This window comes from Orcinus orca, chromosome 10 (assembly GCF_937001465.1).
Source record: "Orcinus orca chromosome 10, mOrcOrc1.1, whole genome shotgun sequence".
Lineage (NCBI taxonomy): Eukaryota > Metazoa > Chordata > Mammalia > Artiodactyla > Delphinidae > Orcinus > Orcinus orca.
The window spans coordinates 20,175,061-20,247,149 of NC_064568.1; the positions used below are offsets into that span (position 1 = coordinate 20,175,061).

The 72,089-nt window shown below is 37.6% G+C and overlaps 1 long non-coding RNA gene across 1 annotated transcript; it reads right to left on the reverse strand.

Annotated features, from left to right (window-relative positions):
* Window positions 1–29,502: 29,502 nt before the first annotated feature.
* Window positions 29,503–55,740, reverse strand: LOC125965598 (uncharacterized). Its single transcript, XR_007479670.1, has 2 exons — window positions 55,569–55,740; window positions 29,503–29,732 (listed from the first exon to the last, which is right to left on the reverse strand). It is a non-coding gene; the product is annotated as an uncharacterized LOC125965598 (long non-coding RNA).
* Window positions 55,741–72,089: the final 16,349 nt, after the last annotated feature.

Consider the following 72,089-nt stretch of genomic DNA (forward strand, 5'->3'; position numbering starts at 1 on the left):
TACCTAATAACCAAAATACAGGTAAGCAGAAGGTAATAGTCAAATAGAATGTTGTGCTGTTTTTAACCAGAGCTGAAAGGAGAAATTATATGTGAAAATATGTCCTTGCAAGTCATATAAAGAAGTAAAATAAACACAAGATAATTTCACAGGGTAATTGTTTTGAAGCTTTAAAACAAGATGATGTGACAGAAATTGGTGTGGGGAACTGTCCTTGAGAATCAGTGGTCAGAGAAGTTCTGAAGGAGAGAGATTTGAGTGGAGACTTAATTGACAAGAAGAAGCCAGCTCTGCAAAAATCTGGGAAGAGAGCATTCCAACAGGAAAAAGATCCTGTTTAAAGACAGTATGGCTCAGAATGGCTGGATGGGAAGGAGGAAGAAAGGGAAGGAAGAAAAAAAGGAAATGAGGGAGTAAGGAAGGGAAAGGGGAAAAAAAGGGCTCAAGTTGCAAATAATGTAGAACCTTGCTGGGCGCAGTCAGGAATTCAGGTGTTTTTCCTTAATTTGAATTAGAAGCCCCTGCAGATTCCAAGCAGGGGAATAAAAGGACTCACTTATATTGGACGTGGTAAAGAGTGTACTCGGAAATGAAACAGAAGACACTGCAGTTAACCAAGCAAAAGATAGTGAGTGGGATAGGATAAAACTGTGAAGCTGAGAGAGGTAGAATAGGATTCGGGACCTATTTTGGAGGTAGAGCCAACTGAACTGGCTGGTGCCCTGGTGTGGGCCGACAGAAAGAAAGGAGGCAAGGCTGACTCCCGGCTTGAGACACTGCATGATGGTAATGCTGCATGAAGAATAAGAGAAAAACTGGCTGGAGATGGGAGAATCAGAAGATCTGGGTGGGTCAAGTTAAGTGTGAAATGCTGAAGATAACCCCCATGAAGATTATCAATTGGGCAAGAGGATATATGAGATCAGTGCCCAGTTTAAGTAACGCTGACAGGGAAAGCTGGCTAGAGATTTTGCTTTAGACCCGAAGATTGAGAAAGCATCTACCGATGGGAGAGCACAGGAAATGAGATACAATTTCAAGTAGAAACACAATTTCTTTCAAGGCAGGAAAGAACATGTCATGTTCCATGAAGTGAACAAAAACAAGAAGGGCTGGAGCATCTTGACCCAAAGGAAGGCTGGCATTTGATGAGTGTGGGGAGTTTGCCCAGGAACCGAGCCTCAAGCCTTTCAGAGACCTTGGTCAGTCAGCATCTTGGATTCCAATGAACTCTTTACCCTGGAAATGCCTACTAGAGATATATTTTATCTTGTAGTAAAATATAACCCACTGCATTTTATTCTCAAAAAAAACTTAGGTAAAGGACTATGAAAGGATAACATACTACTTTCAAGATCTAACAATGATAAAATGAAGCTTTAATAGTTTGTATTAGTTCTCCAGAGAATCAGAACCAATAGGATAGGTTGATAGATAGACAGATAGAAGAAAGATGAATGGATGGATAGATAGATAATAAAGGATTTATTATGAGGCACTTGTTTATACAATTATGGAGGCTGAGCAGTCCCACGATCTGCGGTCTGGAAGCTGGAGGCTCAGGAAAGCAGGTGGAGTAGTTCCAGGCCAAGCCCCAAGTTCTGAGAGCCAGTGGTGTAAATCCTGGTCCAAGTAAGAAGTTCAGAGAACTACGGGTGCAGATGTCCAAGGGCAGGAGATGGATGTCCTAGCTCCAGTGGAGACAGAAAATATGCCCTTCCTCTTTCTTTTTGTTCTACTTATCCCTTAACCCACTCTGGAAAGAGATATTCTCTAATCAGACTATCAATTCAAGGGCCAATCTATTCCCTGAAATAACTTCATGTAAACACCCATAAATAATGTTCTACCAGCTCCCTGGATATCCCTTAGCCCAGCCAAGTTGACACATAAAATTAATCATCACATAGGTTTTGAGAGGAAAGTAACAGATAATTTTTCTAGTTAAATTAATGAAAAGTGGTATTTATTGGAAGGCTGGGAGTCAGTTTGCAGTCTACAAGGAAAATTCAGGTCCAGGATGGACAGGAAGTAATCTAACTCTGGTGATCCAGACAGCAAGATTTAACAATACATTCAGGTCACCATTCCTAAAACATTAGCTCCACACACTTTTTCTGTCCTCTCATGCCCCTGTACTCAAGACTCCAAATCTCAAGGAAGAAAGCTCAACAGATTTGTCCATGAGTCCCCATCCTGGCTAGGCAGGGCAGGAAACCGTGACTGACAGCACCACAAGGCTATGCGTAATGGGGGAGAGATGCTTCTTCAGATGAAATTCAGTATGCTAGCACCAGAATGAAAGGAGAACAGATGCTGTGTGGCTTCCAAATAATGTCTACTCTAAGAGACAGTACCCACGATTTTCAGTGCTTTGCTCCACAGAGATAATATTTTCTTAAGAACCTGACATGTGCTGCTGATGGAACACTGAACATTTCAGGAAGGAGAGTATTTACTTTAAATGTATTGGCCTTCTACCGAAGTTCAAAAGTCAGAATCATTTTGTTTCTCTGATAACCTTCTTTTATGTTGAGAAGGTCCAGTAAAAGATGAGATCTGTGTTCTCACAGGTCAACAAATTAAATTCACATGGCACATCCTACAGCTGACGGTTGAACTTTCTTTCCAACTAAGCCTATAAAGTGGTAAGTTCATTTCTTATAAAATGATGATGTTGATCCCAACGGAATGGAAGGCCTACAAGATGCCATGTCAGCCGTGAGACTATAACCAGATGAATTAATCAGTGCAAAGTCCCTATAAGTTATTAAATAGCAGATTTAAACACTCTCTTTCAATGATGATAGGGCAGTACATCAAATCCAGAATGATCTTAGCTCACCATTATTAACTGCAATTTTATGAACTAGGAGTGAAGCCATCTGTAGAAACTGTGAACCAATCTTTCCTGTCTCAACAGGAAAATGAAAGTTGTAGCTAACTAGAAAGTTCAAGAGATTTACTTGTTTCAACTGAGATTTTTCAGGAGACTCCTTTTCCTCTATGTCACAGCTGTTGGTGTGATTCACTTAATCAACATTAGTATAAAGAGAAATCTTATAGGGATAGAAAAAGTCCCCTATGTTCTATGGCTCAGGAATAAGGACATTCCATTTCTTGTAAATTCCACAAAGAGATACTTTATTTTTATATGATTATGGCCCATTTCTTTCAGCTCAGGAACAGCATTTAGAGGGAATATACTCTCTAATAAAATGTACCTGCGCTAGGTGTGCACCAGACCATTAGTACAAAAAGGAATGTGAAGAGAGGAAATGAAGACATCAGTCTACAGACATAAATCACTTCAACCATTTTAGCCATTATTTAAGCCTGTCGAAATGTAAATGCGCAGCAAAGACAAAAAGCAAGGGCAATGACAATAGTTTTGCCAGCGTATAACTTCAAGAAGGGATAACTCCTAGAGGTGTAGTATTAAATAAGGCATCAGGCAATTTCTCCCCTTGAGCTGAATTTCCACACTACTATGGATTTGAAAAGAAACAGCTACCTTGCAGAAGGTAAGAAAGGTGCTTCATGATGTCTAATCTCAAACAACTGACAATAGGAGAGGAAAATCTGCATTTTAGCTCCTTCATTTGCTGATTTTATTTTCTTTATTATATTTAGAATATTCAGCATTATAGACTGGAAACCAAATTTCTCCCAGAGTTGACAAAAGATATATGTCAACACTAAAACATCCTGAATGTAAATTTCATTAAAATATGTAAAGTTTCTATAAATAAACTCTTTGAAGAAAAAATTCATCAAAAATTATATTCCATCTACATTCAACAAAAAAAAGAAAGATTCCACTCTATACATGTGTCTTAAAACTAATTTCTTAGACCACTATATGAAAACTCAGATTGATAAGACAAAGTATTCATACCATAAAAGAGGCATTTGTTTTATAAAATAATATACAATTAAGTAAACCAAATCAACGAATGTTTTGATTTCCTGAAACGCAAAGACTTAACACAAATAATATGTCATGATTCTTGTGCCCAAGGAACTTATAATTCAGTTGGAGAAACAAAATATCAACAACACATCCTGCGTGCCAGAGGATTCAGACAAGAGCAAGCTTTTCCACTTTATATGAAATATAGTACAATGTGCACAACCAATTTGGATGGAACTTTTCAGTATCAATCTCTCACACCAAACCATATGGGTATACCTAATTCCTTAGATAAAGATTTCTCTTAAGATTAAAACAGAGCTTGTTGGTTTGCTATATTTTTAATGGATTTAGCAGATTTCGGCTAAAACAACTGCACTAAAGATTCCCTTGAAAACAGGATTCATTTAAAAATATTAACTTAGATTTCTTACATAGTCTCTTAAAAGAAAAGAACTTTTTGTAAATATTCTTTAATTTATTACCCAGCCTTTTTTCTTAAAAGAAAAAAGAAAAGAAAAACAACTGATGTCCATATTTTAAAATGAGGAAAAACTATAACATGAAGAGATAAAGTTACTTAATAAATAGTAAGGGAGTTCATTTTTCCAGGGGAAATTCTAATGTGAATGACTTATTTAGTGAAGAGGGAAAACTGCATTAAGGACTTTAAAAAAAAAAATAACAACACAACTTGGAGGCAAAATATATTCATAGGTCATGAATACACTGGGGTGTCCAATATACTGTTAAACCTCTAAATTCTGTAGGCCAACAACCATTAATTAAGAAGCTACCCTCAGGCCTCTGGATTCTAGGACAAATTACCAAGTCTGAGTTCTAAACTCAATTCATCACTTCCTCTCTAATAGAAGAATGTACTCGTTGCTTCAGTTTTACTTAAGGACATCAGTCTTGTCTTGTAGTCCCCTAGCAGCTAGGAGAAATAACTTGTTCTCCTCACTTCACAGGTTAACAATGCTAATTGGAAATCGGATTTAATTTGTAAAAACCCTGAACAGGGAGAAGTTACATGGTTAAAAATTATATATATAATTATATATTACATACATATAATATACATAGTTATATATAACACATATGTATATGGAACAAAATATTTTATTCCATCCTTCTCTCTGGCCTTCTAACAATACATTTATTGACTTTCTTCTCTTTGTAAGACAACATAGTAGCTTCTTAGGAGAGAATCAGACATAAATAACACTCTAGGTGCCCACAATCAGTGTATATGTGATATTGCAGAGGCCGGTAGTAGTTAAGGAAACTTCACCATAAGCCACCGGATTTAATAAAGCAGAAATGTTAAGTATTAGATTGCTAATTGCTCAAGGGCATGGGTGTATCCAGCTTACTTACTTCTATATTTGAACATCCAGATAGCCCCTGGAACAGAGCAGATGCTCAAAAATGATATGAATAAATGAAAGAATACGTAAGTAAATTCCAAAGATGATATGATATTCAGAAGTGATATATGATATAAGAAAGAACACATCTACAATTCAGAAAAATCGGGGATGTGGCTGGGCTATAAATCATAAGTAGAGTAGGCAGTAGCATTACAAACTGCTGGAATACTATGGTCTAAAGTGGAGACAGAGAAGTCTGGGGTGTTCAGAGAACAGTAGTTATGTTTTCCTGGGTAAAGGGTATGTGTGTGACAGTAGGAAATAAACATTGGCTCTATCATGAAGGACTGTTAATACTAGGCTGAAGAGCATATTTGGAAAGTTCTAGGACAAAGAGAAGCTATCAAATGTATCTGGGCTGGGGGTTGGGAAGGCGGACAGGACCTAAAGATGGCAGAAAACTCTGTGCTTTAGAAAACATTTGTGATTTGAGCATCTTTATTTAAATGGATTCGAAGCATATAAATTGAGGGGAAGGGTAGAAACAGAGTGTTGCATCCACAGATGAGAAAGAATGACTTCTGCATTGGGCTACTGGTTGCCAGGACAATGGGAACAAAGGGGCTGGCACCCAAGAGAGTGCTGGCCCCAACGCCTTGGCCATGGACTAGATGTTAGAGGGTAAGAGAAGGAGGAGTTGTCAGAGATTCTAGAAAACCTCAGGGTTGAAACTGGAATGCCTCTGTGTGTGTGTGTGTGTTTGTGTGTGTGTGTGTGTGTGTGTGTGTGTGTGTGTGTGTGTCCCCTTATGTAAATAATCTGTTTCAGAAAATTAGAAAACGCAAATGGCAAAAAATTACTCCAAATCTTAACACTTAGGGGTAGCCACTGTACATCTTTCCTTATATGTTTTATATGTGTACCAAAGTGTATATACACACACTAGTAAATTTAATGAAATTTGATTATGCAATATAATTAATAATGTGCTTTTCTTACTCATAAATGAATGTCAATACCTTTTCAGGTTAACAAATACAGATTTATAGCACCATGTCAATGGCTATACACACAGTACTCCACTACTGAAGTCATAAAATATATGTCAACATTTCCTTACTTTCGGATATTTAGGTTGTTTCCAATTTCTTGCTTTGAAATCTCAAAAGAATACACTACAGCATCTATTGCGATTTCCTTTCAAACGGATTAACCAGAAGCACCTTGTGCATCCTCACACCTTATCTTTGGTTGTCAGGGAACCATATGCAACGTACTGCACATCAGTGCTTCACTTTATGTTCATAACAGCCATGCTCAGGAAGAAAGTAAAGGTCAGAGAAATTTTTAAAATGAGGTCTAAAGTCACACAGGTAACAGATCACAGAACCAGATCTCAAGCCAGGCATGCTGATCCTAAATCCACGGCCTGTTCACCATAGACTCTGCTCTGAAATATACTTGAAGGTAGATAACCAATAACCCCTCACCTGCACTCATTATGACAAAAAAAATTAAAGGAAACTGAAAAAGTTTGGGGAAGCCTTGTGGATAATGTATATTTATTTTTTTTATTTTTTAAATTTATTTATTTTATTTTTATTTATTTTATTTTTGGCTGCGTTGGGTCTTTGCTGCGTGCGGGCTTTCTCTAGTTGCGGTGAGCGGGGGCTACTCTTCGTTGTGGGGCATGGGCTTCTCACTGCAGTGGCTTCTCTTGTTGTGGAGCACAGGCTCTAGGCGCGCGGCCTTCAGTAGTCGTGGCACATGGGCTCAGTAATTGTGGCTCACGGGCCCTAGAGCGCAGGCTCAGTAGTTGTGGCACACGGGCTTAGTTGCTCCGTGGCATGTGCGATCTTCCTGGAACAGGGCTCGAACCCGTGTCCCCCGCATTGGCAGGCAGATTCTTAACCACTGTGCCACTAGGGAAGCCCGATAATGCATCTTTAAACCTCTGATTCATGTAGTTGGATTCTCTAAACACCTGTCTTCAGCAAAGACGTGGTGATTTAAGTGGGAAAGAGGACTTAGTTATGACATTAGGCAAAGATTCAGAAGCCAACTTATCTACAGATTGTAGTGATTAAATAGTTCAGAATGAATTACAACATTGTAATATTGCTGCATTCATATTTAAGAGATAAAAGTTGGAGTTCAGTTCCCATAATAGCCAGTCGTTTAAGACACAAGAGAGTTAATCATGTTAATATCTTCCCACTGATGTTGGCTAACTAAAGAAAAAATATGGCTGATGGAGGAGGGAAGTGGGAATCTTATTTTGTTTGCTGATCTTTCTGAAACGAGCACTTGAAAATAAAACATATCACATCAAAGTGTGGGGGAAAAATAACTCCAGCGGCAGAATCAACCATGATCAGATTAAGAAACAGCAATATATTTTTGCATGGCTAATAAACAGATCAAAAACCTGCAGACCTAAGGATATTTGGATGCCAAATCTAACTTTAATTTTCAAATAGCCTTATCTGGTCTTACCATCTCTCCAGCAAGAAAATTACATTACACATAGCCCTGCTTTCTCATATTCAGCAAGTAGCATCCCACAGTCAACCTTAGACGTGACCTTAATTTTCCTTGTTATATTCAGAACTTAAAAATATTTGTCCCCTTAAATCTTTAAATAGTCGGATTTAGCAAAGAATAAAAGACACCATTCTGTAAAAGCTTGAAGCCAGAAACAAACACAATGTATTGCAGACATAATGGATACTTCATCCATTGTATTTTTCAACCATAAATTAAATTCAATTGTACTTTGGTGATCAGAAGCCTGCTAGTTTATAATAATAATATTTTTAGTTAAAATTATAAATAAAGCTATTTTTGTAGGTAATCAAATGACACTTAACAAATTACCTGAATTCTTACCATCTACCCCACCAACGGAAAACAACAACAATAACAAAATGCTTAGGGGAGAATTTTAATTTCTCATTTCACATAATGGAGGAAAGTGAGTCAAATATTTTTCCACCCTCTAAGAAGTTTAATGCAACTCCAAGAATTCTGATTACACAAATACACTTACTGCTCCACAAGGCACCCAGACATACGCAATGAAAAGCATTCTTATTTCTGTCTAACCAATTGAAACTACAGTGATTATATGAAATTGGCATTAGTAATAAGAGAAGCTAAATGAATAACTTGAGGGTTAAACAGAAGTAGAGTCTAATTACAGCCCTCTAGTGGCTCAAATATCTAAACTGTTCATTTTCACCAAGACATCTAGTCTCTGTGGTCTGAAGCAATTTTCTTACAACCTTTATCTAAACTGTGCCTACCATATTCAAGTAAACAGGTTGGCTCTTTGGTTCTTTTGCTTTGTTTCTGCAAGGACTCATTTTACAATAACCAATTACTCAGAGTCAGACAAAATAATCTGCACAATTATTTAAATTGTCCAATATTAAATTCAACAAGGAGAGAACTGTGCTTAAATGTAAATTTTATTTGTTCTCTTTTTTAAAATAAGCAGAGATCAGAGAGAAATAGGTTTGTATCATTTCAGATTTCCATAAGGAATAATATATACACTAATTAGTCAATCAAAAATCATTGGCAAAACCATAATATACTGGGGGTAGGGGTTGGAGAGGAGGGTATTGGACCAAAGCCTGGCAGTAGGCTGGACCAGAGAGGCAGATCATAGTGTACTTATTAACCATGTGAAAGAAGTTACTTGAAGGGCAATGGAGAACATTAAACGGCCTTAAACACAGAGACCATTATTAGATTCGCCTTTTTTAAAGACCACCCTGGCAGCAGTGTGGATGGGAGAGGCGGAAAGCAGATAGAAGGGTTCTGCAGTAGCCGAAGTAGAAATTTTTTAAATGACAGTATGAATGAGAAGAGAAAATGTGAGGATTCGTTGAAATCTACAATTGTCAGGACTTCCTGGTAACTTGGTGCTGGGGATGAAGGAGACAGATGTCAAAGACAGAATGCAACTTGCTGGGTCAATTACCAAGCTCTTTGCTCAGGTGGAAACACAGGAACTGTAGTGTATCCTTCACTTGCTGTGAGTTACATAACTAAATGGCTTTGGGTTTTTTTTAATTACCTTAATTGAAGAAGGATGTCAACCAATGTGGAGGTGTTAGAAGTGTTGGGTTCTAGAAATTGGAGTTGAGTATTTCCTGGACTTCGGTTAACTAACATGAATTCCATCGCATTTTCTGGTGGGCTCTGGGTGCAGAAGTTAATAGGGAGGAAGCAGCATATTCAGAGTTCTTTCAGTCTCTTAGGGAGACAGTAAGCTGAAGATCTGGAGAGGGAAAACAAGCATAGGGTTTAAATGAAGCTTCATGGCCTTTTATGTTTTAAATTTCAAGTTGTTTGGGGGCTTATGGGGAAAGGAAATCTAAGGTTCGTAGTAGGTATAAACGACTCATTCATTTTCTCTTCACCTTATTACAAAGTAAAGAAAATGTTTTGATAAACAAGGCTTACACCCTTTCCCCACGAGTAAAAATACTGCTGCTTGGAATGAAATGTAACATGTAAAACAGACCTAGAATTCTGCTGATGTCTTTAACAAGGTGATTCACACATTAAACAGTCTTAAATGGGGTACACAGAGGCTGTGAGGTTTGCAAATCAAGCTTGTTTCTATTTTTACACATAATTTACCTTTGTTGTTTCCATAAAGGTGAAAGAATATAAGGAGCAGGCATGAGAAGCAAAGAGAAAATAAATAGGGGGCATGTGTTCTTTTATCAAACCATACTTGTTTCATTAAGTAAGGCCCGTATCAACAACAAAAATGCAACAACTGAGATATCCAGCATGAATCAAGAGGTATCATGGATCAAAAATACAGCACTTTAAAATATTTCCATTGCAGTATTTATACCATTGGGAATGATACTGTCAAGAGCCAAGTCCTTGGAACCACACTGACCTGTATTTAAAATCTGGTTCTACTCCTAATTAAACAGTAATCTTAGCCAAATCACTTAACATCCTTGAGCTTCAGTTTCCAAAGCTATAAATCAAAAATAATAAAGGCTGCATATACAGTGGATTGCCTACCCAACATCCGTTTTCCCCTTGTTCTTAAGGAACCTCAATTTTCTTCAGAAACCCACCTATTTCATTACAGCCATGCATTTCCAGGGAGGCTGGCTCCATCAACAGTCCCAGGAGTGAAATGAATTCTGATTGGTTTAACCCAATCATGGTGGTTCCAATTGCCCTTACCGGTAATCGTTTTAGACAAGTTTGTGAAATAATTCAGGACAATGAGACGTGAATCTGCTGGAGACTTTAGGTACAGGTTTTCGTTTTGTTTTATTTTGTATAAGGAAAGGTGAGTTGATTGCTTTATTTATTTGTTTGTTTATTTATTTATTCACTTTTATTTAGGTTTTAGGTTTTGGGGGATCCTAAGGAAGTTTACAAGTAAAGTTCTTTCCACTTTTGGATGCTGTCGAGTCTTTATGTGACACCTGAAAGTGGGAAGCCACCTTATGGTCCTAAAGGGAAGTTAGCCTAATAATAAAGTCATGCATCTGACCTAATAAATTAACACAGGGGAAAAAAAGGAAACAAAAATCTTATGAGTGTTGTCAAGCAGTTGATTTAATCAACCCTTGAGCCAACCTACCTCTGAAATTGATATGTGAGAAATAAATTACCTTTTTTTTAGGCAAGTTTTAGTTGGAATTTTCTGTTATTTGCAGCTGAAGGCTACTTTGCAGAATGAATAATAATGAATGAGAAGTACTGAGCACCCAATAATAACTACTGTCATTATTACTTTAACCTTTTTTTCTCATAGTCACTTTTTAGGTCTTTTTCTCCCTTTTCTTGACCCTATGGAAACCATCAGGGAATGTGTAGTTTCTTATTCCTTTCTATATTCCCCTACATACCTACAACAGTGTTTATCAACAGTAACTGCTTACAAATATTGTCAAAATGAAATAGAATTGAATCAAAGCATTTTCACACATTGTACTGTAGGGTCTATTAATGAACTAGAGTAGACAGATTTCATTAGCAAAAGAGGGTGTATTTTATAAAGAACAGTATGAGAAACATCAATGTACTTTTTATTCTAAAGAATGATATATTTTTCATTCTAAAGAGAAAATATAAATTTCCATGAACCAAGTTTCAAATGCCAGAGCAATACTCTTTTGAACAAGTGACATTTCTAAAGCACCGAGAAAAAGAAACTCAGATGAGAAAACTTAAAACATGACAATGTCTTTGTAAAACCAAGCCGTACTCTTAATAAAAATTGATAAATATTAAAGACTCATTCAACTGTTGCCCAAAGTACCATCCTTGATCTTATATTCATATTCCTGAGTGATAGCTTGCGCTTTTTATGTTTTTATGCTCCCTCTTTCATCAGATAACTCCACTCTTTCTTTCTGGCTCCAAGAGTCTCTTTAGGCCTCAATGTGTAACACAAAAGTAAATAAAGTGACGAAATAGAAAACAGCACAGTTAATTTTACCAATTAGCAAATATAAGCAAGCTCATAAGGAGGCCTTTTTTCCCTCTCTTTTCAGTAAGAGTCAGATATTCATTCATCTTTTTTTCTTTCTTAAGACTTTCTGGATGAATATTAATGTCATAAAAAAAGAAATCCTGTTAACTTCTAGTGAAGTCTAGTGTTGTGCTGAAAAGAGAAAATGGGAAGAAAAGGATCAAGCCTACCAGAAAAATCTTATCTGGGGACAAATCCCAAGCTAACACAGTTTTATATCACTGTAACACCCAACTAAAGCAGAAGTGTTTTGTTTTCACTAACCTCTAACTAAACTTTAGAATTCCCTTCAATCATAAAGGCAACATCACAATAATTGGCAACAACTGTGATTATGTGAACAACAGAAATCATGGATATTTTCACATCACCTTACAATTGTAACTGATATCTCAAAATGTTGTTTATTTTTATCCCATCATTAGTTATTCGATTTCTGTACTTATTGAATTTATGTGACAAAGATGCACATCTATTACTATATCAACAATTTTTAAATATTTTGATAACTATATGTAATTGATCTCCTTATAATCCTATGGATTTTATTTTGATGCATTTAAAACATGACTCTGAGAAGTGGTTTATAGCCTTCACCAGACTTCCATGGCTCAAAAAAAAATGTTAAGGACCCCTGAACTAAGGAAATGCAAATGAGCAGAACACTTCCAGAAATCTAAAAAGTAAAGGGGGTGGAAGCAGAATCAGCTAAGACTGAACCTCTGCCCCTCCCATCATACAATATGCTACTTATTTCTTCTCAAACAACAAAAATCAAAGTCGATTACACTGTCCACAAACAGCTTTTACTTATTTCAAAAAGATAAATTCTTAAATTTTCAGAAATCAATTGTGCATATGTTTCTCCTGCATATGTTTGATAATTTTGAATCAAAAATATTCTAAGCTTATTTTGGAAAAGTTAATTATATCAGACTTATACCCACCAGGGTAATTCTACCTTCAAAAGAAAATTTTTGAACAAAACTTCTATTTTTATTTATTTATTATTATTATTTTCTTTTGCGGTACCTGGGCCTCTCACTATTGTGGCCTCTCCCATTGTGGAGCACAGGCTCCGGACGCATAGGCTCAGCGGCCATGGCTCACGGGCCTAGCCACTCCGTGGCATGTGGGATCTTCCCGGACCGGGGCACGAACCCACATCCCCTGCATCGGCAGGCGGACTCTCAACCACTGCGCCACCAGGGAAGCCCAAAACTTCTATTTTTAAATTACAATTCCAATGTGTAACCACGGAAAGGAAAGTAATGGTTTTTTATCTGCAAATTATAGATAGATAATACATATATCTATATGTAGATATATCTGTAGTATATACATCATCAAATATGTACTTTTAAACGTTTGCACATCATTAAAGAGGACATTTCATAGGCGAAAATACTGGAAATGAATTTTGATTTTGTCAAATTTTAAGGTGGTTTAAACGTGCTATTGCTCAAAGAGAAGAAAAGTCATCCCAATACAAGATATTCCTACATAAAAAATACATAAAAATACATAACAGATATGAAAGACTCCTACATAAAAAAGAAATCACAAGTTTGTGAACTTTCTTTTCTCAATGTCTCTCAAATTAAAGGAGCCAGGCAAACATAGCTTGAACTCCATCTCTGCAATTGCTTCCAGATTCACCCTTATTATAGTTAATAGTGATTAACAGTAAAGTAAGAGTAATTGCACTTACAAGGTGTCAGGCACACTAGTTCAAACTGTAGCTATAAAAGGAAACAAGGCAGGCACAGTGACTACACTGAGAGACTCTGGTTTAGTAAGGCAGGTATTATATAATGTAAATAATCGGTTAAATACAATTGTTAATATTATGAAGGAAAATCATATTGTGTATTATCTCACTTAATTCTTACAACAACTCTGTGAGATAGGTTATTATTATCTTCGTTTCATGAAAAGAAGCTTAAATTCAGAGACGTGGAGTAACTTTCCCCATGTCAAAAGGGGGCCACAAAGATACAAGCGTAACAGGAGAGGCTGAAACATACAAATTTAATTGTAGAGTAATAGCTTTATATTACAGTGGTGTTTAGCTTTCTGAAGGAAGACAGTGATTATTTATTCAGCTTTGAAACCATCATGTCTTGTACGTGATAGGTAAAACTTAACTGAATGACAATAAAAATAAATCACTGGCCAAAATTTAAGAGGTAAAGAATGGGAGAACACAAAGTATTACACTCCTACATTCTGCCAGGAAGCCAAAGACAAGATCTGCCAACTGTACATTTTGGAAGAAGGTTACGTTCACCTTCGGTCAAAAAACAGAAAAAAGGTACTATTCTAGTGAGTGAGGTTTGTAACGGAGCAAGCTATGCATGCGGAGGGACAGGGGTAGGCGGGAAATCTCTGTGCGCCCTCTCAATTTTGTTGTGAACCTAAAACTGCTCTAAAAAAGTCTCTTTACATTTTTTTTCCACAATAAACAATGAATAAATAAACAGACAAAGGAAATATTACGTATTATTTAATATCTGATGAGCATCTACTATATGGGTAACAAATACATTGATCTTGAACTCTTTGGTTCTAATCAGCTGTCAGTAACTCCTAGGAGGGCTGTGCTGAAGAGCATTCTGAGTGGGGTAAGGGTAGCAACGCTGTACTGGAGGAGGGGAGAATGACAGGATGCTTGCCAACGATTTGCCATTCCTGGCTACTGATGTTGTGATACTGTGCTAAGGGAACTGTCCTTTCTCAGGAGAATCTCAGAGTGTAGCGGGAGATAAGCTCAAAGAAAGAGAAAAAGCACAGGACACTCTGACAAGTGCAGGAACAGATCTATGTTCAAGATTCTAGGTCAGTCCCAAAAAGGGAGATAGGAGTTCTGCCTGTAGTTATTAGTAACTTGATTTATTAGTTATAATAACAATAACAGTGTAATATATTGCAAGCGAACAATCTGTCCAGCACTGTACTAACTACTTACATGTCTTAAGTCACCAAATTCTCTCAAAATTCATGTGAGATGGCTGCTATTATTATCCGCAAAAAACTGAGAAACAGTTGAGAAAACTGAACTCTAGATAATATAATTAACCTGCCTAAGATCAATACATGGTAGGTGGGGAACCGGAGTGCAAACCTCACATGGTCCAGAGCCCAAGACGTTACCCATTAAAATATGTGAAAAATACTTTTTTTTTTGGCACTGGGTGTGTTTCCTCCAGAGATAAGTAAAATTACTTCAAGGATATTCTTTTCCTTAGTAAGAAGCAAGTAATTTGGAACCACAGTGATTTAAGTTTAACCCACTTAACACTGTCAATGAAACTTCAAAAACATGGATCAGCTATACCAATTCATTAACTCTTGATGTTTGTCACTCTTCAAGGAATTCTTTTTTTGTTTGTTTTTGCTTTTGTTTTCACATAGGTTAACAGACTTTTGCAAGGAAACATACGAAAAGTCAAATACCGATTCTGATAGTTTACCAACTGGAATTGCAAATTCCAAATACAACTCTATAAAATTCTATAAAATTGTAGGGCAGGATTACGGAAATAAATCACAGGGATTAACAAGTACAGATATCCTGGCCTTGTCACTTTTCCTGCTGCTTAATGTTCATTAAGCCTGTCTAATGAAATAAAAACTATAAATGAAGCACAACATGACTCTAGCTTTCATGGAACTTTAACAAGAACAAGGTAACAGTTTTAAGAGTCAGACTCATGAAAACCAGTCTAATTGGGCTTTAAATCCAAGTTTTATTCAGGATTTTAAAAAGCCACTAGCCAGTATCACTGCCACCCAAAAACATGTAAAGGCCTTTTGTATGAGGGTAGGAAGACTACAGATCAGGGATCAGAAGCAGACTTGTTAATCTTGGAATCATCATGTAAGATTATTAACAGCACGTATATTAACTACTTGATTTTTGACATTTTACACATTCTCTTAAAAAGATATTATTTACTCACCACCCAGACTGAACAGATGTTAACATATGGCCATCTCTGCCTCAGATCCTTTTTCTTTTTTCTTTTAAAAACTAAGTACCACATACTCTTTAATCTCTCTTACTCTGTATGAAATCAGGATTCTAACTTGAATCCCCCTGGAGATTCAGACATTCAAACCCTAACTTTTATTATGATCATAGCTACAAAAGGTCTAACCCAAGCATCAATCCCGTGCAAACACCATGGAGATGGGTGACACAATCATGTCCATCGTACAGAAGAGGTAACCAGCAATAGGAGAGACTGAGATTTGCTAGCTAGTAAGTGACACATGTGGGATTTGAACTGAGCTCTGACTGTCTTCAAGGTCCCTATTCTTTGCATGTGCCTACAGTTCCCAGGAATAATAATGATATCCATCAGTCTCAACAGTAACCATTCCGTCCCAGCTTCTGCCAAATCTAGGCCTATTTATACTGTGGTTATTGAGCATTTACTATGCTCCAGGCACAGTGGATTAAAAACGCAGGCCAACCAAAAAAGAATCAGTCAGAGCACTGCTGATTTTACAAGGCTTCTGCAAATCTATTCCAGTGTCTTCCTTCCTTAATAAAGCTGGGATTCACGGGCATCTCCTGCCACAGGATCACTTACGCTCCCAGCCATCTAGTGCTACTCTCTGCGCCAGGCAAAATGGATTCTATTCCTTGATTATTAATCACCCCAAAAGCCACTGGTGGAGAGAATTCTACCGAGGTTCCCAAGCCATGAACCTCAAAAGCTTTGATGATCAGGATACAGCCAACTGTTTCTTCCATCTCCTGCTCCATTCTGTCTTGTTACCAGAATTAGTCTTGTCAACAGGCCTGTCCTGAACACCCAATTGTTATAAGACTCATCTTCTAATTCCCCCTTTCCCTATTTTGTACTGGTGAGACAATGTTGGCAGGTTCATTTATTTTACAAATATTTACTGAATGCCCTCCATTTCCCTGACACTATTCTAGGCACTGTGGAAGGAACAAACAAAATAGTCATGATGTTTGTATTTTAGTGGAGAATGGCAGACAATAAGCAAACAAGTATATGGTATTTCTGGTGATAAAATGGTTAAGGAGTAGAAGCAGGTAGGGTATAAATAGAGTAGTCAAGGAAGGACTCTCTGATTAGGTAACACCCCAGCAGGGACTAGAATGAAATGAGGGCAAGAGCCACATTTGTATTTGGAGGAAAAGAATTTCCATCATGGTAAATAACAAGTGTAAAGTCCCTGAGTCAAGAGAATTCTCAACGTGTTCAAGGCCAGTGAAGTAGGATGAGCCAGGCTGAGTGCTAAGAGCTAAGGTCAGAGAGGATCAGAGGTCAGATCATAGCAGCCTTTAAATTTTAGCTCAAAAAGAATGAGCAATCATTAGTATGTATAAGTATCATGATCTGACTTATAAAACTTCGGTTGTCAGGATAGGACGTGGGCATTTCGGAATTTGGTGGGAGAACATAACGGATTCCACGGGGTTGGACACATCTTCTTGAATGGTGTGTCTGTCCAAGAGGGCTTCCACACAAGCTGGGACTCGCCATGTGTGGTACACAGGGTGTTAAAGTAGGTCAAGGAGCCACACACGGTGAAATCAACCAAAGTGCTTTATAAAATTGAAGATTCCATGAGGCTAGCTCAGATATGATGAACCAGAATTTCTGTGGCCAGGGCTAAAGAATCTGCATTTCAAACAAGGTACCCTAGTGGCTTACATATACGAGAATTTTGGAAAGCTAATGGGGTCAGGGAAAGCTTGGCAGAGAAGATGATTCTTGAACTGAGTTCCAAAAACAAGAAAGAGTTAACTTATGGGGGAGGGGCAGAGAGCAATGGTGGTCAGGATCCCTCAGGGAGAGAAACCATTATGAATAAATACCTAGATACATAAAATATTATCTGACTTTTAGATTCCCACATGCAATATGACATAACCAAAGCAACTTTTTTTCAACATTTATCCTGTGCCAGGCATATATGTGATCTCATTTTATGACCCCAATCACCATGAAAGGAACTTTAAGAAAAGTGAGAACCAGAGAAATGAATGGACCTATTCAAGATTACTCAGTTAGTAAATGGTAAAGGCAGAATTGAGGCAAATGATGTTTAACTGAAGCATGTGATCTTAGCCATTAGACTGGGGAGACTCAAATAACAAAGTATGAGAGATAATATAACAGATCAGGATGTCCGTGAATGCCTTTGTATAATAAGCCAAAGTGTTTGAATGTTGACACAAAATCCATGGAGGGTCGCCTTGAAGAAATTTATGCAAGGGAATGATGTAATCAGATGTGAGTTTTGGCGTGTGATTTTTGGCAGCAAGAATATAGGCAAGAAGTAGTGATGGCTGGAATCAAGTTAATGGCAAAGATAATGCCTTCACTCAAATGCTCTAGAAATCAGAGCTTGAGGCAAGGGTAAAGTGCTGATGGCTTACTTGAGAGGTGCATACCTATGGTGGTGAAGGTGAAGAAATAAGGTAAGTGTAGGAGACTGAATAATGACCACCCAACAATATCAGATCCTAATCCCTGAAACCTTGTAAATGTTACCTTGTAAGGAAAAAAGGATATTTTCAGATGTGATTAAGTTAAGGATATTAACCAGTAGAGATTATCTTGGATTACCTGAGTGGGCCCTAAACTCAATCATAAGTGTCTTTATAAGAGACAGGCAGAGGGAGATGTGACACATGCAGAAGAGAAGGAGGGGATGCAACCACAGAGACAGAGATGGGAGTGAAGCAGTCACAAGTTAAGGGCTACAGTCAGCCACCACAAGCTGAAAGAGGCAATAAACTGATGCTCCCCTAGAGCCTCCAGAGGGAGTAAAACCATGCTGACCCAACTCTGTTGCAGTGAAACTGATTTCAGACTTCTGGCCTCAAGAACGAGGAGGGAATAAATTTCTGTGGTTTTAAGCCACCAAGGTTGTAATTTGTTATAGCAGCCCTAGGAAACTAATCCAGTAAGCAAGGAAAGAAGGGATGCAAGGCAGTGTGATGTATTACGATGCCTTACTATGCTGGTCACCACTTCACAAACAACCACATCATGTCATAACAGGCGGGTTGCCATACAGCCCAGGGACTTCTGGAGAAGGTATACAAGGAGAAACAATACTCCAGAGCAGCCCGCTAAAGGACAAAGGGTGAGGAATTTATCTGCCTGTATGCATAATCTAGCCCGTTGACAACTATTTGGAAACCCCCATTCCACACCTCATGGTGTGCATTTCATGTAAATGCAGAAACAGAAGAGCTGCTTAATGTAAACAGGACTCAGCATGCGGTGCAAGAGACCCATGCAAATCTCAGCCTCCAACTCTGATTCTGTCTGAACTGGGAGCTCAGCAGGCGGTACCAGTAAAGGTGACGGCACGGTGACTCATGTGGCAAGAAGAACATTGTCAACGGAAGCTGAGAATGTGTACAAAATCTGCACGGGATAAGGGGTATAAAGATGAAATTATATATTCGGGGATGTGTTGTAGATACAGTCAAGAGGACTTTCTAACTAGTTTGCTATATTGAATTGTAGTTAATCAAATGAGCATCTGAGTCAAGGAGATATGGTTTCAAATCCTAGTTCTACCACCTACTCAAATTATCTACCACCTACTCAAATTATTAAGGATAATTCGATCTTTCAAACTCTCAGTTTCTTCCCATCTGTGAAATGGAAAGAATAATATGCACTATGCAAGGTTTCTAATGAAGCAAAATGTGTAAAGCATTTATCACAGGGTTTGGCACAAAGCACTTGGTAAATTAAAAAGTGGAATGATACTCGTTGTCATTATTGCATGGAGTGAGTGAGGCAGAGGAAAGAATATAGGAGGACATTCAGGAGTCTGGCTTGGGCAACTGAGGATATTAGGGAGGGGAGAAAGCTTGACAAGGTAGAAAATGAGAAGCTGACAGACAGCTATATAGAGATGGATCTTCCTGGAGCAGCTTCACTGTTTTGCTTGACCACCCAGACCACTAAGAAGAGGGGAAAGGAACTATTCATTGAGTCCCAGCTATGTGTCGGGCACTATCTCACTACTTTACATGTGTTATTTCACTTGTCTTCATGACAACCCTTTGATTTAGGGTGTTTTGCTATGCTTTACAAAAAAAGAAATCTGAGGCATAGGGAACATAAGTTATTTTACCCCAGCCACTCATTTATAAATAGGTAGAGACAAAGATGTCAACCTAAATTCCTCTGATCCCAAAACTGGTGTTCTTACCACCTCCCCCATGCCCCATGATATTCCGCACACATGCTCAAGTATACTTAGAAAACATATTCCCAAGCCAAGTATATTTTTTCTTGAATTTTCTACACATGCAGCATATAAAGGCATTCACATCTATTAAAATATTGCAACTGACAATATCAAGTACTGACAACAACACAGAGCAACTAGCATTCTCATATGCCGCTGACGGATGTACAAACTGGAACTATTTTAGGAAAACTGCTAAGCTTTATTTACCTAAAGCTAAAAATATGCTCATTCTACAACGTAGCAGCTCTACTCCTAGATTTATAACCAGTAGAACTGAGTGTTTACGTCCACCAAAATAATACACAAGAGTGTTCAAAGCAGCTTTATTCAAAACAACCAATCACTTGGAATAGCCTCCAAGTCCCTCAACAATAACATGGGTAAATAAATTCTGGTGTAGTCCTGCAATGGAACACTACACATCAGCAAAAAGAATGAACCGCTTGTACACATAAAAACATGAATGAATCTTACCAAACAGGATGGTGAGCAAATAAAGTTAGGTACAGAAGAATATACATCACATAATCCCATTTATAGGTAGAACAGGCAAAAGTAATCTATGGTGACAGAAGTCAGGATAACAGTTACTCTTGGGGGCAAAGGTGCCAACTGGGAGTGGGTCACATGGGAACTGTCTAGGGTGCTGAAAGTGTTCTTTATCTTGATGGACAGTGGTTACATGGGTGTACATAAAAACTTAAAACAATCTGTACACTTAAGATTTGTGTACTTTATTCTATACAAGTTATATCTCAATGAAATTTTAATTTAAAACATTAAGGAGGCCAATGAAACCAGCCAGCAGGCCCTCAATCATCAACCTCTGATCAAAACCAGTTCTGTATTAATCAGATCTGTCTCACCCTTTCATCCCCTACACCTGGCACACAGTAGGAGAATTCAACAAGCATTTATGTAACAAGTGAGCACATGCCTAGGGCAATAGGCAAGTTCCCACCCACCATTAAGTACATCCCTCTCTGTTCCTCAGCTAAACCACAGACTGTGGTGGCATCACGCTCTGCAGCTCAGGAGGTGGTGGGACCAATCCCCAAACCTGGCCATACCTTCATTAGAAGAAATAAACCATAAAACCAAGCAGCAGTTTTGCAGTATGACACAGCAGTATTGCTTGCATTAGGCCAATTTTCCACTTATGACAGCAGTAATAGCACTAAAAGCTGATAAAAGCGGTCTGTTCGTTCCGAGATCAGCTCTTATGGCTTATTCTAAATATTATCAAGTGAATCAAGAGCCGCCATTACAGTGTCTAAAAAGCCTTCATACCTTGTAAGCAATCTGACAAATAATCATCAGCGTGCTTGTGTGAGGCCAGGACTGAGGGAAAAAAGTCAGCAACTGACATTCCCGTTTACAGAAGTCATTAAGGTAATTTTGATTAGTTTCGGAATAAACAAAATGGATTTCATATGTAAAGTCATATACCACTGCTTTCAACAATTCCAGTATTTTTAAAAATCTTATTTCCAGGCACTTGAAGACATGGGCTACTTAAGTTGTTGAAGCCTTCTCAGGCCTTATGAGGACAGAAGGAAGTTCAATAAAACTGCTGAGGGCTCAGTCAGTCACAGTGGCTCAGCCAATATTTCTCACGTCTCATTTTAAGTAAATTTCAATATTTCTGATTCCACTAAATTTCAGATTTGGTGATTATTCATGCCTGCTATGCTCAAAATAACTTGCTTCTAAGGAGTTTCTTAAGAAAAAATAAATAAGTCCAGTAAAAACCAAGCTATGTTTAGCTTGTTCATGTGAGAACTTCTGGATTACAGTTGAGGACATAAACTTTCTGGAGGATAATTTGACAAAATTACCATCTACCGGATCAGGGGTTGGTGAAATTTTTCCGTAATGGGCCAGTCAGTATTTTCAAATTTGCAGACCATATAGTCTATGTCACAGCTATTCAACTGCCATTATAGTGTGACAGCATAGACAATATATAAATTAGTGTCACCATGTTCCAATAAAACTTTATTTAAAAAAAAAAAAGAGGCTGCATTTGACCCCTGGTCCATAGTTTACCAACCTCTGCACTAGACTGTAAGATCCCTGTCATAGAGCTAAACCTGCTTTATTCACCATAGTATCTCCAAGTGGGTGTTGAGAAGAGCACAAATTAGATATTTGGTAAATATTTACTAAATAAATATTGAATGAATCATAAGCCTTAAAATTCCATATAATTCATTCACCAACCACCTCTAGACATTACCCTAAGAAAATAATCAGAGGTGAGTATAAGTATTTTGCTATGCATACTTGTCACAATATTTGTTTACAATAACAAGATAACAGAATAACACAAATAACCAATAATAGGGGAGTGGATGGAAAAATATGTATATTAATAAGATGGAATGTTAATTACTCATTAAAAATGATGATTTGGAAGAACAATATTTAACATTTTTAAAATATCTTCAAATGCATGAAGTAAAAAAATTTATTAGAAAAAGTATTTTTCATTAAATCTTTATTGAACACCTACTATATACCAAACACTATTCTAGACACTGAAATACGGGAGGAAGAAAACCAGCAAAAATCCTGTCCACATAGAGGACATATTATCTTAAATAAGTATGGTTGTACTATCAAAAAAAAGTACATATAATATTTTTAAGTTTGAAATGTTCTTCATCAAAATATTTTTTAAAATTAATTGTTGGGGAATAAACTCCTGAGTAATTTTATCTATGACATTTTGATTAAGAATACTAAACAAAGTTGATTACTTAACATGAATGGTATCAATAATAAATAATCTGATTTCAAGTAATTATTGCCTAATTAAACACTGATGGGGCAAGACATAACTTCTAGAATTTTTTAGCAGAAAAGTACCTATTTTGAATGAAATTTATTTTATTCACCAAGCCCTCATATAGCGTGTATATATATGTATATATACACACACATACATACATATCTTATGCTAGACACTGCTCTAAGTACTTCACAAATATAAACTTATTTAATCCTTGTAACAACCCTATGAGGTAAGTATTATTATTATCCCTAATTGACAGATAAGGACACTGACGTATGGGAGGTGGGGTAAGCGACTTACCCAAGGTCACAAAACTAACCAATGGCAAGGCCAGGGTTTAAACGCAGGCTGTACCATTCCAAGGCCTGTAGTTTTAATCATCATGAATACTGTTTGGAAACGCAATATATAAAATAGGTAATAATTTTTTTAATATCCACTTTCTTTGTAAGTTAAATTTTCTAACATTGATATAATAAGATCAGTTAGAATGATGAGGCATTTCTGTTAACTATGGGAATTTTTGTTTGGAAGTTATGAGTGACAGCTGCAGACTTATATCACCCTGAAGAGGCAGCTTATTTTTGCCGTTTGCTTTGGAAGACAAAGTACTGAGACTCTTCCTCCTTACAGACAAATGGTAATAGATTTTATTCTCCCTTTTTATATAACTTATATTGCAGAACAGGCAAAAATCTTGAACGAAACTAACCCAGAGCTTACAGGAGGAATAGTAAAAAATAATTGGGTTTTAAAGTTAAATCACTAGCAACATCTAATAATTTTTATAACATTCCTTAATGCATATTCAATTTGGAAGTTCCTAAGTTCTTTACTCAGTTTAACATTAATTATTTCCAGAAAATACTTTGCAAATGTATCTTATAACACCAAGCTGATGAATAATCTCATTGAAAAATTATATATCAATGCTCATTTCTGTCAGATATTCACTGTTTTCCAAGAGTTAAATTTATTTTGTTGAATATGATGACTCTAAACCTTGTTTCATTTTCATCGATCATAATTTATCTGCAATCAAAAGCACCAAAATATTATAACCTGAATTGCCTAATTGAACTCCCTGAGATTTAAATAATCAGCTTTCTCTCTCTCTCACTACACACATACACACACCCCACAGGCAGCTATTTCTTCATTTTAATTATAATATTTATACCAACCTGTTGCTCTGAAAAGGCCAATAAATTTTGGTATCAAAAAGCAAATTCTGGACCGCTCTGCAAATGTGACTACTAACCAACTCTGAAAAAGCTACCCTTTAAAAAACTATGATCAAAAAAACTATGATCAATTCATAATGCCTGCCATTGGCACAATAGATGGAGAATGGCAACATAATGTGTGCCAAGTATTTCTAAGGCTTGCCTTTCTCCCCTGACACTAGCAAAATGCTCTTATAACCAAAAACAAGACACCTCACTTCTTTTTTTAAAAAAAAAGATCCTCATAACACAGACTTTCCACAAGGATTGACTTTTTCCCAATTAGATGATACTATTGTATTATCTGGAGCTCACTGTTTTAGGGAGGATTTTTCTGGAGCATCTCCCGGGTGATGGCAATCATCCTAAAATACTCCTGGAGAGAAACAATTCTGTGATCTCATCCTGAAGCTTTTAAGACTTCCCTTCGGATTAAAGGTCTTAGCATCTCATCTTTAAGAAGAAAAGCGAGGTGATGAGTACTATATAAACACATATTTTCTTGAGAGTAATCTTCAGAGAAATTGTGGAGTCGAGTAAGTTTTAATGAACTCGCTGGGTTTAGCACACTTGTTATTCTACCTCTGGGACAAGCATTCACATCTGCATGAAACCTCATGCATACCTTTCATGTCTCCCTGATCACCAGGGTAAATCTTAGATTTGCCAGTTCTCTTAGGATTTTATTCATCTTCCTTTTACACATAACCTTTCTCATACAAAACTCAGGCTGGACTCCCTTTGGCAAAAGGGAGCCAGGAGTGTGACAAAGAATCTATGAAGCTAAATGAGGAGGGAGGTTATTATGTGACCTGGATGGAGGCCTTCATGGCACCAATTAGAAGGCACGTGAGCAGGAAGGGCGCTTTGGAGAGCTATTGCAGAATGTTACCTGCTGGCTGTCTCTTTTAGTTACTTATTTGAGTGATCTCCTCTGATCTCTTTTGCATTTCCTTTCCTTCCCAAAATCTTGCTGAAAGAAAATTCTAACCCAGTGACCCAGGAAACATTCATTTGTGCTTTTCAGTGAAAACTTGGAGGAAAGCATGGAAGAATTTAGAGGAAGGATAATAGGGTTTTGGTATTTCAGCATTGCTACATAGTCTATCTAAACTCACAACGCGCTGAGAAGTTTTTTACAAAGTTGAACATAAACTCACCATACAACCCAGCAATTCCACCCCTAGGTATTTACCCAAGAGAAGAAATGAAGATATATGCCCACAGAAAGGCCTGCACATGAGTGTTCACAGTAACTTTCTTCATATTAGCTCCAAACAGGAAACATTCAAGTGACCATCAGAGTAGAATAGATAAATGAATTGTGGTTTATTCATACAATGGACTACACACCTCAGCATTACAAATGAATGAACTCAGCAAAATGGATCGATCTCAGAAACATTATGGTGAGCAAAAGAAAACAGCCACAAAAGAGTACACACTGTACGGCTCCACTTACATTAAGTTCAGGAAAAGGCAGATTTAATCTATACGAACAGAAAACAGATTAGTGGTTCCCTGGGGCTGGCTGGTGGGGGGCAGGGGAACTACAAAAGGGAATGGGGGAGCTTTGGGGAGATGGAAATGTTCTGCATCTTGATCATGGCGGTGTTTTCATTTGCCAAGATCCCAACACACACACAGAAGAGGTACCCTGTATTGTATGTAAATTATACTTAAACAAACTTGACCAAAATAAATGTGCTGAACAACCCTCGGCTTGTGATGGGGATTGTCATTCTTCCTTTAAAAAATGTGATCAAACCATTACAATTTTAACCAATGTCGTGCAGAGGTAGCATGGCACTCTTTTGTGCCTTTTGATAGGATTCTCACTACAACACAGCGGCGAGTGTGAGTCAAGAGGCTGAGATTCAAGGGTCACCCCTGCCCCCAACTCTCTGTGAGGCCTCCTTAGATGGGTCAGTTACTTACAAAGGTCTCAGTTTTCTCAGCTGTAAAATGAAGGTAATGGACTAGGCCAGAATTTGCAAAATGATGGGCTATGGGCCACATTTGATCAAATTTGCAGGTCCAGTGCAATGTAATTTTTGCAGTGTAATTCTTGTTAAATATTTGAATTAATTACCAATATTTAAACATCAGAAACTTTTCATAGAAATTTCAGACTTCTGGCTTCTTTGAAAAGCAAGTATCTGATGACACTTAATCTGCACCCCAAACGGCACCAGTTAGCTGGAAAGGATTAACCACAACTCCATTTAGCCATGCGTAATACTCTCCAGTTCGCCTTGCCTTCTCCCAGGCCCTTTTCGTGTCCCCTGGTCATGTTGAGTTTGGAAATCCTAAGCTAGATTAATGAAGAATAACTGGTGCCCTCAAGGTGTGAACAACTTCCCAGCTCTGAGAAATGACCTATGATCTAATTTTAGGAATAAAATTGCAATGTATGAAAAATTGGCCCTGCAAAGCCACTCACTCAGGTATACACAAAGAGAAAACATTCACAAGCTATGAAATTCCAGGCAACCTTTTTCAAACACTGGAGTAGGACTAAGGTAGCAGCCTACATGTACCAGAGAAAGTTTCAATAATTAAAACAGCCCAAGACCTACAGTATGATCATCAGCCACTGATCTACTAGTGACTGAAACAAACATTTAGCCCTGAAACAGATCCTGCATTTCTATGGGACTGCTCGGCGTTTTTCTTTTTTTCGTTTGTTTGCTTGTTTAATTTATCATTTGGGGTTCAGGACTATATAGTCTTTATAAAATTATTGGAAGCTGTTCTTATTTATTTTCCCTGCTTTAAGTATTTTATAAAGCGCTGGAATTAATAGTTGTACCTTAGAAATTTGAAAGGAATCATCCTTAAAATCAACTAATAGTTGAGACTTCAACCACTTTTTCCAAAGCTCTTAGTCTACTCTGTTTGTCTACGTTTTCCAAATTTTAAAATAATCTAAAATTTCTAATTTATTTGTATAACTGTGTGGTTTGCATTACTATGTTTCTCAGAACTTTGTGTTCTCGGTGTCTTTCCTTCCCTGGAGGAAAAATAAACTCTCTGATTCATTTATCCTTGCATTCTTGTCCAATTCTTATTTCTCATTCAACCTGTTTCCCGTTTCTTCTCTTTCCCTTAGGATCATTTTCTTTTTAAATTTTCTTGAGTTGTATACTTACATAAGTAACTGTCACTTAAGCGTAGTAATTTTCCTTAAGTTTATATTTGACTCATGCTTTAAACTTGGATATTTAGTATCACTGCCTTTGTTTCTGAACACAATATAATTGTGTTTTGATTTCTTCTTTGTCCTAATAACAATTTGGAGAATAATATTTAAACTTCCAATTGGCTAGGCATATCTTTTTTAAATTGTCATTAATTCCTAATTTTATTTCACTATAGTAAAATATGACCTGTACGTTTTCTACTTGAGGAATTTAGTGGTATTTTCTTATGACCTACCATGTGATAGGGGACTACCTTTTAATTTTTTGAAATACTGAATGTGGATATTTCAAACAAATATTCCACAAATGTTTAAAAAGAATATGTAAGTTTTATTACTCCATCCTTTATTTCCTTTTTATGCAAAAATATATGTATTTTTTAACCTGTGACAGACTGATAAAAGGATATTACGATCTCCCACTATAAAAGTATTTTTCTCAATTTCTCTTTATCTTTGAGCTTTGTAATATACAGGAAGCTGAAGTCTTCTTCTGGTTCAAAAGAGAGCACCATGTTTTAATCACTTCCATTGTAAATTATTAATAGTAGGCATACATGATATGTGCTTCAGAAAAAAATAATTCTCATATATTGAGAGTTTATAAATTCACTGATACTAAATATTTGGTAATAATACCTTAATTTCTTTGGTAAATGAGAGAAAAACATTTCTGAAGCAAATTATCACATGTAAAGTGGATACTACATTGAGATATTCTCTAAAGGAGTTACTAGAATCAATAACTTTTTTTTTCAATTGGCTGCAGAGGAGCTGGGACAGACACTGAGAATTTAATCGTTTGAAAAAGAATGCTTAGAAATTAGAACCAAAGCTCAAATTCCCAAGTCTACTTTTCAGAAGTTGAACTAAAATCTATTGTTTAGATTATCAAAACAATAGATTGTTTTGATAGTCTAAAATTATTATCAAAAATCTATTGTTTTGTAGATTTTAGTGTACAGGTCATACACATATGTCCTTAACTTCATTCCTCAGTATTCTATGGTTTTTGATGCTATTGTAAGTGGTATTTTCTTCATATTCATTTTCCAATTCTTTCTCTCTCTCCACTCCTTCCTTCTCTCTCCCCCCGCTCTGCCTCTACCTCCCTACCTCCATTTTACAGCTCGTCTACGATTCCTTTTTCCTCTTAGCGATACTCTCTCCGGCCACAAACAGGTTCTCTCTAGGAGGGAAAATGGCCACTGGCATTGCTAAACCTAATTCCTTAAAGGTCATGGTCCCAAAGGAAAAGATTCTTCCCTGTTGATTCCATCAAGAAATTCCCCAGGAAGTCTATTCTTGAACTGCCCTGAGTGACCAAACGCAACAGGTTTTAAGAGATTAGGAAGAGTCTGCCAAGGAAACCCCTTTCCAATACTGAGTGGGCGGGGGCACGGGGGGAGGGGTATTCAGAAGACAAAAAGCAGAGTTAACCAATTCCTAACAATAATCATAACGTATGTTATCAAATTACCTTCAAGGAAAGTTGTGCTGGTTTACCCTACCATAAACACTGTACAAATATCCTCTTTCCTTTTTCATTCTATGCTTTAATGTTGATTTTTCACCATCATATCTGTGAATTTTATAATACTGACCAGATACTCTCCCCACCACTGGCCATGTCCTTCTCTCATTTGCTTAGTCACAAAGTCTGGCTTTTCCTTGGGCTTCACAGTGGGGACAAACTTTAATCCATTTCCCAAGGAACTGAAAGCAACTGCTAAATTCCAAGTATCCATCTACAGAAGTTCATTTAAGTTTCCAGTTGCCAACATAGGGGAAATAGCCTATCTACTCTGAATTGCAGTGTCAGTGTGATAAAACATGTTTAGAAGCTCTCAACTTGAAAGTAAGTGATTAATAGGGAAATTTCTCACAGTCAGAAGAAACTAGAGGACCAATACCAATAATATCATTCCACCCTTTCCATTGCTTCCCCCTACTTCTGGAAGAGGAGGGACATATTTCACAACTTTAGGCCCTACTGAATAAGGCATAATTTACTTTACTGATGGAACAGAAAATGGCAGCAATTTTCCAATGTTATATTAATTTCATTAGTCACTAGGTTTCCAACATTTAGAAGAACTAATTGAACAATGGGGTCCTGAGACCCTCAAAGAGTGAGTATACCACCCTAAATTAGAATTGGGATTACAAGCTTTTAATAGTTACAGTTTACCATCAGCATCCTATCTTTTTTTTTTTTTTTAACATCTTTATTGGGGTATAATTGCTTTACAATGGTGTGTTAGTTTCTGCTTTATAACAAAGTGAATCAGTCATACATAAACATATGTTCCCATATGTCTTCCCTCTTGCGTCTCCCTCCCTCCCACCCTCCCTATCCCACCTCTCCAGGCTGTCACAAAGCACCGAGCCAATATCCCTGTGCCATGCGGCTGCTTCCCACTAGCTATCTACCTTACTACGTTTGTTAGTGTGTATATGTCCATGACTCTCTCTCGCCCTGTCACAGCTCACCCTTCCGCCTCCCCAAAACCTCAAGTCCGTTCTCTAGGAGGTCTGTGTCTTTATTCCTGCCTTACCCCTAGGTTCTTCATGACATTTTTTTTTTCTTAAATTCCATATATATGTGTTAGCATACAGTATTTGTCTTTTTCTTTCTGACTTACTTCACTCTGTATGACAGACTCTAGGTCTATCCACCTCATTACAAATAGCTCAATTTCGTTTCTTTTTATGGCTGAGTAATATTCCATTGTATATATGTGCCACATCTTCTTTATCCATTCATGCGATGATGGGCACTCTTTTTTTTTTTTTTAAATAAATTTATTTTTTTTTTTTGGCTGCGTTGGGTCCTCGTTGCTGCAAGCAGGCTTTCTCTAGTTGCAGCGAGCGGGAGCTACTCTTTGTTGCAGTGCGTGGGCTTCTCATTGCAGTGGCTTCTCTTGTTGTGGAGCACGGGCTCTAGGTGCACGGGCTTCAGTAGTTGTGGCACGCGGGCTCAGTAGTTGTGGCTCGTGGGCTCTAGAGCGCAGCCTCAGTAGTTGTGGTGCACGGGCTTAGCTGCTCCGCGGCATGTGGGATCTTCCCGGACCAGGGCTCGAACCCGTGTCCCCTGCATTGGTAAGCAGATTCTTCACCACTGCGCCACCAAGGAAGTCCAGTATCCTATCTTAAAAAAACCTCAGAGATTAGTTTATACACTGGATCATTATAGAGAGGGTTAATAAGAAGTCCAAACCATGTCTCTCAAACGATGAGCACATTTCTATATGACTCAGAGAACCTGTAACAGAGATACATGTTATCCTTTTTCTTTTTTTTGAATTTCATTTATTTTTTTATACATCAGGTTCTTATTAGTTATCTATTTTATACATATTAGTGTATATATGTCAATCCTAATCTCCCAATTCATCCCACCACCACTCCCATCCCCCTCCTGCCACTTTCCCCGATTGGTGTCCATACATTTGCTCTCTGCATCTGCGTCTCTATTTCTGCCTTGCAAACCGCTTCCTCTGTACCACTTTTCTAGATTCCACATATATGCGCTAATATACGATATTTGTTTTTCTCTTTCTGACTTCACTCTGCATGACAGTCTCTATGTCCATCCACGTCTCTACAAAGGACCCAATTTCATTCCTTTTTATGGCTGCGTAATATTCCATTGTATACATGTACCACATCTTCTTTATCCATTCATCTGTCAATGGGCATTTAGGTTGCTTCCATGTCCTGGCTATTGTAAATAGTGCTGCAATGAACATTGGGGTGCATGTGTCTTTTTGAATTATGGTTTTCTCTGGGTATATGCCCAATAGTGGGATTGCTGGGTCATGTGGTAGCTCTATTTTTAGTTTTTTAAGGAACCTCCATACTGTTCTCCACAGTGGCTGTATCAACTTACATTCTCACCAAGAGTGCAAGAGGGTTCCCTTTTCTCCACACCCTCTTCAGCATTTGTTGTTTGTAGATTTTCTGATGATGCCCATTCTAACTGGTGTGAGGTGATACCTCATTGTAGTTTTGATTTGCGTTTCTCTAATAATTAGTGATGCTGAGCAGCTTTTCATGTGCTTCTTGGCCATCTGTATGTCCTCTTTGGAGAAATGTCTATTTAGGTCTTCTGCCCATTTTTGGATTGCGTTGTTTGTTTCTTTAATATTGAGCTGCATGAGCTGTTTATGTATTTTGGAGATTAATCTTTTGTCCATTGATTCGTTTGCAAATATTTTCTCCCATTCTGGGGCTTGTCTTTTCATCTTGTTTATAGTTTCCCTTACTGTGCAAAAGCTTTTAAGTTTCATTAGGTCCCATTTATTTATTTTTGTTTTTATTTCCATGACTCTAGGAGGTGGGTCAAAAAAGATCTTGCCGTGATTTATGTCAAAGAGCATTCTTCCTGTGTTTTGCTCTAAGAGTTTTATAGTCTCCGGTCTTACATTTAGGTCTTGAATCCATTTTGAGTTTATTTTCATGTATGGTGTTAGGGACTGTTCTAATTTCATTCCTTTACACGTAACTGTCCAGTTTTCCCAGCACCACTTACGGAAGAGACTGTCTTTTCTCCATTGTATATCCTTGCCTCCTTGACACATGTTATCTTGATTCCCAGAAAGTGGCTTTATTTTTACCAGCAGCAAACAGTTTATAATATAATTGCTTTAACACTGCCATCTGAATTACAAGGACCCGCCTCAAAAAGTTGTTCCTTACACTAGGGGAAACTAATAGATAAATTTCTTTGACCTTGTTGGTTCTTGCCCCATCACCTAGAACCCTGAATTCTCATTACTATTTGCACTAAAAATGAATTCCGGGTGGTATTATTACCTGTAAATTGGTTCAATTCTAATGGGGAGAGAAAGGGATAGATCCTGATTTTAAATCACATATTTACAATTTTTACCAATTCTCCATGTAATTAAGATTTTTTTTCCACAACATGTTCAGGATCCACAATTTACACATAACCAAGGAGTTAAAGCAATTCCCAAAGCGACAGAGGCTTCCGCCAATTGGTGTGTGTTTGTCCCAGTTCCCAGTGTTCAAAGGGTACCTAAGGCAAGTTGAGGAATAGGACTGCTTATTTACTCCTGAATCACAGAACCAACACACTTGTTCCATATCTGCTTATTATGAACCAAATGTCAAGAACAGCTTAGACTCATCTATGGCCCTTTAATTTGTGTGCCTGGTGACACCCATAAAATCACAAAGTATTTTTCATAGTTTTGTTTTATAAAAAAATGTATCGGTCATTAGTATAATCGACTCTTTATCCTGTAGTTTAATAAAATTTTTAAATTTCTTTTACTTTTCTTGTAATGACATATCTCAAAATAACTTCCTTGATACCAAAGACGCAGCATGGTTTAAGAACCAGTTTACTATTTTGTTAATTGAACTGTTTCCCTTTAATTGCTCCATTACTTTCATCTGCACTTCTTTCTTCTTCAAGCTGGTTCCCCAATCATTCCAAAAATTACTACAGTCCTCCCTCAGTATTAACAGGGGATTGGTTTCAGGGACCCGGCAGACACCAAAACCTGCCAATGCTAACGTCCCTTATATAAAATGGCATAGTATTTGCATACAACCAACCTATGTACGTCCTCCCATATACTTTAAATCATGTCTAGATTACTTATAATACCTAACACAATGTAAATGCTATGTAAATAGTTGTAAATACAGTGTAAACTCTACATAATTCAAGTTTTGCTTTTTGAAAAGTTCTGGAATTTTTTTTTCCAAATATTTCCAACTCACGGCTGTTTGAGTCCGAAGATGCGAAACTCATAAATACAGAGGGCTGACTGTATTATAAAACTATAGGAAACAAGCTAAATGCCATATTACTGGTCAAATGCAGAGGAATATTATAAAATCATTAAAGAAAATGTTAAAGTAGAAAAAGGGTAAAATAAAGACCACTGCATATAATAAGCTCTCATTTTTAAAATAAAAATGAGGGCTTCCCTGGTGGCGCAGTGGTTGAGAATCCGCCTGCCTATACAGGGCACACGGGTTCGAGCCCTGTTCCAGGAAGATCCCACATGCCGCGGAGCAACTAAGCCCATGTGCCACAACTACGAAGCCTGCACTCTAGAGCCCGCGAGCTGAGCCACAACTACTGAAGCCCACGCACCTAGAGCCCGTGCTCCGCAACAAGAGAAGCCACCGCAACAAGAAGTCCGTGTACTGAAACGAAGAGTAGCCCCCGCTCACCGCAACTAGAGAAAAGCCCGCGCACAGCAACAAAGACCCAACACAGCCAAAAATAAATTAATTTATAAGTAAATAAATAAATAAATAAATAATAAAATAAAATAAAAATGGGAAGTGCTAGGGCTTCCCTGGTGGCCCAGTGGTTGAGAGTCCGCCTGCCGATGCAGGGAGCGCGGGTTCATGCCCCGGTCCGGGGTTGGGGGGGATCCCGCGTGTCGCGGAGCGGCTGGGTCTGTGGGCCATGGCCGCTGGGCCTGCGCGTCCGGAGCCTGTTCTCCGCAATGGGAGAGGCCACAGCAGTGAGGGGCCCGCGTACCAAAAAAAAAAAAAGAAAAAAAAGGGAACTGCTATATATGCAGAAATCATGTAAAGAAAAACACAAGAAACTACCCACAATTTAACTACTATGGGGCGGGAAGTGACTGAACATCTCCATTGGGGTAGAGTGATTGAGTGATGATAGGACTTCTAATTTTCACTTTGTAATCTCAAAAAACAGACTATCTTTTTCTATCACTGTGATAAACTTAAGTAATGAACTTCTTTGTAATTACTGATTTCATAGAAGAAAATTGCATTCCACATTTTGGTTTTTAAGTGCAACTACCTTTGCCACTTCACCATTGGGGAAAATAGACTTGTATTTATTGTTCCAAAGACTTCTACGTGAAAATTAATTTTCTCCAATGTTTAGCAGAAGGAAAGCCCCAAAAGAGTTTATTTTTCTTCTATATCCTTTGTATCTAAGATGGATTATATTATTTCAGATCATACTCACATCTGTTTATAATAATGTAAAACTTGTATAAAACAAAATAATAATTGAGAATAATTGCACAGACTGAATAAAAATAAGCAATTTTTGAATGTTTGGGGTTGAGCTTTTTTAAAAAGGATTCTTTTAAGTAGTCTTAAAATATGACTTTAATTTATCCATTAAATCCAAGAGAATTCAAAAACAGGCATTACAGCTGTTAAAATCATGCAATTGACACTAATGTTTTATCATTACTATTTAGCATACAATTTTTTGTGTGTAATTGGAACTAGGTTTTATGTATAATTACCAAAAAATTTTAATGTTCTGAAAAGAATATTAAAAATATAAACATGCCTACTAAATTCCTGCTATTTGAATCAAACTATACAGATTCATAATGAATCTTACCTCTGTATTTGTTAACCCTCTTCTTTAATTCTACTGAACTAGCTCCATTTTACCAATGAGCAAAACAGAAAAGCTTCTGGATTTTGTTTTGTTTTTAGATGTGATTGTGCATTTTAATATATTTAAATATTTTCATCTCATGGAACAGAATGTTTCCTTTTAGGTTTATTTGATGCGAGAATTTCAAATTTCTCTAAAATGGGTTATGGCATAGTGTTGTTGGATGTTTTATGTTACCTCACTTTTCTGCTGTTTTTTTTTTTTTTCTCCTTAGCACTTATACCCATCCAAAATATTTTTCATTTTACTTATTTAATTTTTTATGGTCTGTTTCATGAACCAGAATATTAATCCCATGAAGATTTCTGTTTGTTTTGTTTACTATTGTATCTGTAGAATCTAGAATAGTTTTGGACACATAGTAGGTGTTCAAAGACAACGCAGTGCCTGCATGACAAAACTAGTTAGAGCCAAATACCCACCTCCTATAAATGGGGTACATGTTCTCCAGTTTACCAGGCACGTCCCATTCCTATCACCTGGCCCACTTTATTGATTTATGTTCTTTGCCTGTCTTTGCTTAAGTTTTGAGATTGAAACACTTGAATTATACTTCTAACCTATTACTCTCTAATCTACCTTAAGCGAACTACTTAGTTCAATAACCCATTTGCCAGCTATTACTATAATAGCTTACACCCTCAGTTAAGACTTGTCCCCTCCTCTACTACCCATTAAAAAAAAAGGTCACACGTTCATGCAAATGAAGTAGCAGCACCTGTGAAAGGCTTATGGACCACTGGTACGTGCCACCATAATCCAGTGGACAATTACAGCATATACTTTAAACCTACGTGATACACTGGGTAAGAATTACACCCAGACTGTGTGTACCTCCATTTCAAAAATTATTTTGAGCCTGTAAAAATCTTCTATTTTGTTCTATTTCACCAAGAAAGAGGTTTGGGCATTGATCACTTACACATAACTCATAAATTTATTGAAATGTTTCAAATCTGTATGGAGCTGAAGTCAAACAGCTTTAAAGGTAGCACAGAACCAAAAGACTTAAGAAAAGAGTAGATGTCTTCCTTCACCTGGTCACCTATGCAGAATGTTGTTTTGAAGACACAGGTTAAGGAACTATAATCGGACATAGTGTCTCAGTCAGACACTGCCATAATAATACTATGTAACAAACTACCCCACATATCAGGGTCAAATGTCAATGAGCATTTATTTCTTGCTTGTGTATCTATGAGTCAGCTACAGTTTGGCTAATGTAGGCTGGGTACAGCAGGGCTTAGCTCAAAGCTGTACGCTGGGTCCCGTTTTGCCCCACATGCCTCTCATCACTCGTGGACCAGCAACTTTTAGGCATGTTATTCTCAATGCAAAAGGCAGGAGCCCGCATTTGCAAGCACGCTGCTCACATCTCATTCCTTATCTTTGCCCAGTCAAGTCACAGTACTAAACTCTCGAGGTACACTCCACCACCCATCGTGAGCCAGAGCAACGTTCTGCAGGTAAAATACTTTTTTAGGGGAGTGAAAATTTTAGACCGATAAATCAATCTAAATACACCCACTATTATATGAAAGTAGAGACACGGTATATCTATAATCTGAGACCTCAGTATACATAGATAAAATAAAATTTCAGATGGTGCCCTTATTATGGCAAAGATGAGCCACCAACTTAGAATATGAAGGCTGAAGACTGTGGTAAATGACTTTACCTTCTGGACATTAAGTTCTAAGAACTCAGATGTTAGAACTGAAACTACAAAGGGCTGGCATCTCAAAATCCAGAGACAGCAATAACCACAGAACCTGAAGAGTCAGTCCGTCTCCAAAGATGTGGGCAGAAACCACCTTTCTGCAATTTCTCTAATGGAATTACAATTAACCACAGGCTTGTTGTGGAATAAGGCTCCACTGGGTATTAGAAGTTCGGCCTAATGAATACAATTCCACAGTACACAACAGAGTTTCTAGGTCTCTCTGGAAAGGCATTTAAATGGTGATTTCACAAAATATTACTTTTAATCAAATCACATCGGGATGAGTCACTATTTTATAGTTTATCTTTCTCTAAATAGATTAAATTTTATCAAAGATCACTTCTTCAGCCAAACGTGCTATGTAGTTTTGGTGAATCCTTATTATTTGACAACCTGCCCATTAAACCTGGCTTCCCCTGAAAAGAACTGTGTGCTGAAGAGGAAATACATATGTTTATGTCTATAAATCCAAAGGGAACACAGTATTTTCTTGGTCCCAAATTGCAAGATGCTTCCAGGACAAACAAAGGATTGCCAGTGGAAACTCTGGATATTAGCATTTGAAGTGTTCTGGGGAAGCTGGAAATTTTTGTGAAATAAAAACATACAGTAATTTGAAATTACACACATTCATAGAATAAACCTAGCCAAACTGGCTGCTCTGAGACTATTTTTCCACCCAAATAGTTTAATGGTTTTTCTTTTAAGTATTAGTTGAAAATATTTACCTAGAAGCTCAGAGGAATGTCCCAGAATTGACTGAATTCGGTTGGAAAACATTCTGAATTTTTAAAAAAATTATTCATTATGAAGAAAAACACAGAATGCTTTCTTGTCAATAATGATTAAATCTGAAACACAGGGTGTGGTATCTTCTCAGTTACCTAAATAATGTCATTGACAACAATAAAGCTACAAGCGACTTATAAATTATGTACTACGAGAGCAGAATTAATAAATACAATAAGAGAGATTTAGGGTGTTAGCTACACGAAATGAGAAGAATTAAGGGGCCCAACTCAAGAAGTTGCGAGAAAATGTTGAAACTTCAAATCCCTCAAGATATTTATTGAACAGAGAAGAATAACTACCAACAGCCTGAAAAAGAAATCCCTTGGCTCAAACCACTAAATAGAAGAGGGGACACAAAATGTGCACAACCTGACCATTCCTTTGTTTAAAAACAATAATTTAATAAACAACTCGAAGGCAGAAGTTCTCTCTTGATTTCTGATGGAAATAGCTCAACATCAGCTGGACTAGAAGATCTAATTTTATGTGCTACAACTTAGGCCACTTGGCATACTGCTCACTTTTTTGCCAGAAAACTCCTTCACCCCCTCAAGAATGTTTTTTATTAGGCTTAGCAAATAAAGGAATTTTCGTTCTTTATCTTATGACCACTGGCATCAGCAGTTACAATTTGAAATGACTACCGTATCTTAGCAACTCTAATCTTAACAAAATAAATACAGCAAGGAGCAAACAGGCTTCATGCCACACGAGTGTCTCATCACCATCCAAAAAACGCGAAGGGGGAAATCAACAGAGGATGACTCTCACCGTGCTGGTACTCTGGACTTGGCAACTCTCCCATCGCCAAAAACACTACATTTCTTTACATTTTCACAGCAGGGGCACCTACAATACTATATTTTAGGGAAAATTTCACTAAGACCTAAAGGGGCAGTCATGAAAGAGGGAGGGGAAAAGGATGATTCATCCAAAAAGAAAGATACGAAGGGAAAATGTGAAATGTAATTATTTTCTGTTCCCTTTTCTCCTGGAACTTGGGGGTCACAACAATGGTGGCATCTCCTCAACTGTATCCAAACCAATGCTCATGTTTGCACAGTATGAGCAGTTCCTTCCCTTAGACACTAAAGCCTGAGGTAGCTCTGAATTATGACTTAAAATAAGAAAGAAGGCACTCAATAAATAGAGTGAAAGAATGAATGAATCCATTTCTGGCCTCTCCAACTGGTTAGGAAATAGTAGAGACACAAACCTCTTGAAACCACTTCAAACTCCTGCAGAGATTACTTAAAGTGTCTCTGATGCAGAACTAAATGCTTGCTCGATGTGGTCCAAACACGCGCATCACTCTCAAGTGAACCCGAGGCTGTGCAACTGAAAGGAGAGATCAGGGACTTTGTGATTGGATGGACTTGAGCAGGGAGCTCACACCATCATTTCCTAGCTCTGTGAATTTACAATATTACATCTAACATCTCTGAGCTTCAGGTTCTTCTTCAGCCAAATGGGATAAAACTCCAGAGGGGGGAAAAGAAGATGGCCGTGAAGTTGTCACTTAGAATAATGCATGTAAAGCTACCTATCCCATTTCCTTTAAAGGTGACTGATTTTACCATCAACAAAGGAGACTCACTTTCCTTCTCTTGGTATCGTTTCCTCTGAGTCATATAGGCCACCATCAGCAAACTTATCACATATGGCAGCCTACTCAATGTAATCCTGTTTGATGCTGAGCAGGGTAATCTCCACTCCTCAGAATGTGCAGCTGTTTAGTTCTTTGGCTTGTTACATCTTGTGCATCTCCAGTTAGAAACTGACATCTTGTTTACGCCCTCATTACCTCTCACCTGAACTACTGACTGCGAGAGCTCAAACACTGCTCTTCTAACCTAACCTTGTCTCTTCCAATCTGCGGCCAGCATTCTCTTTCTAAATTTGACCATATTAAACTTTATGGGGCCTCCAAGTTCTGAGTTATGCCTATTTCTTAAGTCTCATTTCCTGGAATTACTTCTATACTCCAGTGAAACCAGTCTGCTTCTAATGCTGCTTCAGACTCAACACTTTGGCAACTGTTGTGCCCTCTACATAAAATGTCTTTTCACTTTTTTTGGCCAGTTGGTAATTCTTCAGAACCCATCTCAAGCATTATCTCCCCAGTGAAGACATTCCTGCAATTGCTTTAGAAGGTTGATGAGATTCCACACGGGACCATGTCTGTACAATATACTGTCTTTATAGCACTTAATTACGGTGCACTGCAATCATTCACTTCCTTGGGTATCTCTGCCACTAGATCATGAGTTAAAGAGTCCTGAGGTCAGAGATTATGGTTTAGCATTCCCACTGCCTGGCACAGTGCCTGCATGCAGTAGATGTTAGTAAATGTTAGCCTATGTCCTCTAGCACTCTCCTCCCTACCCTTCAAATAGTATAAAGATGGATCAAACTGGCTTGTTTGAACTTTTATTTTGAAGAAGTTAACTGAAAATTCTACTTTATTTGTTAATGTAATGTCTAACCTAATCTAAAAGACGAGTAAGCATCTCTTTATCACAGAAAATAGATGGAAACTTACATTTAAGAAAAAAAAATGTTGATGTTATTTTTGTTCTTGCTGAACTTCCAGTTTCTGTTTTCTTGATGAGCATGATTCCATTTTGCATGCTTGTGACCTTGAATCTTTCTTAAGGCTCTAACTCATTCTACTTCTTGCTTCCCTCACCCCACACTTCTTTCACTTTATACTTCCTTGGCAAGAGCCCACGGCGTGTATATAATAGGAACAAAACCAATGATAATGATGATGGGGATAAAAAGATTTACCTTTTGCTATTAAAGAGTCACAAAATTCTGAGTTTTAAAAGAGACATAATGTCATATATCAAAATTCTAATACAATGGAGTTGCTGCTTGGGTCTGTGGTTCAGAACTTGGTACAGTGCCTAAGATAAAAATTCTATATACTTAAAGTCCCCTAAGAGGAACTTCCCTGGAGGTCCAGTGGTTAAGCCTTCGCTTTCCAATGCAGGGGGTGTGGGTTCCATCCCTGGTCGAGGAGCTAAGATGCCTTGTGGCCAAAAAAACAAAACACATAAAACAGAAGCGATATTGTAACAAATTCAATAAAGACTTTAAAAATGGTCCACATCAAAAAAAAAAAATCTTAAAAAAAAGTCCTCTAAGAAAATTCTTCATTCATTCATACAACAGATAATATACTTTACGTAATAAAGAATACGTATGAAGTGCCCAAGAGTATAGTTGAATATCTGAACTTAAATGTTTCTATAATACAACTTTCCTGGTGGCCTTAAAAAATTACTTCACTAAGTCTCCCATCACCATGAAAGTCACCCTCAACCTTCCAGATCTAATCTAGTTCCATCCTTGTAAGAAATATTGCCTATATCCTACTGCTAAGATGGTATGACATTTCACCCTATGCAGGCTAAAGGATATCTCAAAATGGAAATTCAACTATAGAGGAAATATTATCATTATGTCTGAAAAAGGAGGGAAATGACAAAAAATTAGAAGGAAAGAGAAAATCAATTCAATGGCGAGGGAATAAATTCATTCAAGCAGTGTGGATTAAACTCCTACGATTTGCTTGACTCCATGTTTGGTACCCAGGAAAACACATTTAAAAAAAAATTATCTATCCTTTATGGCAGTTAGGGAGACAGACAGACACCAATTATTACGATAGGACCTAAGCCTTACATTGTTCAAGAATATTCTGCCCAGGACCTATAATTATGAATTTTTGAGCGGAGAGTCATGTCTCAACATAATATTGTGCATTACTATTCTGTGAGGAGGAAAGAGATTTACAATCTTTAAGATGGTAAGGCTGTTGTAAGGATAAGAAGAAGTTAAAGTTCTACCGGTTTTTCTCTAAAGCCTTCTTTCCCCAATTATAATCTGCTTTCTAAACAGTACACGAAGCCTTGCTTTTATGGTGAAGATAGCCAGATTAAATGCAGGATGCCTAGTTAAATTTAAATTTCAGCTAAATGATGCATAAGTTTTTAGTATTAAGTATGTCCCACATATTGCGTGGGACCTCCTTCTCCTAAAATTTTTGCATCATCTACCAGAAATGCAAATTTCACTGGCCATCCTGTATTTTTATTTGGTATTTTTTAATTTAACATGGTAACCCTATTTATAGGGGTGCCCATCCAATCTTCAGACTCCCCACTTTGAGTGCACTGTATGTGGTCTTAACGAACGCCGTGGATCACACAGTGACTGAGATACAAAGCAGTCTCCTCGGCCTTGTGTTTACCACAACATTGTTTCTCAAGCCTGCAGGCTTGGACAGCTGAGTTCCCAGCTCACTTTCCTAAACTATTTCTGGTTTATCACACAAGTAACAAAATGTGACCTTTATCCTTCTCTTCTCCTGAAGAAAACAGAAATTTTCTAAAGGGGTAAAAATAGCCGAAATTAAAAAAGACTATGAACTATTCCAGAATCTTGAGGCTGTCAATACTTTATGCTTTTAAATAGTTGCCATGGTTCACCCCAGAAGCATCTGCATATTTCTGTGGTTTTCTTCATGGTGTGTAGTGAACTTTGATATCTTTGGGGAATAAAAGAACTCTCTATCTGTCTATCTACACATATATATTTAACAATGCGAGTTATTGTTATATAAATGTAGGCTGTTGTCAATTTCAGTTCCCTGCCATATCAAAAGAACAAAGCAGGCAGGAAGAGCAAGAGGATGATCTAATATGCCTACGCTAATAACAAAGCCAGTGTCCTAAACTGGCAGTGGCAGCCCTCTTCTGCAGAGATTGTTTTTTACACCATCAGTAGACATTTTACAAAATTGGATGGTGACAGGAAGAGTACATTTTAAATTGTCAACCTTCATGATGTCCTTTTGAAGAATAGCAATTACATAACTCAGGGAGCTTTATTTTGCATTTGAAAAAATATGTATCTAAAGGAGTTTGCAGGGTTATGCAAGACTCCACATTCTGAATTCTTTGTAGAAATTAAGGTCCCTTATTTTTTCCTGTAATCTCATATCAGTTTTTATCCACTTCATAGTTAAGGTGGGAATCAATATTAAGCAAGTAGTACAGAATTAAAGCTGTTTTTGATTTAAATTAACAAGTTCATTTAAAGAGGCCATCAACCATATGCCATTCCTTAACCATATTTAAAATCCAGTTTGTAAGTTTCCAAGGATCACACACCTTCTTTTCATCTCTATGGCATTAAAAAGTTTGCTTATAATATTCTAATATTTTGTTAAAGTTGTTTCCTCTTAGGCAATGAGAGAGGGAAATATTATGCAAAAGTAATTTTATATCACCCAAAAGTCATTTGGTCTTTTTCTTCTAATTCTCATCTTTTTTTGAAATAATTTTAGAAAAAGAACTCTTTAAAAAATGCAGACAATGCCAAGAGAAACGCATTGCAAGTACCCTAAATAGTTAATGTATTTTCTAAATGAATGATTTAAAATAGCTATTAAAGGAGAGGAAATGAGCTTAGGTTTCTAGTAATGACTTCTCCTCTTCAAAATGAAATCTGTAAATCCCTGATTGCAATTCCAAATCCCCAAAGGACCAGCAGTTCTGGGACCAGGGCTCACTGGCTTTATGTCTAATAGCACCAGATAAGTAGCATGATTTTTATATATGTAATTTGGGAGAATATTCAGAATTTATAGTCCCGGAGACAATTTATGAATGAATTTCCTTTTTAAAGTACATTATTCTAAAAATCAACTTTTCCACCCAAATTGTAAGCAGAGCACACAGGAATGTGAGAGGCATGGATATATACGTAGAGAGACATATGTATATATATTTATATATGCATGCACACACATGCACGAAATGTAAGTACCATTTTATTCATAAGAGCATAATGATTCAGCCTGTGATTGTTAATAAAAATGCATTTCTAACCATCAAATTTGAGTCTATTATTCTAAGTTAATTGCATTTGCCCTAAAGAGACTTACAGCTGGCTGTCAGCCTGTTTGTGTCAGTTTCATTTTATTCATCAGTCAATCTTGTCTCCTCTTCTTTTTCACATCCCATATATTGATCAAATAGATTTGTTAGCATCCCTCCACACCTTTCACAGCATTTAAAAAAATAAAAAAATAACCTCGATATTATCATCAGATACATCTGATGACTTCATTCGTTCGCATGTTATCTTCAGTGCTATTTCAGTAGCAAATAGAGGCCCTTTGGACAAGCCCATAAGATTGCCATTAAATATAACAGATGTAACTCACTCAAAGCGGCATTGAGAAAAAGTTAAACGGGAGAAAAAAGTGAACAACGGCAGTGGTCGGCGGCATCTCCGCTTTTCAGTTGTAATAGAGGATACTCATTGCGGTAAACATTAGTTCTTTACTGGAGTGTATTATGGAGTAAAAAGCATCTTGTTAAAATTCATCCTCAGAAGAGAATGTACTATTAGGTGGTGAAGTGGATTAAAGAAATAAATGGGCACCATGTTCCCACTGGAGCCAAAGAAAACCAGTGGGGGAAACAGAAGAGCAGGGAGGTTAGGGTAGAAAAGTAGTTAAGGTGAAAATCTGCAAAGAATTAGAATCTTCCTTGTGTGAGTCAAGTTGCTTAGAGAGGAGATAAAAGGCATCACAGGGTGAGGAGATAATTAGCAGATCAGAAGCAAAGCAGTTTAAAAGGTGACCCTTACCTCCTCTGTTACTCAGTCTAAGAAACTATAGACAATTATTACAGTATTTTCTCCAGGGATGTGTGATACAGTTTCTCCACATATCCTCCAAGACACAAAGCTCTCTCAGCATTGTCACTGCGTTGCCTGAGTTCAGTGCTTTTTATGGAAATTCCTTTACATCACGCCAGCCTTGTCTTTCAACCTTGCTTTAGATCAGTGATTCTCAAATGGGGTGATTTCACGCCCCCCAGGGGACATCAGAAATACCTGCAGGCATTGGGGGAAGGTGTTACTATCACCTGGTGAGTAGAGGCCAGCTATGCTGCTACACACCCCACTGTGCACAAGACACCCTCCACGACAAAGAGCTACCCACCCCAAATGACAATAGTGCCGAAGTTAAGAAACCCGGCTTTAGATGGCTGACTGAAATACACGTAAAGCTAAAAAACAAAAACTACATCACAGTACAGCAGCAGTGCAGTGAGCAGGATTTTAGCAACTCTGAGAGGCAGAGAGCAGTCCAGCGACTACACACAGGATTTCACACTCGCCTATTAAATAATACAATTCATTTACCTAGACCCCAGGAACAGTGGAGCAAAATACAACCCCAATTTTGAGGAGAACAAAGAAAAATGAAAATCATGGCTTGAGAGAAGACATTTCAAAGACCTCCAAGACAAACCAACTGAAAAATCTCCAATCAAAAGACTCCGCAAGAAAATTGTATCACAGCCCCTAATCCTCAACAGACCTTAACAAGATGTTCATGAGCCAAAGACTCATGTCTGCAGAAGACAAAAGACATAGGAAACAATATAGTCTAGAGAAGGATTAGTGTTAAGAGGCAGGAGAAAGATAAAACAGATTCCTCCACCTTACAATTAGAACGCCTAAAAAGAATAACCAGAAATATGCTCAAAACCACGTTACAGTAATGGTTACATCTTTCTGCTCTTGGGAAATTAATATTTAGGTTAGACCTGGGGCAATATTTTTAAAACCTTTTTTTGATGAGTGCTTTTACCCCACCTGACTAGACACCCCTGCCTGGCACAGATGGCCAAGACATTTGCTTTTTTAAATACTCCATATTTCCACAGCCACCCACCAGACAAAAATTAGATTACCAATGCTTGTGTAAACTTTCCAAGCTCTGACACAATAAGATTCCAGGAAATGTACATGCACAGCTAAAAGCAGCATTATACATAATGCACTGTAATTCCAACAGACAAGTTGCTATCTTCGATAGATATACACACTTTCCATGCCAAACACATGAACGTCAATACATTTTTCTCAAGTTAAAATGGAAACCATTTAACAGATATAATGGGCACAATGAATTTCATTTTGCATTACTAATGCAGCAGAAGAGAAGGGAAGCTTTGGCAAGGATTGCAGTAAGACCAAGAAAAACAGGAAACAACTTAGAAGCTATCATGGCTGTGCAAGCTATTGCTCTAAAGCATGGTCATGAACCCAATGGCCACTGAGACTTCATATTCTCAAAACTCTAATTCCACATAAACAAATTTTTGACTCATGGGAAAAAAGTAAAAAATGGACAAAAGAGTGGTTGCATTTTTCGCAAAAAGGTCAAGAGAACGTCACCATCATTTTTTCCCACAGTTCCTGAAGAGATGTTATCATGACCAACTTGATTTTAGGGGAGATAAATTGGAGGCAAATGAATTAGATGATGCGTCATGTGAAAGGGAATTAGGAAGATAACCCAGGAGCCCAAATCCCCAGCCTCTGCTTTTACCACCGGAAATACATATCCCCCAAGACTCCTTCTCATCACTGTTAAAAAAAAAAAAAAAAATCAAAAACAGCAATTACTTCACTGGCCCTTACCTTTATCTTAAAGTCTTTCTGGCACCTAAAATAGTTTACCTCAATCATTGCACACCAAAGAATTTTTTGGTGCTTTCTACTAGATTTAGATAGTAAACTCTGAAGCCCTAGATAAATGTTATTATGCAATTTAGAATAAAGGTTTTGAGCACAGGCTTACTGCAATCAGGCACACCTCACTTCCAAGCTGATCTCGCCTACTTAGTGAGATGGGCAAACTGAGTGACTCTGAGCAAATTCCGTTATCAGAGTTTCACTTTCTCCATCCATAAAATGGGTGTATAATAGTCCTTATATTAATGGTTTTGGGGAAGGATTAAATGGGGCCATGTGTGTAAAACATTAGGTAAATTAATAGTAGTAAAGTCTAGCAGCAGCAGGAACCCTTCCTGGGTTCAAATCCCTGCTTCCACAGCTTCCTGGCTCTGTGAACTTGGATAAAATCTCAGTTTCCTCACCTCTAAAATGAGGATAGTAATAATAATAACTTACAGGATTGTTACGAGAATGAAAGTGACATAATAATAATAATGGCTTGACAATTCCTAACCTAAATTAAAGCACATTACATTTTAACCATAATCATTCTTTCCATCATATTTACAAAGGAGATTTAACATCTTTAGTATTAGGCTCCAAGATAAATGATGAAAGTATCTCAAAATGTAAATGCATACATAGAGATAAACTTGGAAAGAAACCAACTGGCGGAACAACATAAGACTTTCTTCATTATGTTTATCATGAGTTCCAGCAAGGATCTGTCTTTCTTTGATCTTATTTTTGCCCTTAGAAAAATAAAAACACATCTCAACACAGTGAACTTTTCAAAGTGGAAATATGACAATATTCAGAAAGCTCAGACCTAGCAATTCTTCAAAAATGCTCCCACTTCCAGCAACTGATGACTTTTTTGGCTAATGTGCCATATATGGTACCTCATCTAATTACAGAAGTCAGTATCACCACAGTCAGTCCCATGGCTAAAAATGATGTGACAGCAAATTGGTTATAAGATGTAAAAAATGGTGGACACAAAAATGAAGAATATCTTTGACTGTGAAAGGTCAAGATGAGTTAGTAAGCTATTAACTTGGCTCATTTTTCAAATGATGAGTCAATTTTTATGAGAAACATTCAGTGTTTTCAAACTGCTTATCAAGTTCCTAATTCTGTCATCTTAAAGGCCTATATTACTCAAAATTTTAGAACACCACTTAACATCTTAGTTGTCACAGTGATGTGACCTGGAATATGAAAATAACTCAAACTTTTAGCTTGTTTTTGTCTTCCCATGCAGAATAAACTTTTCAAAATGAGGGGCTTCTAAGGTGTACCATGTTTAGCCAGATAAAAAATAAACCAGATTGGTATGATAGTCAGCAGTAGAAAGAGAAACAAATTAAGTACTTATAATTAAAGATTGAGGAATGAAAGAATTCACACTTTCTTAGAGCTATTATTTCAGACAGTCTGGTGTCAGAATTAAAAGCCAACCAGTGCATCTGTTTACATTGCCAAGGATTTTCACAGTAAGAAGGGCTAGGAAACACATATTTTTTAATTAGGGTCCAAATCCCAAAGAACACCTAAAAAATAGGATGCCAAAAATAAATGTTCTCGTGATTTGTATTGTCCAATGTCTAAACAAAGACAAAAAATTATGTTTCTTACTTCTCCTTTATAAACACAAGTGAAAGGAAAAAAAGAGAGAGAGAGAGAGAGAAAAGAAAAGAAAAGTAGTTCTGTTGCTTTGGCCACAGACTCCTTTTTTTGTTATCCTGCTTGTTTCTGGCTCAGCTACTGCTTTTCTTTCCCAGGATGAAATAATATAGGAAAAGCCGATTAAGGAAAACTTCACTCACACAGAAGGTTCACCAAGATGGCTCAGTTACCAAGCCTTAAAAGCTGAATTACAATGGCCACCTAAAATGACCATTCTATACTTTAAAGTACATCTCCATTTGAAAAATTTCAGTTAACTCTTTGCTTATCTTGAGCTTTAAATTAAAGGAAAGTCCTCTTTAAAATCCACAGTGATGGATCGAACGTTGTCGTACTCAAATCTACCATTAGCTTATTTTTACTTCTCACCAGCAAAATTAGAGGTATTTTCTGCAATTTCAAAGATCACTCCTTTGGTCAGTTGAAAAAAATATATAAAAAGTAGTATTCTGTACACAAATAGACTTCCTTCCCTCATTTATTTATTCAACAGATATTTATTGATCCTCTATTATTTGCCATACGCTGGGCTCATTGCTGGGAAATACTGAACTAAACAAGACATCACTGCATATAGCATATAATCATAACACAAGGTGTTACCATCTCTCCTATTGGAGGTATAGGGTTCTGGGAAGCGCTTACCAGTACAAGTGGACTAGGATAGACTTGAGAGATGATCAGCCCTCATATCTTTTATTTGACAGAGGAGGAAACTAAGATCTAAAAAGATTGAGTTGCATAATCCCAGAGCTCTTTACTGGAAAAAAATCACAGGACTAGAATTCATGTCTCCAAATTCAAATCTCAAACTCCCTATATAGCAATACACTCCTCCCCAGAACATAATTTTCCTGAAAACAATAATGCCAAGCCATGACTGTCAAAGCAGTTGACTTGTTGGAAATATGCTTTGAGATCAAAGGGTCAACATTCTTCCTAATTGTACGGCATTCCCGATGGTGGAGAGGGAGGGCTCAGAGGTCAGACCCAACTGGATCCTAACCTTAAATCGACCATGCCTAACTAACTAGTGACCTTGGAGAAGAATGAAACTCTGAAAATCATCTGGATTTTAAAAAAATCTTCCAAGTCAGGATCACAATATCTACATGAAAGGGGTAAATTTCATGAAAGAAATTGAGTAGAAACTCAATACACATAAATTTTTGTCCCCTCTTCTCACTCATATAAATTGAACAGAACTGATTGAAAGACCAGGTTAGCAGAAACCACACCTCAGTTTATTTCTTACCAGTTATTTTAGCATAAGATCCAGCCTCCAATTTTAATCCATTTTCGTAGGTCATTTTTGGCATACCTCCACATAATTTAACATTTCTACTCTGTGAACCTTTTGGGAGTTAGAAAGCAGAGATTAAACAATTGAATTTAGAGAATTTCATCAGCATGGGAAGGAAACAACAGTCAGAAGAAATATTTAAAATGAATAAAGCCTCCTATATAATGTCGTGGGCCTCTTTCCATTATAGAACACAGAAAGCCAACTAGCATAGGTAAAGGGAATTTGTAGATTCATGTAGCTAGGATGTCCAGGAGTAGATGAGCTTCAGATGTAAGTGAATCCAGGGACCCAAATGGTGAATTCAGTACCTTGCCTTTACTTTTTCTTGGCTGTTTGGCTCCCTGTTTTGGCTTTATTCTCAGGCTTTTTACACAAGGCAGGAAAGATGGCTTCTGTCAGTCACAAGCCTACATTATCTTTCTACCCCACAAAGGAGGAGAGAACCCTCACTTCCAACAGGCTAATCTCAAGTCTCAGGGAGCAACCTGATTGGTACTGCCTGGGTCTTAGAGCCATCCCACCACAAACCTCTATGGCTGGGAAACAGAGGACATGGGTTACCATGTCTCTGTACATGGAACACTGATGGACAAGACCATTCCACTCAAGCTACATGGAATAGGTCCTCCGTTGGAAAGTGGGTTTCTCTTTCCTGAAAAAGGAAGTAAAGGGAGCCTGGAAAGGCAAAAAAATGGATATCCACTCAAATAATTATTTTTAATTTCCCTTCTTTTAGGCCCATCCAGCTCAATTCAAAATCCTCTGGAAGACCCTGGTAGGTTCATTTTATTTCTTTGTAATAGCTTCCTATACTGGCTAATGGGTACTTTTGGTGCAATATGATAAGGGAAGGACTCCATCTTTGTCTACATCCACAGTATAGTGGCCACAGCACCGGCACACACATCATCACACATCTGCATTATTCAAGGCATACTGCAATCAGTTTTTACCTTGAAGGTGCTTATACCCTATCTCTGCATACATGTTAGGTCACAAAAGTTTAAAAATCATGTATTCATTTATACAATACATGGATTCAGAGTCTATGTTTAGGACCCTATGTTCAGCTTTGAGGGATGACAAAAACCTCAGTCTCTGTCCTCGAAGGACCAAGGAATCTCTCAAAGATATCACTTGAAGCTGGAATCTGCAAAGAGCACTCCATGTATAATTAACATCTGAGCTGGGTTTGGGGGCATAAGTAGAAGTTTCACTGTTAGGCATGTACAAAGAGGCCAAGACAGAAAAGTTGAAATGTGCTTTCTCGCTTAGTGAAAAGATGACACAGAAGAATGGGGAATAAATAGCAAGGAAGCTTTTAAGTATTCAGCAATGAAAGTCTGCCTAAATACGTCATGGTTCTCCGGTAGGAGGCAATACTGTGCCCCAGTTCTTCAGGAAGAGGCAGGGCTAAATGAGCAAGACGCATTAATGAGGGGGAAAAAAAATCCAGTGTCACATTGACAAATACAGTACGGCCCATTTACATTAAGTAAAAATCAGACATGCATATGTTCGTTAATGTAGATAAAAGGTCTAGAAATGAGTTATCCCAAACTGAAGATAGGAACAGCCTCCATAAAGAGTAGTCAGAATGAAGCAAGCAGCAGGAGTGAGGTGGGAATTTTCCTTTGCTTTTACACTTCCGTATCACTTAAGCTCTTTTTTTTCCACAATAAAATTTTATCTACATGTTGCTTGCCTAATAAATAAATACTGTTTACATAGAAGGAAGTTTTTGATCAAAATAAGGACCAAAATAACACTGGCAGGATAAGGAGTGTGAACTTTTAAAAATTAATGTTCTTGTTATTTTTGGTTGTCAGTGGGGTAGAGAGCCAATATCCTGAGCGAGACGTTAGGAAGAATAACATTTTGCAGGTGGGATTATCTTCAAGCCAATAAACAAATAGGCAGGTAGAACTCTTTGGAGGTCGTTACATAGATAAATACATATATTTTGTAGGTGTATATGTATATATAAATTAAACAAATATATAGCCTAAATAAATATATTTTATATAGGAGGTTATTCCAAATACATATAATGAACATACATAATAATGAATATATATAAATGAACAATAAGAGTTAGGGAGAGAGAAGAAAGACAAGTTCTTTTCTGAGTATGAGGGATTTTAAGATACCAAAGACATGCCTTTACGGATGTTTGCTTGCAAAGTGTCTTAAAGAGAACACATCTGGCTATGGAGATCACAACAAGCAGAGTCGGATTTCAGGTGAGATGTGGCAGTCATCTACATGAAGACGAGAAGTGAAGTAATGAATGAGGTCAAAAGGTCATCAGGGAATAAATGAGGTCAGCAAGGGAAAGAGTGAAGAGAGCCTAAGGCAAAGCTTTGAGAAGGATCATCCATTAAGAGAAGAGAAGCAATGCACTGGCTCATTCATTCACTACTAATTTTTTTCAAGGACCCTGAGCCAAACACTGTAGGTTTTGAGGACGGAATAGAGCGGTGGAAAAAATGGCATGGTGACTGCCCAGAGGGACTTATAACCACTGGAATGAGAACACCCACTAACATTAACTGAACGCTTCGTGACTTTGCAATGTCACTGAAGTATCACATCAACCTTAAAACAATGTTATTACCATCTCCTCTCTGTGGATGAAGACATGAGGCTTAGTGAGGTGGGCAATGTGTCCCACGTCATACAGCTATGAAGTGGCAGGGACTTGATTTGAACGCCAAGTTTATCTACCACCACAACTCATAAGCCTGTGTAACGCTGCAAAGTGGCCAACCAATGGGTCACAGAAGAAACATGAGAAGAGAAAAAGAAAAAAAAACAACAGCATTCTGTGCTAAAGAAGACAGGGACAGAGTCGTGGGCCTGCTAAGCCATGTTATCAAGGAGGAGGGAAACTGATGCAAGATCACTGATTTGATGGTTAGAAAGTCATATATTCATTCATTTATTCACTCAACCAATATGTATTAAGCAGGAGCATGTATTACCGCATGGGCTTTGAAAGATCAGTTTTACTTCTGTGGGGATGGAAGTCAATTGTGAAGGATTAAGGAATGAGTAGATGGTAAAATTGCTTGCGTTAAGGACTCCTCTGAGGAATTGGGTGATGGAAAAATTAGCTTAAGAAGGATTTTCAGGCTATGGTGTACCTAAGCAAGCACGCAGAGGCAGGATGGAGTCAGTAGAGAGAGTGAAAATACAGGGAAAGAGGATGATGGTGAATACAGATGCTTCCTATGGATGGAGAAAGAGAAGGAGATGCAGACTCCTGAGGCAGAAGGTTATCTTTAAAAGGAGAAGGGTCCCTTTTCCTCTGATAGGGGATAGAAGAAAATATAAAGGAACTGAGAAATGCTGCTGCAAAATGCAATCATAGGAAACTGTACCAATAAGACTTTATGTGCACACTTCTAGACATTGGTTCTCGACCCTGGCTACACACTAGAATCATCTTGGCAGTTGTTACAAACTGTGATGCTTCGCCTGAACTCCAGTCCAATTAAATCAGAAAAATGTGAGGTTTCTTCAGGCTGAGGATATCCAAGGCTGTAAAGAGGACTTGGCGAGGTGTGACTAGGGGGGAGGTTACATGTGATAACAACTTGAGTAAAATCTGAAAAACTAGGATCCAATAAAGAAATGAATTTGCCTCAAATAAAGGAAGGAAGGAAGGAAGAAGTGGGCAAGAAAATAGAAACATTAGTATGTGGGGAGATGACAAAGGATCCTTATAAATTTCCAAATTGCTGCAAAGTAGATACACGTGCGTCCCATTACTTACGACCATAAACTGTACTAAGCACGGGTCTTAACAGTACTACTCTCTTTTGCATTCCCAATCAATCTGCATCGGAGTCCCTGGCATACAGTGGATACTCAATAAACATTAGTTGAATGAAAAACTTAATAAAAAAACAAATGTATAACTCAGGTGGCAGCCCAGCCCTCTCTTCAAGTATCTAGAATCCTTGAGAACGGTGGAATCGTCTCATACGCAATCCCAAGCCACTCACTGCAAATACTTCTCACATCTCAGATCTACATGGGGCCTCAGCTGGTTTCAGGGGATATGATTTCAACCTCTTTATTCTTAATGCCATCAACAATAGGTTATGTGGGTAATCGATTTTTACTAAAGTTTTACAAAAGTGAGAAAACAATGGGGAGGAGGGCTTTATCAGCAAAACAGCAGCCAGCAAGCAATTTAAAATTAGGTATTAGACAGCCATAGTGTTAACTATGTCACTTGGCCTTTCTCATTGGCCCTTATTCCATGCTGAGCCCTCGCCTCCTGCCATCTTGCTGCACTCTTATTTCCGTCAAGCTTCACCAGTACCACCCAAACCACAAATTTCATCTTTTCTTATGCAGAGCAGTTTCACTATGACTATCTCCTACACGGAGGCTTGGGGGGATCTCACTTCTAGTACCTAAACTTTCCCAGAAGTGCTTTTGCCAAACCAAAGGTTAGATATTAACCCCAACCTTTTTAGGGCCCCAAACTTTCATAGCCAATTATGATTTTAAATGGCCTTTTCCTTCCTTCCATACAAAAGAATGAATCATCCTGGGAAGACAAATGGAAAATCCCCAACCCAATAATAAATGAGGCCCCGTGAGGGAATAAACATTCGTCATTGGAAGTCCACGGAATACGTATACACATGACTGTTGAGAATAATCCTTACCTTCCTTATTGGGGCGTCTCAAAATTAGTGTCTTTGTCTGTGAATGTCATCATCGTATCCAGTCACATGAGCAGTGATGTGAATACAGCGGGCACTCAACACAGACGCACTAATCATGAGGATAAAGGGTAAAGATGAGATACTCTCTGAGATTTTATACCTTATAATAATAGTGGTAATAATAGCTGCTTTGTATGTCCAAAGCCGTTTAAAAGCATTAACATTTCACATGGCCACACATCCTCAGAAAGGAGATCAATATTTATTCTTCCAAGTGTGTCAAGTATACAGTTGCGGAACCTCGAGGTGAAAGTTTCACCCTGCCAGTGTCAGCCTCAGACCTTGGAAATCACATCCCCAGTTCAATGTGTCAGAATAATAAAGTGACCCCGGCTGGCTGAATGTCTTCATTAATGGCTGGGGGTGGGGGGTGGGAAGCAGGCGGAAGGAGCAGACAATAAGGCTTTGGGAACTCACAGCGCTAAATAGCCGGCAAGGAAACACTATTATTTGGTGTTGCATCAGTTCTGGAAGGGAAAAAGATACACACACACACACACACACACACACACACACACACAGACATCACACATCACAGCAGTCCTGTTTAGTCCTTTCCAATGAGAATTTATTTTTGTAACTCCTGGTCCAAGTAATTTTATTGCCACTGATTGGAAGGGGAGGGGGATGGTACTAAGAACTTCCTTCTGGCGTCTCTCTCTCTCTCTCTCTCTCTCCCTGCTTAGTGTGTGTTTTGCTGATTAAGCAAATCGACCTTAATTAGGAACTAAGTAGAAAAGAACTCTGCAAGGTTTCCTTAAGCAGCGTCAAAACGACCACAGCCCATTCTCAGAGCCCATTAAGAGGTAATCAACCGACGCAACTAACAAGTCACTCAGACCAGACTTCTGGAATTTGGCTCTTTTGTTCTGTCAGTTTGAAGAGCGCTGGGCGAGTGATGCAATTTAGAAGGGAGCTCTTTCAGAGCTTTCACTCAGGAAGGCATCGGGAGCTCTGGGGGTAGAGCTTACTTAGCTCAGAAAAAGGGAAAGAATGCAAGTTTGCATTGACAGCTTGATCCCAGAGAGAGGCTGCGGGGCTGCTTGTCTGGCGGGTCCTCTGGGTGTGCATGAGGCACGGGTAGGAGCCCTCGTCTTAAGTGAACGTGCGCCTCCAATATTAAAAGAACAATTACCTTCCTGTGCACTGCTCGCTGTTTGCTACTGCTGTTTCCTTCAATAAAACCTCTTTTCACTTGCCAATGGGAACCTGTCAGGCAATAGTATTTTTCAGGCGTGATACACTTACTAAAATGCCCTTGTGAGCTTTTAATACATTTACAGTTGATAACAATAGGGCTGTTTTGTCAGGAAAGGTAAAAGAAAAGTATTTGTTACAAATGCAGAGCAATGGCAAGACAGGATTGGACCAGTGTTGCTGTGCGTGGTGGCTGCTGGTCCCTCCTAAGTGTCAATCCAGCTGCCGGAGAGCAGGGAAAAGGAGCAAAATGTGATCAGGGTGTGGTCTTTTTATTCAAATTGAAATTCACCTTTTTTTTTCTAACATAAATACATTTTATAGACAATATATTGTTTCATGGAGTAGAACATATTCTTCTTTGGTGATTACTTATTGATTTTCTTTTGTCTATAACAATTTAAAGTACTTTATTGCTTACATTTAAATAAATGCTAAATCAATTGTAAATTATACAACTATATAGTAGATATATGTATAGAGACATTATCCAGAATACATGCCCTGGTCAGAATGGAGACTTGTAGAAATACTCACTTTAGATGACTCTTATAAGAGCAGAAATGTGAAGAAATAAAAAGATCTTACATTTCATCCTCAATGCTCAATTCTTTTAACATCTTTATTAGAGTATAATTGCTTTACAATGGTGTGCTAGTTTCTGCTTTGGAACAAAGTGAATCAGCTATACATACACACATATCCCCATATCTCCTCCCTCTTGTGTCTCCCTCTCACCGTCCCTATCCCACCCCTCTAGGTGGTCACAAAGCACGGAGCTGATCTCCCTGTGCTATGCGGCTGCTTCTCACTAGCTATCTACCTTACGTTTGGTAGTGTATATATATGTCCATGCCACTCTCTCACTTCATCCCAGCTTACCCTTCCCCCTCTCCGTGTCCTCAAGTCCATTCTCTACATCTGTGTCTTTACTCCTGTCCTGCCCCTAGGTTCTTCAGGCCCTTTTTTTTTTTTTTAGATTCCATATATATGTGTTGGCATACAGTATTTGTCTCTCTCTTTCTGACTTACTTCACTCTGTATGACAGACTCTAGGTCCATCCACCTCACTACAAATAACTCAATTTCATTTCTTTTTATGGCTGAGTAATATTTCATTGTATATATGTGTCACATCTCCTTTATCCATTCATCTGTTGATGGACACTTAGGTTACTTCCATGTCCTGGCTATTGTGAATAGAGCTGCAGTGAACACTGTGGTACATGACTCTTTTTGAATTATGGTTTTCTCTGGATATATGCCCAGTAGTGGGATTGCTGGGTCATATGGTAGTTCTATTTTTAGTTTTTTAAGGAACCTCCATACTGTTCTCCATAGTGAAGTTCCCCTTTCTAATAAAGACCTCTGTTTGTTCAGCTCCTCTGGGATGGTAACACAAGCCAGGTAGGTGGTGGGCGTGCAGCGTCCTTATATTTGAATATACATTTGGCCCTTGGATTCACCGTGGAGCACTGTCTTTAAAACTCAAGCAAGATGAATTGTTCCATAGATAAACCTCCACTTAAAAGAGATTTTCACCCAAAAACTAGAATCCTCGAGTTATAAACTATAGTTTGCTGTGATCACAGCTCAGGTTTGTTTCGTTAAATGAAACCAGATATTAAATAATAAATAATCAATAGAGAATGTCTATCAGCCAATTTCTAGAGAGATTTCTGTTGTCATTCAAACATCCATTTGGCTAGAGTTTAAAATATATATATATGAGTCATCTATTATTTGCATAACGGTAACAAGTTGACAGAGATTTTGAGAACCAAATAATAGTTCTAGTGGTCAAAAATAAAGATTTTGATACTAGCCCACAAATAAATATATTTTTATGAAGGGACATACTGGTGAGGAGAATTTCTGTTGTCATCCTAAGGGTGAAATGGATCTTCTGCATTATTCTGCAGGATAAAGGGAACTGGGTGTCATTAAACTATGTTCCCCTTCAGGAAAGAAATAATAGGTGATATTAGTTGCTCAACATGTATTACGGTATCTACCAACGGGAGACAATATACAGTTAAGAGGACAGCTCCCATATCTGACAGTATGGATTCAAATCCTGGCCACGATACTGTTAATTCTATGATCTTAAGTAAAATGTCTCCAACTCTCAGTTTCTTAACCATTACTGTGTGAGGGCAGTAATAGTACCTACTATTATACAACCACATAGTACTACTGCTACAGTATCTACTAAGTACATTTCTTATAGTTGAAAATTAAGTAATAAATATATTGTATTTTGTATCAATCCTGTAACCCTATAAATAGTAAATCGTTATTATTCTATAATCATTACTGAAACATATTTATTGATTACTTATGAGTTGTATTCCAAATTAACACGTTAAACAGATTGATTAACAGCAGCTGCTGTAAACAACCCCCAAGTTTCCAGGGCCTAACTTAATAAACGTTCACTCGTGGCCACCCGAAGTTCAATGCAGAGAAACACTTCTCAGTTGTCTCCTACCACATGGTGACTCAGAGATCCAAGCATTTTTTCTCTTGTGGCTCTGCCATCCCTAGAAGCCCCCTCAGAGTTTTCTACTGTATTCTTTGCTTATCTCTGTCCGAGAAGTAAAGAACAAAACGTGGAGAATCACAGGGCGTATTTTAGGGGATAAACTGGAAGTGAGGCACATTACTTCTGGCCGCATTCCTTTGCACAGAACTATGTACATGATCCCACCTAGATGCAAGGAGGCCAAAAAATGTACATTTACTGTGTATCCAGAAAGAAGAAGATTTGGCTCAGTAGACAGCCACTCTCTGTCACCAACATAAATCTTTATTAGCTAAAGTCAGTATAATTGAGAGTAGTTTCCTTAGCCATATTTGAAGCACTGCGCATGCCAATTTATGCAAAGTAGGAGCTTTCTGAATATATAATGTCCTTCTTAGACGCACTGGCGCTGTTGACCACTAAATTCTTTTATACACTCACCTTCCTTGGCTGCCTCTGGGTTTTTCTTCTACCCTCTGACTATTCCTCCTCACTCTTCCTTGCTGATTCCCTGTCTAACATATGTACCAGAATGCTGATAACTAAACTCTTTTTTCATAAAAAGTTTTCCTTTTTTTTTTCTTCTTTTTCTTTTTTTAACAAAAGAAAATGTGTATTCTTCCTACTCTTCCTCAGATTCCGCTCTTGACTCACCTTCTCTGGGAAGACCTCTTCTATGATGGAGACTGAGCTGGGTGCCCCTCACCAGCAGCCCTGTAACCCCTGTCAGAGCATTTGTTACATGGAATTCTCAGTGTCTCCTCAGCGGAGTCTGCTCCTTGGAAGTGATTTGAAAACTGACTTATGTCTTTTATCTGAGTTTCTCCTCCCCTAGTATAATAGTATCTACCGCATCGCAGACGATACCATTCACTGAATGAATTAAGGAATTTCGAGGTAAATCCATCTGTACATCTTAGTCAATAAAGAAAACCAAAATACAAATGGAACTTCACTGCTATCAAAGAAAAAATGAGTCATGAAAAAAATAAACGGGAGGAATATATTTACCTTTATAAAAGTATAAAAATCTTTTTTTTTCAATTTTCAACATTTAACACTGTACCTTTTAAAAAGCAAACAATCTTGAATGCTGCACCAGTTTCCAGTAAACTGACTTAGGAAATATTTTTCTTTCCTTCATGCATTCATATACTATCACTTGAAGAGAAAAGACAACTTAGAACAAGCCTATCAAAGAGCCTTCTCCCAAAACTTGCAAGCTATGTTAAAAAAAAAAAAAAAAAAAGGCCATCTCTGAATCTCTATTAGTGAAACTTTTCTTTTGGCAGCCTAATATAATTACAAGACAAATAGTTCCTTCTAAGATACAAGAAAAATACTTATGCTAAAGGTGGGTGACTTTTCAAGTTAAACTTTGATTACAAGATTTTTTATCAAGGTTTTTCCATTCATTCACTGTGAAAATATATAGTGTTACATTTTCTTCAGTATTTTTGCATTATTGTCTATTTTACATCTTATTATAAATATTCACCTCTAAAAAATGTCTTTCTTTATAACAAAACTTCTTAAGGGTAGTAAAGACTACTGTTAGCACCTTATTCAGTGCCAAATATTAAAATATTGCACACTAAATCCTAATAATTGTGGTGACCTATTCAAACTGATATCATTAAAGTTTCTCCTTTGCATTTAATGTATACTGCATATTCTATTACCATTATAATACCACTATATTATCAATATTACTTATTATATTATACATACTAAGAATGTTATTTCTTGCCTATTAAGTCTACTTTATCATAGGCAGGGCACCATGATAATTAAAAGCTCATCTTCTTTTCTGGAACCAGACTTCCTGAGTAGAAGTCCCAGCGCTGCCACTCACTATCTGCAATTACAATTCATAACTTATATTACCTATCTGTGCCTCAGCCTCCTCATATATAAAATATGGATAGTAATGGTCCTTAGCCCATAGGGTTGGTGAGGATCATATAAGCTTACACATGAAAAGTCTTAGAACATCTTCTGGCACATCTAAAGCCTCTAGAAATATTTAGCTATTATTACTTACTGAGAGAGTACTATATGTTCCATTTTTCTAAATTTCTTATTTCTGTTTTCCCCCATTCATCCTACTTTAATCTGTCTTCTAGCTTCACCCACCTATTGAAATTCCTCTAGCAAATTGTCACCGAATTACCAAACTCAGCAGTTTGTTTTCCATCCTGAAGTATCCTTGCCTTCTTTACAACATTTGCCCTTTTAATCACACATTTTTCGGAAATGTTCTCATCTCTTGGGCAAGAAGAAGCACAGAAAAATTCAGAAAGACTGATATTATAGTTTTGGCCCCAGAAAAAAATAGTGTAAGGAAAAGGTTGTAATTGGTTTACAGGTAATGTGATGGAAAGTAGTCAAATAAGAATAGCTAGAATCCTGGACTCCAGTTTACTTTCTCTATAGTTCATCCTCCATATTGGACTTTCTAAGACAAATATATGATCTTGTTTTATTTCTGCTTAAAACATTTCTTTCAGGCTCTTAAACAAGTTAAGGGAACTTGGATATAGTTTGCGTGTTAGCGGGGGCGAGGGGTCAGTAGTCTGTATTATATGTTTGTGTATGGTGCATTTTTCCAAGGAAAGAGTTCATATACTTCCTTGGGGTCCATTCCCCCTAAATCAAGAACCACTGCCCCAATGGAAAGTCTAAAATCCACAGACATACATAAAAAACTCCACCTTAACTCTCACAGTCCTTCTTCTCTCTTTTCCCTTTTCCCCCCATGCTCTACTAAGTACTGTTTTTCACACTTCCATATTTTACAAACTTTTTCTTCTTTCTTGAATATCAGTGGCCACCTGGCAGCTGAATACTAATTTTTTGAGATCCAGTGAAAACGTCATCTCTTTTTAGACTTCTATCTGCTACAATACACCAAGCATTATTAGAAATTCCTGAATTTCACACCCAGAGAACTATGTACCACCGAACCTTATTATCCGTTTATCATATGCTATTGAAGTCATCTGAGCGCCTATCACCACACTGAAGGGTAAACTCAGAAGACAGGGAGCAGGTCTTATTTACCTTTGTGTATCTACCAGCAGTGAGCATACTGCTAAGTACTACGTAAAGAATCCATAAATGTTTCACAGATGAATGAGTGAATTACTGATTGTTGTCTTGCTTCAAATTCATCTGTTAGGTGGATATTGCGTGACATTTTCTGAGGGATCTTTTTTTTTAATCCGTGTGGTTAATCCACATAAATACCATACTTCTGAATTCAGGAATAAGGTGCTATGTTTCACACTCCTTAAATTGTTTTAAATCGTGTTAAGTATCGTATCAAAAAAAAAAAAAAACCTTGATAGTTGGTGATGAAACAAAGATTTGATAGCATGATTTTTAAGTCCTAGGAGGCCAACACTCTTTCCACTAGTAACTTTTGTCTAAAAGGGACAGTTTGAAGTTATTTCGATAAAGCACCACCATACATCTTGAACTGAACACAGCAGTGCTGCAGTAAAAGCCACATACATAGCTCCAAAGGGAGACACTGAGATAGAAGCAAATGACATATTTTTAAAAGACATACATCTAAAGTACTTTTTTCTTTCTATGATAAATATATTTTCCTTCCATTGTTTCATCTTCATGGATTACAGAAACACCAAACCTCGTTTGATCCACAAGAGAAAGTTTTCTTACAAACATGTATAAAGAAGTTAGAATTAGGCATGCTTCTGGCATCTTCCCTTTTTGTGGAGAACAGGATTTTGAAGCAGGAAGAACATAAACAGTACACATTGACTCCTGACACACCATTGCTTTCTTCAACTAGAATAATACAAATTTGCAAGTGAACAAAAGAGTGGGAGGCAGATATCTGATTTACAATGTTTCTGAGATAAAGAACACTGTAAAAAAAAAAAGATCCATGTGAATAATAAAGCATTGTTAACTGAGTCCTGACATTTCTATTCTAGTGACAACGACAGCAGAACTGCATACGGGCGCCTTGTGCCACTTTGAAAGTGGGAGGAAGACATATAATTATAATTCTTACAATGACGAGAATTCAAGAAAATCTGGGGAAAAATTTATTGAAACACATATTGACATATTAGTATTATAAATTACTTTCTCTTATTGACCTCCCCCCCAAAATTCTTTTGTTGGCTAGCTCATCATGTCACTAAAGGCATCTCATGAAAAGAGAGACCTGCCTTGAAAATTCTCTTCTTACGTTGAAAACTATCTACCATGTATTTATTCTGTAACTTGCTCGACATGCGAGATATATTAGAGAAATACATTTTCAAAACAGTTTTAACCTCCACTGTCTTGAGCACACGTATCAACTCTGTCATGTCACTTATCCAAAATCCTCATGGAAACTTCACATTTAGGCAAAACTAATGAATCTGTTTTAACACCATTTGCGAAAGTCAAAGAAGATATAATATTATGTTTTCACTTAACATACATTTTCATCCATCTCCTTTCTTTGTTGGATGGTGTAAGAGGGGAAAAAAATACTACAAAAATTACAGTGATGTTATCAACCGCAGTGTTTCAATAGAGAACAGAATTGGAAATGGCATTTTGCTGAGTGAACCTCTAAATGAATGGGAAAAAAAAAACCCACAGGGATGAATTTTCTCCTGGTGTTTATCTCCACTGAAGTCTCAGAGGGAAGACTCCCAAGTGTTGAAGGAAGCTCTCTAACTGACCCCATTACTGCCTTGGGCACTGGGAAGGCAAAGGGGCAGTTGTAAAGTCAGACCCTGAGTGAGCATCCTGGAAATTATAGCATTGTGTTAAATGCATCCTCTGCAGGGTGCTTTCCTATCTTCAGAGAACACTCATGAAATGCTGCCAACGAGAAAACTAAGCGTTTGTCTTTAGAAAAAGTGCCACCTTTTATGAAACATCTGGAGCCCATCCAAAGGGCCTCCAGAATAGATGCAAGAACGTAATAAAGCACAACACCTCAGCCATTGAGGGCTAGAGTCATTTCTGCACACGTACCAGGGTTATTCATCCACCATCATAAATACTCGTGAGACCAAGGAAGAACGCAGGGTATCTGGTCCATGTAGAGTTCAACTCAAGGCCCATTGAACCAGTAAGCAAAAAGCCCACTTACAAACTTAGAAGAAAACATATTTTGGCTATTTCTTGCAGTTTACTAATCCCATTTCATCCACACTCAATATTTTCCCTCTGCTTGTTAGTGATAAGGATACATATGAGGATTTGGCTTTTACATGAACCTGGGGTTTTCTACAATGCCTGTTGTGATAAAGAATAAAGATTAAGATACACGAGGAAATATATAACGACTAGAGATATTGCACTCTTGTACATATCCAACGCAGAGAGCATATCAGCCAAGTCAAGAAAGAAAGGATACCACAAGGACTGTGGAGGGGGGCCGGGGGGAGAAGTTACAAAAGTCAGATAGACTAACGGGTACCACAGAAAGAGCACAGTAAAAGAGGGTTAAAGATTAGGTCCCAAAAAGTGATAAAAGTAAATTCACCTCTGAGAAGAAAAAAAAAAAAACACCACCAAAAGAACCCAAAGAAGCCCAGCGTCATCTGCTCATTTGTATGTGAATTAAATTGACTGCCTGTAATCATGTTGACCTGGTTCTGTCCTAGGATGCTCTTAAAATTGGGTAGTAGGTTGGGAAAAGAAATATCTCAGAGTTAAGTTCTGGTGATGAACCTAGGACAGGGCACCGGCCTTTAAGTCTCATTCAGACAGTACGAGAATTTAATAGATTACTCATTTTCTAGAAGAGAATTTCAATCTTTCCTAATTGATGCATGGCAACTAGTCTCTTTGAAATCTAGAAAAGTAACTTTTGCTCGGAAAGGAAAAGAGAGGATCATTTCTAATTCTAACTCAAACATCTTCTTAAACATATGTGTGCCCGAAGTATTGGATGCGAGTGTTTATTATCGGCACTCTGCACTCATCTCAGTTGATCTGAAGGAATCTGTGCAGAGATAGATGGTAACAAGAGAGAGGACTTTGGAATCAGAACAAGCTGGGTTTGAGCCTTGGCTGTGTGACCTTGGACAAGTTGCTTCATCTCTCTGAATTTCAGTTGCCTTGGGGCTCATAATAGCTACACAAAAATTTTGGGGACCACTCTCCTAGGTATTAGAAAACAAGATCTAGGTGGGCTCACGCTAACATGATGTATAAACTATTGCACAGTTACCAGCTGGACTCAACAAGGTGATCACCTATAAAGGTATTCCTTTCAGAGCAACCTTGACAGGAGCAAAGGTACTTCCTTTAAAACATCAGCAGTATCTTCTGATGACTTACAGAGCTCTCCTAGAGAAACAAAAAATCCTCGTTCAGCAGTATCTTCTGATGACTTACAGAGCTCTCCTAGAGAAACAAAAAATCCTCATTCCAGTCTGCCACAATTATTGAATTGGAAACACCTTGTATATTTATACCTGTTTGTGTATCACCAAGGGACAACCTCAAAGTATAGCTGGCTCATTTCAGGTTTAAATATCCCATTAGCTAAGTTGTAAGGAAGTTCACGTAACCCAGGAGGCCCTGTGGTTCCACCTAAAGTATTATTCCTTTAGAGTTTCTGTTACTGTTTTCAACCTTTTGAGCTCTTGCAAATGTATTTGGCATTCAATTAAAGTGAGATTAATCCAAAACAGATGTAGTAGTACTAGTAGTAGTAGTAGTACTAGTAAAGAATTGCTTTGTTGAAAGCCTACCCATCCAAAGCACTAAATTATAAGCACACAGACACAAACAAATCCACAAGTATCAATTCTTTAAAGTGATTTAAAATGCATAGTTTCATATAACTCATTTGACAAAAATACAAATGCCGATGCGCTCTTAACAAACAGCTACAATGCCTAGTTTTATCTTTATGGAAACATAAAAGCATTTCAGATGCTGAGGACCTAGAATCTCAAAGAGTCTTCATCTCCAATTACCAAGAACAACTCAAATTTTACCCAAACCTCCAACTCTCCATGGCTATGACTGTTCCCCTACTTGAGTTCTTAGATTTCCAAAGAAAGAGACCGGCAGTGCTTCTTTGTCCTATAAACTTGGGGGGAGTGGGTGGACCATAAAAGCACCTACAGCGATCTAAAGCATAAAGGGTGGATGACATCATGGTTAATACTACTGTTATTTTCTAAGTGAGAGTCAGAGCGCTTACCTGCTAGACACAAAGGATTTCCGCCAGGCTCAGGGGTTCTTTTTCTATGACAACCTAATTGATAGAGGCTCTTAAAGAGAATCAGGAGATTAATCTACCCAACTGATAGGATGAGGCCCAACACTCATCATCTAATTTCGTAATGCCTGTGAATATGCAAGCTCTCCTTAACAATGATAGCCAAACATGATCATATGCATCAGAGTCCCAGGGAGTGGGACAAGAGCCAAACTGCCTTATCTTCCATCATACATTGTCCTTTCTGCCCCTTCATTTGAACCTTGGCCTCACTGGGGATTTCTGACCAGCTATTAGTCATTAAGGGGAATTTCATTGGTACAAAAAGCAGGTTACAGATGGCAGAGAAGGGATACCTGTGGGCAATCTATCTGTTGACAAGTTTGCCTCCTATAAATAGACCATAAAGACCCCAAAGGCACAACCATGCCACATTCATCTTTGTGCCTCCTGCATCTTTGTTAAGAGGAAGGACCGTAGCTTCCAAATGCCTAAATTCAAATTCCTACTCCAATCTCTACCAGCTTAGGAACACACCAATGAATAAAGCACAGCCCCCTTCCCCTCTAAACTGCATTTTCCTCGCTAGGAAAACTGTACTTATAATAACCTCCTCATTGGGTTATTGTGAGGATTAAAGGAGAATTCATTTAAAGCACTTAGCCAAAGCTTCTCACGGTGTGGAGTGACTATTAGGTGTCCTTATTTTCATTATTACAGCAGGTGCTAAGTGAATGAATGGATGGATGAATTGGTGTCTGGAAGATGAAACTGACATCTATGATTTATCCAACATCTAAAATTCTATAATTTGACTCAGTTTCCAAAGAATTTCATATCTGAAAACTTACCTGAAAATATGTCACCTGTCCTGGCTATTATTGTACCTGTTTTGGATGCAATATAATATAGCGGAAAGAGAAAGAGACTAGAGGCCAGGGGAACAAGAATTTAAACATTTCATTGCCTACCACTTAGTAAGCAGATACTGATCTACATTCATGCAACCTTTATGCCAAATGCTCTGCTAAGGTCAGGAATACCAAGGCATGGACCCCTTTCCTCACAGAAAAGAAAGACACATGCATAACAGAATGTCTTGGAAGCACAGAAAGAACCTTTGTCACAAGTCAAGAAAGGCTTCAGAGAAGGTGAAATGCCCATTGAGGATGGGAAATGGGTTTCATTAATCCCCATATTCCCTGAATCTGGCAGGGTTTCTAAGTACAGGAGCAGATGACAGATAGCTGTTAAATAAATAAGTACCATGTCCTCCAGGTCTGAGGAATGAGGCGCTGAGTAAGGTGGGGAAGGAGGGAAGGGAACTCTAAGCAGAGAGAATGGCACTTGTAAAGGGCATTCGCAAAATTGGGAGTCACAAATGTCTATGTGTGGAGAGGATGCTGTTGGGAGGAAAGGATCTGCAGATCAAAAGAGACAGTGGGAAAAAAAAAAAAGAGACAGTGGCTGTGAACACACTGCGTGAATTGAAAGCCCCCGACAGCTGCATTACTACTGTGCTGCTTGCTGCCCTGATTCTGACCTTTTTGGCATCCCATAGGGTTCTGAGATGGGTTCCTCATCTCAACATTCACTAGCTCCAGGGTCTTCTCCAAAATGCCTGAATTCTCTCTTCCGCCTTTCTTTATAAAAATATTTTAGAGAATCACTAAAGAATAAAGACGTATAATACTTGCCTTCATCATTCCTTTCATTAAACAAAGGAAATACTTATACTAGTACTTTCCAAAGAATAAAATTATTGACGTGTACACAACTGACCACTCCAGACACTAACGTTTCTATTTGACTATCTTGGTTTCTAATCCATATCGTTGCATCAGTATTTTATAGCATTCATTTTAAAGTTCCCCATTTTTAATTGGTCATTTTGAAAAGGAATATTTTTTCAATGAAGAAATATATTTTTCTTAGTTTTTACAAAGGCCTTTTGTGTCAAAATGCTCATTTAAGAAAACGTGAAAGATTCTGAAACTTTGGAAAACTCATGCTCGTTACAGGCAGTTGGAAAATTCAGAAAACACTTTTGTGAGTGGAGGTTTTATCTGAGAATCTTTCTTACGTATAATTTCCAGGTAACTGCCATAATGAAGAATAAAAATGAATCCTGCAAAGGTTGCTTTATAATTACACCCAGATACCATCTGATAAGGAGACGAAAGAGTTCTACACACTTCCTGGTTTCTGGCTCTGTCACCTCCAATCAGTGCTAGTTTTGAATAAGGACATTCACCTCAATATTTTCATTGTAATTTTAATTTTGTAATAACCATTGATCGTTCCTCAAGACAACTGTCATTCTTTCCTTGCCTCAGCATCTCAAAACCTAAGTTCCTACCTTTGCTTTTGCTTTCTCTGGAAGTGAAAATATAACTTTAAATAATGTTTTCAGAAAAGGTTTTGTTAGTTTTCTTTAGAGTAGAATATTTTCTTCTGATAATGTATTAGGAGAATACCTTAGCATACCTTCCCACAGAAAAGACAAACTGATTGAGGATAAAATTGTCAAGGCCTAATCTTTCCTCAAAATTTAAGAAATGTTGCACCACTGTTTTTTGGCACGTAGCTTTGGCAAAAATGATTTGGGGACAACCTCAGAACAATTCTTTCTTATATGATCCAGTTTTCTTGTCTGGCTGCTTGAAAAATATCTTTATTTTTATAATTTAAAATACTTTGTAGGATTATTGGTCTCTTTTTTACTAAATTTTAGACAGTGAGGTACACACTCATAAACTGTTTCTACTGAAGACATACACATCAAGATTATCTTTAAACAAAGCTTATATTTAAATTGTTTTGGTTTCTTCTTTAGGAAACTATTAACGCTTGGGTGAGATCTATGTGCTCTGACCTCTGTATCTAACACCATGTTTATCATCATAAGTTCAGTCCTTTATCCTTTACTTTTAAACTATGGGAAAGCTGTTCATATTTACTCTCTACATGACTACTGATACTCTCTGTAGGGTCAATTCTCCGTTTTACTGCCCAGAACGCAGATTTTAATTCTGTCATTATAATCTTGACTTCTTCAGAATCTCTTAATTCACTGTGTCCCTCTGGATCTATCCTGCAGGCTTTTCACCTCCATTTGTTTGCTCCTTAATATTTTCTTCTCTTTTCTTCACAGATTTCTTCAGGCAATCTAATCAGAATCTCAATTTTTGAAAATTTTCTGTTTATTGTAAAAAATCATACCTGGATTGGTTAGAGTGACAAAGAACTACAGCTCACTGGTCAGATCAAAAAGCACAGGTCTTCAAAGGAGAGAGCAGCTCAATTTTCCAAATGATACAGAATATTCATTACTGGACCAGGCAAGGTGTTGGGGCACGGTGGGGAGACAGAGGTTGTGCACTGCCCTCTCAGCTGAGCTAGCCGAAGCGCCAGACGGATTGGATTCTTTAGTTCAATTCTAATGAGTAGATATGTTGTGTTAATTCTTCCCAGAACAAGCAAGCCCATATTTTGTGGACGTGAGCATTTTTCTTTTTCCATATTGTCAGAGGTGTTTAAGAAGGAAGCTAGGAGAAATTTTATCAAGGATTTCTATAAAGACAATATTTTAAACTTGGAAGCTGTGACTACAGTGACTATTAGGCCTGTGGAAATAACTTTTTAAAACCTATCATGATTAATACATGGAATAAGTGGATACTTTTTTAAAGGAGACTCGTTTTTTCCTTGAAATGGTCCAAACACTTCATAGAATTGTTCTGTTATTTTTAAGACCTGAATATGTAACCTAACTTTGTGCTAGCCTGCTTTAAGCATTCTAAAATATATTCAGAATAGTCTACCTTCACATGCTGGAATACTGAATATTTTACGCTCGGACAAGGAGCAAACCGTAGGTCTTTCGCCAAGCACCGTCAGTGCACTTGAGTATGGGTTACCAAAAACTCTGGAGAATTTTTTTTTTCTATTTATTGTTATAGCTGAAATCCTTGTGTCTCTGGTAGGCTTTAAGTGACATAAATATGCATTTCCATCTGCACGTCCTTGTCAGGAATAGTTCTGCTGGGAGGTGTTATGCCACCCAAGTACTTCCAGAATAGAGTCTGTTAATCCTGTTACCACTATAGAAACTCAGAGGAAAAGTCTACTCAGGCCACTACTGCAGCTGCTGTGGCTGTCAGTCTTCCAGTGTGCCACACCCTCGGTACCAGAAGGAAGCCTAAGAAAATGGATTTTCCTTCAGGTGGAGAGGGATGTAGAGGGCTGACCTCAGTCTATTACTTAGACCAGCGGTCTCCAAAGTTTTTCTTGTAAACCTTTACTAGTAAAAAAGGGGGGAATACAGCAAGGCCCACTTTAGGTAGGTATGTGTATACATATATACACACACATACACACACACACGTGCACATGCAATGGATATATAAGTTGCCACATTAACTGCTATGTATGTTATAAAATATACCAAAATAACTATTATATGATAATTTTCTTAAAAAAAAATGTGAGTAGCTGCTCTAACCCGCATTGGATAGACTTGTACCTTCCCTAGGAGGGAGACCATTGGAGTACACTTCCACCAGATGGGCCACCAGGAAAATAGATCATAAAGCCCAGTTAGGCTTCTGATAGATGCCATAATACGCTGGGCACATACAATGGGCCAAAGGAGTTGTAAATGAGCACGTGCTTTGCTTCTCTACTTACTCCATCTTGTTACCTCTTGCCCTTCCTCCTAGTGTGGCTTGACTTCTAGCCTCCAGGCTCTCTGTTTAGATCTCATCCCTATCCTACATTTAGATAGGCATGTTACAAATGGGTATGAACCTGTCAAGACCTACAAGCCAACAGGGATCTTGCATAGTCTGTCAACAGACATGTCACCTCAGAGCCCTTAGGACACAAAAGCAAGAACCAGCTAAATAAACGAAATCCAAACGTCAATCATCCAATAAATATTTTTGAACAAAAACATATAGATCTATAAACCCAAAATGAATGTCTTTCACTGTCTAATTCCATATAATACAGCAGAGCTCAGAATTACCCATGAATCTAGTTGTGGAACAAAAATTCTTCAGAAAGGCAGTGGATATGAAAAAAAACCTCGCACTTCTCATGATAGTGAAAGACGGTCTTTTCAGATATAGAAAACTGAAGACTTGGCTCAAAGTTCTGTTTGAATTGATAAAAATAAATTATTTTATTGGTAAAACCTAGAGTCAGCCAGAAAAGAGTATGCAAACTTCCCCCAATCACTACTGGTGTGGGTATAAATTGACATGATCCTTTTGGAAGGCAATTAGTAAATTATACGAAAAGCTTTAGAAATTTGGCCATTAATCCAATTAAGTCCTTACTTATGAATTAAACCTGCATAAATGAATAGATATATGAAAAGATTCACGAAAATAGCATTTAAGAATATTTATAATAGCAAAAATTGGCAACAATTTACAGTTTTATTGAATGGTGGAATGTTAAATAATTTATGATATGTCATGCAAGAAATGTTATGCATTATTTGACTTCTTATTTATTAAGTACCTATTATGTTCCAGGCACCCTTCTAGGAGATTGCAATTAATTAATATAGACAAAGCTTTCATAAAGGTGATATTTTAGTCAAGGGTAGAAGAGATATATACTCCATAATCAAGTAAACAAATACATAAACAAAACATTTTCAGAATAATGGAAAGCACTATGAAGACAATGAAATTGTGATGTAGTAGAAATGGCTGGTGGTGAGGGCTTGAGATTAGTTTATATACGGATTTCTCAAATTCAGAGGAAACCATATTCTTTGTGGAGGCTTTTTTTTTTGTCGGGGGGAGGCAGGGAGGATTCCTGTGCATTGCAGGATGTTTAGCAGCATCCCTGGCCATTAGTCACTAAAAACACTCATCCCAATCATGACAGTAAAACACATCCCCAACCATTGCCATTGTCCCCTGGGTGGCAAAATCTGCCCCAATTGAGAACCACTGCTTTAGATTTAGTGTAGGGAAGGCTTCTTTGAGGAGGTAACATTTGAGCTGAGATGTATGTTTTTAAATAATCTTTAGGATATAGGGAAACATTCATGAAATAACTGTAACATATATAATACAATATATTCAATAAAATCGCAATATTGATTTTCTTTTTAAACCTCTATCTAGACAGACAATATAGCATGATGGTTAGAAGCACAAACCTGTAGCCAGGCTGCCTTAATTATAATCCCAATTCCATCACTTTTTAGTTGGGTGACCTTGGGTAAGTTACTTTATACCCCTGTGCTCTTGGGTCCTCATCCAAAAAATGGGGATGACACTCGTAGTACTTAACACATAAGGTTTCTGGGAGTATTAAATGAGTTAATACATGCGAAGTTCCTAGAAGAGTGAGTGGCACATCTTGGAAACACTATATATAATATATACATATATATTGCATATATAATAATATATTAAAATTAGATAAACATTCTAATTTTAATATTTTATATATTATAAATCTGACATATATGTAGATATATATGCTATATATACACCAGATTTTTCCATTGTCTCTTTGCGAAACAAATGAAATAATGTGTTAATAATGGTAGAATTACAGGGGATTTTATTTTCTTTGTGTCTTTTTATATTCTTCACAGTTTTATAGATACAAATGCAAATGTTGCTTTCACATCAAAATAAAAATCAATATGTATTTTAGCACAAAAGAGAGAATTTTTAGACTTTCACCAGGATCAACTGGCATAGCGAGAGTGGGAGAGGAAGACCAATGGAAGATGTGCTCAGAAACACCTGTCCCAGGGAAAATGAGTCAATTGTCAACTGAAAGCTGAGACACCCCACGTTCAATCTGTCAGTCAGTTCATCAGTCATCTGAAATTTACTTAACGCTTGCTTTCTGCCAGACACTGTGCCAGGTGCTGGAAAATCAAAGATGAATGGAGGTCACATTTCTTCAAGGCGCTCACAACAGAAAAGGGAAGAAAAATACATCCACAATTAGCCACAGTACAATAAATGGAAGTATAGGCTATAATGAGGACCAACCCAGGTCTCTGGGGGCTCTCAAAGGTAACAATTTCAGTTGGAGTGGGGGGCAGTGTAGGAAGCTTCACCTAGGAGATGACACTTGCAATGGTCTTTGAGGGATAAGTTTGGAAAATGCAATCATTTGTAAGAATTCTGGTTTTGAGCAAACACAGAACGTGCTTCCTAATCAAACACCAGCAAAATCGCTTAGCCTAGAGAAAGGAAAATCAGAAAGGACAAAGGAGTTATACTTCAGAGAAGTGTCTTGATCTCATATCAGAGTGCCTGGTTCCATAAAGCAATTTGTGAAAGTTTGACTGTCATAGGAATTAGAAGGCATAAGTTCAAGTACTAGCCCTGCCCCTTACCAGCCGGGTAATCTTGGGCAAACCATTAAAATCTCTGACACTCCATCTACTTCCTCATTCATATAATGGTGATAATAATACTTTGCAATACTGTTGTGAGCGTCAAATGAGATAATGCAAGTAAGAGACTTTCAGTGACATTCAAATAGTTGGGATGATAAATTGTGATGGTTTTAACATAATAGAGACGATCGTGAATAATTATAATTTAATTTTTAAC